Source organism: Danio rerio, chromosome 1 (genome assembly GCF_049306965.1).
Source record: "Danio rerio strain Tuebingen ecotype United States chromosome 1, GRCz12tu, whole genome shotgun sequence".
NCBI classification, from domain to species: domain Eukaryota; kingdom Metazoa; phylum Chordata; class Actinopteri; order Cypriniformes; family Danionidae; genus Danio; species Danio rerio.
Window position 1 is genome coordinate 2,755,863 of NC_133176.1, and position 72,089 is coordinate 2,827,951.

Consider the following 72,089-nt stretch of genomic DNA (forward strand, 5'->3'; position numbering starts at 1 on the left):
GTCTTGGTTTGCTGCAGTTTGGTCAGAGTCAGTTGTTCCTCTGCCAGATGAAGCTGTGCTTCTGCCTTTTCAGTCTCTTTTTGCAATTGTTGAAGGTAATTTCAAAAATCAGCGATCACCATTCTTTGCATTTTTTTGATTATTCTGTAATCATTGCATGCATCACTAATAAATATTCTAAAAACAAATATATTTTACATTGTGATTAATAAATATATCAATAGTGACAGAATAAAATGTATTGTTTTTGGTCAATTTTGACAGCTGTTTGGGGGATTATTTTATGAGGCCAAACTCTTTCTACTTTCTACTAGGCATATACTGAAAGGCTGAATACATTAAAGCCTATAATCACTATAGCCTGACAGATGAACAAATACAATTAAAACCTTATGAATAAATATGATACTGCATGATCCAAAAAATAGTATTATTTAATACATTTTTAAAGTTTTCATTGCAATTTGGGCATGAAATTCACCTCCTCCTTCTGATGGGATCAGTTTAATCCAGGTTTTTTGGATCAAAGTGATCCAAATCCTAAAAAAAGGTCTGAAAAACCCAAACTAAAGATTCGATCCGAATCAAAACCAAGATTGGATTACGTGATCTAATCCGATTAGGTAATCCGTTTTTTTTTTCTTTTAAAAAACCCATTTTCAAGATTTGATCCAATCCCTTATCCAAAATCCTAGTGGATTACTTTTGAAAAACTGGGCCCAGAGGACAGAAGAGTGTGTTCATGGTCATGCAAAACATTTCTATTATTACAGATAAAGTCTAATGATCTCTGAGGAACTGCTTTGACACAGTGCATGGCCAGAAATCACATTAATAAAGCTTGCAACAATGCAACTATATAAGCATTCACATCTGTGCATATACCGAAAGAAAAATATACTCATTCATTCATTCATTCATACTCTTTTCGGCTTTGTCCCTTTATTAATCAGGGGTTGCCACAGCGGAATGAACCGGCAACTTATCCAGCATATGTTTTTACGCTGCGGATGCCCTTTCAGCTGCAACCCATCACTGGGAAGCATCCATACACACTTATTTACACACTTACACTACGGCCAATTTAGCTTACCCAACTCCCCTATAGCACATGTCTTTGGACATGTGGGGGAAACCGGAGCACCCACACCAACATGGGGAGAACATGCAAACTCCACATAGAAATGCCAACTAAGCTGAGGCTCGAACCAGCGACTTTCTTGTTGTGAGGCTAACGTGCTTCCCACTACAATTTTACAAACAAAAGTGTCCCAGAGTGCACAGAAGATACCCCGAATTAGAATATACTATATTAGTTTATAGCAAAAACTGTAGTGTTTTAAAATAGTAAAGTACTTTTTACTAGTAAACTACTGTTTTAATTCTATGTTTGCTTTGGTAACACAACAATATATATAGCAGTATAAACAACTGACCCAGTGCTGTAGTTTTCCACATCTATACTGTATATTATACTGCAATACACCCGAGAGAGCTGAACTATACTGTTGTGCATTGTTTAGATGTGTCTGTTATGACACACCACACAGCAGAGCAGTGACAGAAGCTTGTGAACGTTTATATTGTTGCAGTCTTGACCTACATGCACACACCTGGCCTCTTCTACACACACACTGACAGATCTTTATCTGCTCTGTGATACACTCGCACTCTTATCACTCAAGTGTGTGTGCTTTGTTTCTTGTCTTGATGGAAACTTCTGAACTGAAGGACTATGCTGCCATCATCTGGCGATCATTTGTATTTGCAGTTGGCGCATCTTTCAGTTCTTCACAGTTGAAGTCAAACTTATTAGCACTCGACTGCTGTTGTATCTTTAACTATTTTTACTTGGAAGTGTCTTTTATAGGAAAGATTTTTTTTGTCTTCAACACATTCATCACGCTTTTTAAAAGCGTAACTGTTTTAGTGACTTATTTCTAATGGCTCATTTATTTCGTCTTGGTCATGATGACTATTTAATATTTTAGTTAGTTTGCAAGATACTAGTGTTCAGCTTAAAGTGACATTTAAAGGCTTAACTCGAATGATCAAAAGTATTCATTTTTAGGGGAATAATAATATTGATAGAACATCACTTGCGAATTATAAAAAGAAAAACTAATGTCTTCAAAGTTATTATATGATATTGATGTTGTTTTTCTCTCAGTCTTGCACAGTACGATATGCAGAGAAATGCTGAAAAAATTGCTGAAAATTAACAAAGAAAATGCACCATCATCATCATCTTGAAAATGTAAACACAGAACAACTTAAACTATTAGAAGTTGCAGTTGTTTTTTTATTTTTATTCATTAATTCATTTATTTATTTATTCATTCATTCAATTATTTAATTATTTATTTATTTATTCATTAATTTATTCATTCATTCATTTATTTACTTTTATTCATTAATTTATTAATTCATATATTTATGTATTTATTAATTTATTAATTTATTTATTCCTTCATTCACCTTTTTATTTATATATTAATTTATTCATTCATTTGTTCATGTATTAATTCATTCATTTGTTCATTCAGGTATTTATTTATTCATTCATTCATTCATTTATTCATTAATTCATTTGTTCATTCATTTATTTATTTATTAATTCATTTGTTCATTCATTCATTTATTCATTAATTCATTTGTTTATTCATCCATTTATGCATTCATTTATTTATTCATTCATCCATTTATGCATTCATTTATTTATTCATTCATCCATTTATGCATTCATTTATTTATTCATTCATCCATTTATTCATTCATTTATTTATTCATTCATCCATTTATTCATTCATTCATTCATTCATTCGTTTATTCATTCATTCATTCATTCATTCATTTACATATTCATCCATTCATTCATTTGTTTATTCATGTATTTATTTATTTATTAATTTATTTATTCATTAATTTATTCATTCATTCATTTATTTACTTTTATTCATTTATTTATTCATTCATATATTTATGTATTTATTAATTTATTAATTTATTTATTCCTTCATTCACCTGTTTATTTATATATTAATTTATTCATTCATTTGTTCATGTATTAATTCATTCATTTGTTCATTCAGGTATTTATTTATTTATTCATTCATTAATTTATTCATTAATTCATTTGTTCATTCATTTATTTATTCATTAATTCATTTGTTCATTCATTCATTTATTCATTAATTCATTTGTTTATTCATCCATTTATGCATTCATTTATTTATTCATTCATCCATTTATTCATTCATTTATTTATTCATTCATCCATTTATTCATTCATTCATTCATTCATTCATTCATTTGTTTAATTATTCATTCATTCATTCATTCATTCATTCATTCATTCATTTACATATTTATCCATTCATTCATTTGTTTATTCATGTATTTATTTATTCATTTATTTATTCATTCACTTATTCATGTATTTATTTTTTTATTTATTCATTTATTAATTCATTCATTTATTCGTTTATTTTTTTCATTCATTCATTCATTTACATATTCATCCATTCATTCATTTGTTTATTCATGTATTTATTTATTCATTTATTTATTCATTTATTTATTCATTCATTCATTTATTTATTTATTCATTTATTTATTCATTCATTTATTCGTTTATTTATTCATTCATTCATTCATTTACATATTCATCCATTCATTCATTTGTTTATTCATGTATTTATTTATTTATTTATTTATTCATTCATTCATTCATTTATTTATTTATTTATTAATTTATTCATTCATTCATTTATTCATTTATTTATTCATTTATTTATTTATTTATTCATCCATGTACTTATTAATTCATTCATTTGTTCATTCGTGTATTTATTTATTAATTTGTTCATTCATTCATTATTTATTTATTTATTCATTCATACATTCATTCTCTTATTTATTAATTAATACATTTATTCATTTATTCGTTCCTTTATTTACCAGTGGAATGAACCACCAACTTTTCCAGCATATGTTTAACACAGAGGATGCCCTTCCAGCTGGAACCCAGTACCTGGAAACACCCGTACACTCATTCAAACACACTCATACACTACAGCCACTTTACTTTATTCAATTCCCCTATATGTGTTTGGACTTGTGGGGTAAACCTGAAGAACCCGGACGAAACCTACGCCAACACGGGGAGAACATGTAAGCTCTATACAGAAATGCTGACTGACACAGCCGGGACTCGAACCAGCGACTTTTCTGTTATGATGCGACAGTGAGCCACCGTGCCCTTACCACAACCCCAACAGTGGAAATTCAGCAGGTGGGCGGAGCGCAGTTTCCTGACGTTCTGGCCGCGCGCGGGGGGAGCAAATGGAGGCGTTTAACGGTTTACTTATCATCATCTCCATTATCATCATCATACGCCGGGTAAAATCTCTGCACAGTAAAGACTTCGGTGAGTAAACGAGTTTTTATCGTTTAGATATCACATTTATTTCTGTCAGACTCCGCATGAGCCGTGATGAACTTCTGACAGGAGTGTTGTCTGAAAGTGTGATGCTAATTTCACTCAGCTGCTGTTTGTAATTATTGAGATTTGCCTTTTGCTCATCGAGTGTTCACGCTGAATTGTCATTTTCAGGTTAATCTGAATAAAACAAGCTCTTTCAGATAGTATCTGGTTTGATTGTAGAAATATAAACTGTTTAAACATTACGTTTTATTTAGGTTTAAATGTATAAGTAGGTGTTTTCATAATGTATTGCATGTACGGGAACGTAGGACAATATTAATTGTCACGTTTTTTTTCGTGATATTATTCGTCTTTATTTATCAGTCAACTTAAAGGGATAGTTTACCCTAAAATGGAAATTCTGCCATAATTTACTCACCTTACTCGTTTCTAAGCTAAACTTCTGCTAAACACAAAGGAAGATATTTTGAAAAATGTTAGAAACCTGAAACTATTGACTTCCATAGTATTTGTTTTTCCTTCTCCAGTAGTTAATGGTTGCAGGTTCTTATTTATTTTATAAGAAAGCAACTTATAAAGGTTTGAAACTACTTGAGGTTGATTGAATAGTGAGTAAAGGTGAACTATCCTTTTAAAACATTGGATACTTCCTTTGCTTTGGTATAATATATTATAAAGTACATAAATTGCATAATTGTAGACGTAATGTACTTATTAAGCATATAAATGAGCTTTTTATCATTAAGAAATCGCATTTATTTCTGTCAGACTCCTCATGAGCCGTGACGAGAACTTTGTCTGAAAGTGGGACACTAATTTCTCTCAGCTGCTGTTTTTAATGGTTGAGATTTGCCCTTTGATTATCGAGTGTTATCGTTGATTTTTTAATCTAAGGTTAATCTAAAACATAAAACATGCTCCTTTAGATATTATATAGTTTGATTGTACAGTTGGTATATAAACTGTATAAAAATTAAGTTTTATTTAGGTTTAAATGTATAAATAAAACCAATTGCATACCATTGAAAAGCATGAGATGATATTGACTGTCATGTTTACTTTTTTCGTGATATAATTGTTATTTTTCTTTATTAAGAAGCCCACTTTAAGGGATAGTTCTCTCAAAAATGAAAATTCAGTCATCATTTATTCACCTTTTACTCGTTTTAACCTTTTCTCACGAGTTTCTTTCTTCTGCTAAACACTAAAGAAGATATTTTAAATATAATATAAAGAAGAAAAATGTTGGAACCCTAAAACCATTGACTTCCACAGTATTTGTTTTATTATAGAAGTCAATGGTTGCAGGTTTTCAGAAAAAACAAATCTTTGGCGTATAAGAAACTTAGAAATGTTTGAAAGCACTTGAGGGTGATGGATTAGAAAGTTATTTTTCATTTTGCTTTTTCAAACTATTGAGTACTTAATTTGCTTTGGATGATAAATTATAAACATATATTACATATACAATAGTGTACTTGTACCATTCTGTATAAAACTGCTTGCATAATAGTGGGTTAGATCAGTGTTTTATTTTTTTTGTTTATTTGGGGTCCTGGGTGAGGTCCGTATAAAAATGTTTGGAGAAGAAGGAAACTAAAATATTAAATAAGATTAACGCAATGAAATGTTACATTGCAGTGGCGCAGTAGGTAGTGCTGTCGCCTCACAGCAAGAAGGTCGCTGGTTCGAGCCTCAGCTGGGTCAGTTGGCATTTCTGTGTGGAGTTTGCATGTTCTCCCTGTGTTCGCGTGGGTTTCCTCCAGGTGCTCCGGTTTCCCCCACAAACACATGCGGTACAGGTAAATTGGGTAGGCTAAATTGTACCTAGTGTATGAGTGTGTGTGGATGTTTCCCAGAGATGGGTTGTGGCTGGAAGGGCATCCGCTGTGTAAAAACGTCCTGAATAAGTTGGCGGTTCATTCTGCTTTGGTGACCCTGGATTAATAAAAGGACCAAGACGAAATGAAAATGAATGAATGAATGAATGAACATTTTGTTAACATTAACTAAATTTGCAGGTCCAATAAATAACTTAATAACTACGGTGATTAGATAAAAATGTGACAAATTCAACAATAAAAATATTTAAATAAACAAAGCATGATTTGATTAAAACCGATAATTAAAAATAGATTAAAATAAACAATTGAACATAAATTTGATTTTAAAATATATGAAATAACAAACAAAACAAAAGTTAAAACAAATTGATGTTTAACAAAAAAGACTGCGTTTAATTTATTACAACACCCTCTGTAGATTTAAACTCAATATGTACTTTGTAATTTCGGGGCAACGCGGCGGTGCAATATGTAGCGCTGTCATCTCACAGCAAGAAGGTCGCTGGTTCGAGCCCAGGCTGGGTCAGTTGGCATTTCAGTGTGGAGTTTGCATGTTCTCCCCGTGTTAGCGTGGGTTTCCTTAGGGTGCTCTGGTTTCCCCCACAAGTCATGTGGTATAGGTGAATTGGGTGAGCAAAATTGGCCGTAGTGTATGTGTGTGAATGAGTGTTAATGGCTGTTTCCCAGAGATGGGTTGCAGCTGGAAGGGCATACTCTGAGTAAAAGATATGCTGGATATGTTGGTGGTTCATTCCGCTGTGGCGACCGCAGATAAATAAAGAGACTAAACTGAAAATAAATAAATGAAGTTCTGATTTCCGTCTTTTGTACATCTAAATGGAGTTAACTTATTGTTATTATTTACAAATCTATTTATGATCTCTCTTGCAGAATTCACTGCTATATGTGGACGACCAAACCGTGTATATCTTGTTCCAGCAAGAACTGAAAAATGGCATCAACAATGGAAGCAGCGGATATCATTGTCGTTGCCATGTACTTCGTTCTTGTCCTGTGCTTCGGCTTTTTTTCGATGTGGAGGGCGAATCGAGGTACCGTGAGTGGATATTTCCTAGCCGGTCGCTCCATGAACTGGTTTGTGATCGGTGCATCACTGTTTGTGAGTAACATCGGCAGTGAGCATTTCATCGGTCTCGCTGGGTCTGGCGCAGCTAGCGGCTTAGCCGTCGGAGCTTGGGAATTTAATGCAATTCTCCTGCTACAGCTCCTGGGCTGGGTCTTCATACCCGTCTACATCCACTCTGGAGTCTACACAATGCCAGAATATCTCTCGAAAAGATTTGGCGGCAATCGGTTGAAGATCTACTTCGCATCGCTCACTCTCCTCCTCTACATTTTCACCAAGCTCTCAGTGGATCTTTATTCGGGAGCGCTTTTCATCCAGGAGTCTCTAGGCTGGAATCTTTACCTGTCTATAATCCTGCTGATCACCTTGACTGCTCTTCTCACGGTCACTGGCGGTCTGGTGGCGGTCATCTACACGGATACTCTTCAGGCGTTCCTGATGATATCAGGAGCACTGTGTCTGATGGCTATCAGCTTAGTTAAAGTCGGGGGTCTTGAGGGATTGCGCACCAAATACATGAACGCTCTTCCCAACATCACATTTATAACACTGGAGAATAATTTAACCTACTCAAATTCCTGCCATGTGAATCCCAAAGCAGATTCATTTAAGCTTTTGAGGAGTCCATTGGATAAGGACTTGCCTTGGCCTGCTTTTCTTCTTGGTCAAACTCCGGCTTCCATCTGGTATTGGTGCGCCGATCAGGTCATAGTCCAAAGAGTCTTAGCAGCACGAAATATTGCCCACGCCAAAGGGTCAACCTTGCTAGCAGGAGTCCTAAAAGTCCTCCCGATGTTCATCATCGTGATTCCAGGAATGATTTCACGCGTGCTTTTTGCTGATGAGCTTGCATGCATTGGTCCAGAGCATTGCATGCAAGTGTGCAACAGTAGAGCCGGTTGCACCAACACGGCGTATCCTCGACTGGTCATGAACATCATGCCTGTGGGTCTTCGAGGATTGATGATGGCAGTGATGTTGGCGGCTCTAATGAGCGATCTAGACTCAATCTTTAACAGCGCCAGTACTATCTTCACCCTTGATATTTATAAGATGATCCGTCACCAGGCTTCCTCTAAGGAGCTCATGGTTGTGGGTCGCCTCTTTGTGGTGCTTATAGTAGCTATAAGCATTGCTTGGGTGCCGTTTGTCATTGAGATGCAAGGAGGTCAGATGTTCCTGTACATTCAGGAGGTGTCTGATTACCTCACGCCTCCCATCGCTGCACTATTCCTGCTGGGAGTGCTCTGGAAGCGCTGCAATGAGACCGGTGCATTCTGGGGCGGCTTTGTAGGATTGATTTTAGGAATTGTAAGACTGATTCTGGCATTCGTCTATAGAGAGCCGGATTGCGACTCAGTTGATGACCGTCCGGCTTTCATTAAGGATGTTCATTTCATGTATGTTGCTGCTGTTTTGTTTTGGGTTTCAGGATTTGTGATGGTGGTTGTCAGTCTTTGCACCAATCCACCAAGTAAAGAACAGATTTCCAAGACTACTTTGTGGGGACTGCGCAACAGGAATCAACCTGCAGACACGAAAGCGAAAGGAGGGAATGGCAAACTCGAGCAGACATTGGATGGAGTGGAATTTCAACCATTGCCTCCTGAAATGCTTCCAAATGGCCACTTGGAGGCTCCTCATACCCACAGACAGGCCACTGAGCATGCAGCCAGAAATAAGGGACGCTGTGTGAAATGTTTGGGGTGGTTTTGTGGTTATAATGAACATTCAGAGGAATCTGATTCACCGTTTGAGGATGATGGCAGGAGTGTTCATGAAATGCTTAAAGAATCTGCACAAAACAAAACTGCTCTTAACATTGGGCTCCTGTTGGTGTGCGCACTAGGAATCTTCTTATATGTTTATTTTTCTTTGTAAAACAGATCTATCTATCTATTTATCTATCTATCTATCTATCTATCTGTCTGTCTGTCTGTCTGTCCGTCCGTCCGTCCGTCCGTCCATCCATCCACCTGCCTGTCAAGTTGTCTATCTATCTATCTATCTATCTATCTATCTATCTATCTATCTATCTATCTATCTATCTATCTATCTATCTATCTATCTATCTATCTATCTATCTATAAATCTATAAATCTATCTATAAATCTATCTATCCATCCATCTCTATCCATCCATCCATCAATTCATCCATCCATCCATCCATCCATCCACCTGCCTGTCCAGTTGGCTATCTATCTATCTATCTATCTATCTATCTATCTATCTATCTATCTATCTATCTATCTATCTATCTATCTATCTATCTATCTATCTATCTATCTATCTATCTATCTATCTATCTATCTATCTATCTATCTATAAATCTATAAATCTATCTATAAATCTATCTATCCATCCATCTCTATCCATCCATCCATCCATCCATTCATCCATCCATCCATCCATCCACCTGCCTGTCCAGTTGGCTATCTATCTATCTATCTATCTATCTATCTATCTATCTATCTATCTGTCTGTCTGTCTGTCTGTCTGTCTGTCTGTCCGTCTGTCCGTCCGTCCGTCCGTCCGTCCGTCCGTCTGTCTATATATCTATCCGTCCGTCTGTCCGTCTGTCTTCCTGTCCATTTGGCCATCCATCCATTCATTTAGTATATTGCAAAGATTATATAAAACTTGCCTATTGCATATTTGTTTAAGAAGTAATGTTTTTGTTAATGTTGTAATGTTTTGTATTGTTTTATTTCTATTATTCATGCTATTGATCACAACAAAAAAATGCATAAAGTGTGAACCACGTGGTGTTTTCTTACAGTTTTTCTCCATTGGTTTGACTCATTTCTTGAAACAGAAATCACATTCTCAAAATTCTAAGATCATTTGGCAAAACAGTGTTACAGTTTAGCACAACACTATAGCTCACTTGCAAAAGCTCATAGTTTTCCCAAAACAGTTCACTCATGTGTCAAAACTAAATTTCCTTCTCATTTAAACAATCAGTGCCCCCAAAATGCTTCGTCCCTTTGGCATTGTGTGAGCACCGCAAGTCAAAATGTTTAGATGTTCTGTCATTATGGCAAAGGACCACTAAAATATCCCTTATGTCCACCTTACAGTCTTAGCCCAGTCTATTATTGACTATGGTTACTGTACTGTTTTTGTCTAGCTAATAGAATACACTTGTGTATGAAAATATAAAAAAGTAATAGGATTTTAGGGTAAGAGTAGCCTCCAAGGTTTTACGTCACACAATGCACGCATACAGCCAAGGAAATGGTAGCTCCTTTTTATTGTAATGATCAACCTCACACAAAGCAACTTCCATATATCAGAGAATAAATTGCTGTAATAAATTGTAATCAAATGTTCCAAGGATTCACCTACTGTATGGTATTCATGGTTATATGGTCTTGACTAATTTTGACAACTGAACAGACTATAGTGCATGTAATGACACAGTTAAATGACGCTGACACATTTTGGAGGAAACAACCTTTAGACCAGTGGTCACCAAACTTGTTCCTGGAGGTCCGGTGTCCTGCACATTTTAGCTCCAACCCTAATCAAACACACCTGAACAAGCTAATCAAGGTCTTGCTAGGTATACTTGAAACATCCAGGCAGGTGTGTTGAGGCAAGTTGGAGCTAAACCCTGCAGGGTCACCGGCCCTCCAGGAGCGAGATTGGTGACCCCTGCTTTAGACTGAGAAGTTTAAATCAGGGGTGCTCAATCCTGTTCCTGGAGAGCCACCTTCCTGCAGATTTCAGTTGCTACCCATATCAAACACACCTGCCTATAATTATCAAGTGGTGTTCAGGTCCTAATTAATTGGTCCAGGTGTGTTTGATATAGCAACTGAAATCTGCAGGAAGGTGGCTCTCCAGGAACAGGATTGAGCACCCCTGGTTTAAATCAACTAGATTTATTCTCTTGGAAATTGTGCTAAATGTAGGCTATCTGTACTTAATCATTTGCAAAGATGAACTGAGACATTTGCAATTTGATGAAATGAATGAGAAAATGAAGTCTGTTGTGAACAATTGCCAAGTGGTTTGGAGGTTTGTCCATGTTGTTTTGAGAAAGTAATTTCTGTTTCAAGAAATGAGGCAAACCAATGGAGAAAAAACTGTAAGATAAGCAATAAGATAAAGCATCAATCATGTGGTGTTTCCTTAAATGAGCAGTCTATAGACTCGTCAAACATCCCATTCATCTCAAATGACCGCACTTGTGACATAATATTGAGTAATTTCCGCATTGTATTTTTAAAATAACTTTCAGTTGTCTTGTTTTCTTAAATAAATTAAAACATAAACAAAATGTTTTACTTTTGATTTTTTAATCTATTTGTCTGTCCATCCATCCAACCATCCATCCAGATTTGGCTTATATATATATATATATATATATATATATATATATATATATATATATATATATATATATATATATATATATATTGAAGATGGCATGCAAAACGTTTTTGTACTGCAGTATTGCATATCTGACTCAAAATGTAATGTGATGAAGCCGAGTGCACTTACTCTTCAATCGTTCGCTGATTCAACATTTACAGTTACATAAATGCATAAAGCGTCAACCATGTGGCATTTCCTTGAAGGAACATTCTATAGACTTCAAACTGGTTGATCTTTGTATCTTGATTCATGTCTGAAAGTGTGTGTATTAGTCAATCTCACCATTGAAAACTAATCTATCTATCTATCTATCTATCTATCTATCTATCTATCTATCTATCTATCTATCTATCTATCTATCTATCTGTCTGTCTGTCTGTCTGTCTGTCTGTCTGTCTGTCTATCTACCTCTCTGTCTGTCTGTCTGTCTGTCTATCGTCTGTCTGTCTGCCTGCCTGCCTGTCTTTCTATCTATTTAGTTTGTCAAAAAGGTTATTGAAATTCACCTATTGTATTTCTAAGAATAATTAATTTTCCTTTAGCTTAGTCTTTGATTGATCAGAGGTCACCACAGCGGAATGAACCACCATCTATTGTTGGTGTTAAAAATGTTATTTATATTTAAATTAATTAAAATATTTTATTTATATGTGCACTTTTTTGTACTGCAGTATTGCATTTTTGACTTAAAATGTAATGTGATGATGCCAAGTGCACTCACCTTTTTGGTCTTTAGCCATGTGAACTAAACCATGTGATGTTTCCTTGAAGGAACCTTCTATAGACTCCAAACTGGTTCAGCTCAATTGACAGCACTTGTGACATAATGTTGAATCATTTCCGCATTCTACTTTTAAAATTACTTTCAGTTTTCTCCTTTCCTTAAATCAATACACAAACTTAAATTAAAATGTTTTAATTTTGCTTTGGTAACTCAATTCAAGTCTGACTGTGTGTGTGTGTGTGTGTGTGTGTGTGTGTGTGTGTTAGTCATTCTCACCTCTGAAAACGTCTCCACTCACCACTGACCTCATTAGAAACCCACTGGACTTTTTTGTATGTTTGTTTTCCAGTATGTGTTTGTCGTTGCTGAAATGATGTGCTTTAATTATAAACTCTTGTCCAAATAATACAACAATCAAATATTTGATTTGCCAACCTGAAAGTTTACACTCGCTGGGTCTATGTTAGCGTACTAGCTGAAATAAAATCTCTCTCACACACTTTTCTATTTACATGGCTTGTGTTCTCTGGTTAGTTGTCAGCAGTAAGATGCTGTGTGTTTGTGTGTGTAGGTCTTTGTGGGTTTCTTTCTTTGGAACATCACCTATGTAGATGAGTGGTTTGTATGTGGTCAGTAGCACTGAAGGATGAAAGCCACTGGAAACAGCAGCTATATAGGTGCTTGTTTTAACACCAGCTTGACTGGAGATGGGAAAGCATCTTGCTAATTATAATTTCCCCATCAGCCCATTTCTGGTCTGCTCTACTTTTTTTTTTAAGTACTTCCCGTTAGTGACTTTATGTAACATTTTCATGCAGAGTTTGGTATCAGGTGTCACTGAGTTCTCTTGTACATGAGAAAAGTGTGTGTGGACTTTTGACTTCTAGGTTGAGTCTTCGCTTTTATCCTTAGACAGGTTTCTCCAGATGTTTAAGCTAGTTTACACGAAGGTCTTCTAGTTGATGGATTTGCAGTATCAAGTGTTTGTGTGGTCTTGTTTTTATATCCCAGTGGGGACTTAATACTGATTGCACACTGATTGACTCATGGGGACTAATGTCAATGCAGGGACCTAAATTGAGTTCCTCGTGGTTTAACAAACACTCTTATACATCACACAGAATGAACAACTTTGGAAATGTTAAGATGCAGGGTTGGCTAGGACGATACAGTATACAGTGCTCAGCATATATAAGTGCACCCCTTACAAATCTCTCTTTTGGATTAATAATTTAATAGGAAGCTCTACAATATTATACTCGTGCAGATAAATTAGTTTAGTAAGTACTGAAGCCAAATCTGGAGCTTATCTAACAAAATAACTCACGATAACACTTCAAAAACTAGCACACTTAAATTTAAATGTTATAGAAAAAAATTTAATACAAATTTAAAAAGAGGAAAAATCAAAAAGAAAAAAAAAGAAAAAAAATTGTTGAAATTTTGTCGATTTTTTTTTTTTTGCAATATTTAGCTTAAATTTAATTGTATTGTTAAATTTCTAAATATGTTTGTTGACTGAAATATTATTTTAATAAATATATTTTCACAATGGGGTGTATTCATGTATGCTGAGCACTGTATAGTATCTATAAACAGTCTGTACAGAATGAAACTCTTTATATGGGAAGTCCCCAGAAGAATAGCAAACCAGATGTGTGTGTACGGTATGTGTGTGTGTGTGTGTGTGTGTTAACAGGTGCCTGAATTCCTATAAAGAAGAAGAATGCTCTTTCAATACAGAGTCTATTGTCAGTGTTGGGAACTTGCGTGCTGAAGCTACTGTTTTAATTAGCCTTAACCGTAATCCATTCCTTGTGTTTCATTGCAAACACTGTTAAATGCTTTAAATAATGTCTATTGAGATTTGAACAAAGAGCTTTCGACTGATTCCAGGCATCCCTAAAGGGTGTGATGAGACTTTGAGATGCCTTTATATATTTTTTACTTTGTTAAGTTGCCACTTTGCGTGACATTATAGGCAACCAGTGTATCTGTTGGAGTATAAGGGTAATGTGAGAACGAGATGATGTGTGTGTTAACACATGTGCGGCTGAATTTTCACGTGCATTGGCTGACAGACCCCCAAATAAAAGAGATTTATCCAGCCAGCGTGTGTTTCACTCCTCTTTTTTTAAATTTTATTTACTATTTTTACTTTTATTTACTATTATTTATTTACTATTTTAATTTTATTTATTTACTGTTTTTACTTTTATTTACTTTTATTTACTTTATTATTTACTATAATTTTATTTACTATTTATTTGCTATTTTACATGAATTTGGGTGGACCAATTTGCACCTTTATCATAAGCTTTTTAGTCTAATTAGCTCCAGATTTGGCTTCAGAGCTGACTAATCTAATGTAGACGCACATATATAATATTTGTGAGGGCTGAACTCGTATATGTTGAGCACTGCATAAAACCAGAAAACAAAATTATTTCAATTATTAATTTTAAGTGCTGGGCAACGTTGTGTTTGTGCATATTTGACCAATTATTGGGTTTAAAACAGCCGACAATTGCCCAAACAGGCATTTTAATTCAGTTTTTTGTTGTCTATTGAATTTATCAGAGTGGCTTAGTGGTTAGCACTGTGAACACACAGCAGGAAGGTCTCTGGTTCGAGGTCAGTTGGCATTTCTGTGTGGAGTTTGCAAGTTCTCCTCGTGTTGGCGTGGGCTTCCTCTGGGTGTTCCGGTTTCCCCCACAGTCCAAGCACATGTGCTATAGAGGAATTGATGAACTAAATTGGCCATAGTGTATGAGTGTGTGTGAATGAGTGTGTATGGGTGTTTCCCAGTACTGGGTTGCAGCTGGAAGGGCATCCTCAATAGTTGGTGGTTCATTCCACTGTGGCGACCCCTGATAAATAAAGGAACTAAGCCAAAGTAAAATGAATGAATGAACCAGAATGAACTTGCAGTATTTCCTCTGCTTTACGTTCGCCTCAGTGAGCATTGTGTACTGAGTGTTCGGTTTGCATGTACAGAGGGATTTTGAAATTGGAGACGGGGTCTGAAGTACTGTGTTTAACTGAAGTGCACCATAAACCTGTTGAGCCTGTCCTGTAAGTGTCTGTTATTTCACAAGTTTCCCAGGCTGTTCTTAATAAGTCTACAGAATATTTTAAACAAACATCTATGGCTCATTATTGCACCATAACTATCTATGTCATCAGTTTGTGTGGTTGTCCCCTTGTTGATGGAGTTAAGGCAGATTTATGTGGCTTGCAATATTATGTCTGAACCACAGGTGGGGCTAGAGAGCACAGAGTACATTCACATGCACTGTGGTTTGATGAATGTCTTTAGGACCATCAAAAAGTGTTAGCAGATATTAAGCAGAGAGTCTTATAGCACTCTGACTGATGAGTTCATAGGTAGTTTTTAAGTTGCCACATAGTTTCACATAGTGAAAAAAGCATGAAAGTAAATTATTTTGCACTTTTTAAATGTGTCTGCTGCTCTCCACGGCTGCATTAATGTTAACAATAATACAGCAAGAGTTTAAAGTTTTACATGTTATGATTTTTTTTTAAATATGCTTTAATCCATGTTTAAGATAGTAGTTCATTACTCAAAGGTTTATTTTCAACTCTCATTTTCTTACGTTTTCAGTGCCACGAGATCCTTCAGAAAACATTTTAATTGGCTGAATTGATGATCAAGGAACATGTTTTTATTATGTCAAAATAGTTGTGCAGCATTTATTTAAAGATTTTATTTATTTATTTAAATGAACTGAATTATATTAATTTATCTAATATATTTAAATAAATTATTGCTTTTTAATTTGTATTATTATTAATATTTATACAGTAAAATTAAACAGTATTTTTTGTCAGGCGACACTATGGCTAAGTGGTTAGCACTGTTGCCTTACAGCAAGAAAGTTGCTGCTTTGAGGCCTGGCTGCGTCAGTTGGCATTTCTTTGTGGAGTTTGCATGTTCTCTCTGTGTTGTCGTGGGTTTCCTTCTTATGCTCCGGTTTCCCCCACTGTCCAAACACATGCGCTATAGGGGAACTGATACACTAAAGTGGCTGTAGTGTATGAGTGTGTTTGTGAATGTGAGAGTGTATGAGTGTTTCCCAGTGCTGGGTTGCGTCTAGAAGGGCATCCGCTGTGTAAAACATATGCTGGAATAGTTGGCGGTTCATTCCCTGCGGTGACCCCTGATAAATAAAGGGACTAAGCCGAAAAAAATGAATGAATTGGATGAATTTATCTAATTTATTAAAATAAATAGTGTGTTTTGACTTGTATTATTATTCATATTTATAGAGTAAAAAAAACATAATGGACGATGCTGAATCAATGCCAACATTGGGTCAAATATGGATAAATTCAATATTGGGGGAATATTTTCAATTAAATTTAAATGACACTTTATAACCCAGTGCTTGGGTTTATCAATATTTTTACCCAACTTTGGTTTACAAAACTGGATGTGCAGCCAACAAATCTGCAGCAACTGAGTGATGCTATCTTGTCAATATGGAGCAAAATCTCTGAGGAATACATCCAGTAGCTTGTTGAATCTACGCCATGCAGGATTAACGCAGTTCTGAGGTAAAAGTGGGTCCAACCTGGTAGTAGTAAGGTGTACCTAATAAAGTGGCCGGTGAGTGTATATTAATGCTTATGATAAAAAATTAAAGAAACATTGTAATATTAAGGTTTAGTGATATATGAAAAACCTCTTTTTTTCTCTGTGTAATATTTTTAGGATATCCGCTGTTTTTATTTGCATGAATGTTTAGTATTTTAATAGTGTGGTCTGGTTTCTGTCCGTTGCGTGTCTGCCTCCTGAAAACTTCCTTATGCTTTAGTCTAGTGACATAACATGCATAGGCGATAGCGGGAAATGCAACAATAAATGCCACTGCATGTGAAAAGTAACACAAGCGTATGTGTGACACTTATATAACACCTGATTCCAGTTAACAGTAAATCTTTACAGGTTTTGTTGGTTTGTTTATTTATTTATTCTCCTTTTTTCATGCAGTTTGATGAATTAACTCTCTCAGTGCAGAAACAATTCATTCATTCATTTTCCTTCTGCTTAATCTCTTTATTCATCAGGGGTCAGGTTACAGCATGCAGGACCTCAGTCATCTTGCCGGCAGCTAGCTCTCTGCAACTCTCACATGCTCGCCCACTGAAGCTAAGCAGGGCTGCGCCCGGTCAGTATCTGGATGGGAGACCACATGGGAAAGCTAGGATGCTGCCGGAAGTGGTGTTAGTGAGGCCAGCAGGGGGCACTCAACCTGCGGTGGGTCCTAATGCCCCAGTATAGTGACGGGGACTCTATACTGCTCAGTGAGCGCTGTCTTTCGGATAAGACGTTAAACTGAGGTCCCGACTCTCTGTGGTCGTTAAAAATCCCAGGATGTCCTTCGCAAAAATGTAGGGGTTTAACCCCGGCATCCTGGCCAAATTTGCCCACTGGTTTCTGTCCATCATGGCCTCATATCATAATTGGCTTCATCACTCTGTCTCCTCTCCACCAATCAGCTGGTGTGTGGTCTGGCGCAACATGGCTGCCGTCGCGTCATCCAGGTGGATGCTGCACACTGGTGGTGTATGAGGAGATCCCCCATTGTGTCAAGCACTTTGAGAGTCTAGAAAAGCACTATATAGATGTAAGAAATTATCATTATTATTGTTATTGTTCATAAATAAATACGACTCAAACCCTTTTTATACACTTGAATTGTATTTTCAGACTGAGCTTATTATGCAGATATACACCCAGGTACTTTTATGATGAAACATTCCTGTATAATCACTGGCACCGCTTGTGGTTGTCTGCTAAAATCAACAATCACTCAATCTTTGGTCTTATAAGTATTTAATTTAAGACAATTTGTTTCACACCAGTCAGCAAAACGTTTTTAAAAGCAACCTATACTCACCCTCATCATGATCCTTTATTTAACCTGTAAGATGACAGTGCCAACACTGAGTCACTGTGCCACTCACCAGTATATTCTTTCATTTATTTTCTTTTCGGATTAATTAATCTGGGGTCGCCACAGCGGAATGAACCGCTAACTTATCCAGCACGTTTTGTTGCAGTGGATGCCCTTCCAGCTGCAACCCATCTCTGGGAAACATCCATACACATTCATTCACACACATACACTACGGACAATTTAGCCTACTTAATTCCCCTGTACCGCATGTGCTTGGACTGTGGGGGAAACCGGAGCACCCGGAGGAAACCCACGCGAATGCAGGGAGAACTTGCAAACTCCACATAGAAACGCCAACTGACCCAGCTGAGGCTCAAACCAGCGACCTTCTTGCTGTGAGGAGACAGCACTACCTACTGCACCACTGCGTCACCTTCACCAGTATATTATTATTAATATTTAGAATTATTATTATAAGTTGTTTCTCAATGCAATCTAGAGTTTCAAATCATAACCGTGTCTAATTTCTCTCTCAGATACGACAATCCCATGACATATAACCAAGATCTGACAAACAAAAGTGTGAATATCAACTCAAAAACTTTCCCAAGAAGAAAAACAGACGTCAGAAGAACGACAGACGTCGCTGCTCTTGCTTCACACACAGGTAGATTAAGAAACAATAGCTTTGCTTTGCCAATGAGTTGAAATTGTGAAATGTGTGATGTTGCATAATTACTGATATACTTAGCTGATATACTTCTCCTTTCTAGTGAAAAAAAAACACATGAATGAGGAAGAAAACACTACATATTAAATGTCATGCGTATGCAGTGTACACCCTTGACATTTAACTTACAGTGGGAGTCAAACGCTCCAGAAATATATTCAATTAGAGTTATTTGTTTAGCGCTTTACATAATAGTGTTTCAAAGCAGCTTTACAAAAGGTGAACATTAATGCATTACCATCAAAATTATATATTATATACTTTTTCTGATCGGGCGACACGGTGGCCTAGTGGCTAGCACTGTTGCCTCACAGCAAGAACACCGGCGGTCCAACCTATCGGGCCGGTAGGTGTTTCTGTGCAGTTTACATGTTCTCCCCGTGTTCGCCGGGGTTTCCCCGGGGCCCCCGGTTTCCTCTCACCGTCTAAAAACATAATCCATAGCCAATCGACTAAAACAAATTATCACCCAATACAACCTTAGTTTACACTTCTCACGGTGACAAGCAGGGGAGTTCTTGAGACCTACCTTACCTCGAACTCCCCTCTCACCCTTCTAACGGGAGGGAGCCCCGGGCTCGAGGATATTACGAGCTCAGGGCTCTCTCCCGAGTCAGCATGCCAAATACGCTTTATTGATTATCAGCTAAGTGTGAACTCTTGAAAGTATATAGTATCAAAAAAAGATGATGTCTCAGTATGTGTTCATGTTTAGGTTAAGTGTATTTGTGTGTAGGCATGGGATGATAACCGTTTTCAAGGTTTATACCTCGTTTTGGAAAAGGTTTTTAAAACCGGCAACATTTATTGTCAGTTGAACCGTTTCTATGGTTTACAGAGCATCCGGTAGTATTGAAAGCGCTTCACTTTTTCCACATTTGTTTATGTTACAGCCTTTTTCCAAAATGGATTAAATTCATTTATTTCCTCAACATTCTACACACAATCCCCCATAATGACGATGTGAAAAAAGAGTTTTTGAAATTGTTGCAAATTTATTAAAAATAAAACAACCTGTAAAATCACATGTACATCAGTCTTCTCAGGCTTTGCTCAATACTCTGTTGATGCACCTTTGGCAGCGATTACAGCCTCAAGTCTTCTTGAATATGATGCCACAAGCTCGGCACACCTGTCTTTGGGAATTTTTGCCCATTCCTGTTTGCAGTACCTCTCAAGCTCTATCAGGTTGGATGGGAATCGACGGTGTACAGCCATTTTCAGATCTCTCCATAGATGTTCAATAGGATTTAGGTCTGGGCTCTGGCTAGGCCACTCAAGGACATTCACTGAGTTGTTGTGAAGCAACTCTATTGATATTTTGGCGGTGTGCTTTGGGTCATTGTCCTGCTGGAAGATGAACCGTCGCTCCAGTCAAGAGCACTCTGAAGCAGGTCTACATTCAGGATGTCTCTGTGCATCGCTGCATTCATCTTTCCCTCTATCCTGACTAGTCTTCCAGTTCCTGCTGCTGAAACACATCCCCACAGCATGATGCCAACACCACCATGCTTCACTGTAGGGATGCTGTTAGCCTGGTGATGAGCTCTGGCGTCTTTTCTCCAAACGTAACACGGTGTTATGTTACTTGTGTTGAAATCCCGCTTATTCAAAGAAAGAAACAAGTCAAGAAGAGATGGATGAATGGCACATACAGTTCATTTATATTTCATTATTTACAATCATTTATATTGGTATATTTATTTTTTATACATCAGATTATTCAGTACGCCTCCTTAAGTAAATTTTACACTTATGAACTGCTGATCTATGTATAATTTTAGTAGAAGTTGATCTCTTGTTCTGTAATTCTAGCTCTGTTAAAAGAGCTGCAAAGTAAACACCTGTTTGAGTGACAGAAACTATATTTCCCCAAAGCTTGTGTCATGTCAGTAACTCGAGAAGCCTTTCTCAAGATTTCACTAAATGATTTGGAACTGTAAATATGCTGAGCGTGTTAACCCAGTGCTGGGTCAAACCTGGGCGAACCCAACAGTTGGGGTGAAAATAGTAATTAAATTAAATTGAATGCACTGTGGCGACACGATGGCTCAGTGGTTAGCACTGTCTCCTCACAGCAAGGACTGGTTCGAGTCCCGGCTGGGCTAGTTGACATTTCTGTGTGGAGTTTGCATGTTCTCCCCGTGTCGGTGTGGGTTTCCTCTGGGTGCTCTGGTTTTCACCACAGTCCAAACACATATGCTATAGGAGAACTGATGAACTAAATTGGCCATAGTGTATGAGTGTGTATGGGTGTTTCCCAGTACTGGGTTGCGGCTGGAAGGGCACCCGCTGCCTAAAACGCATGCTGGAATAGTTGGCAGTTCAGTCCGCTGATGTTGTTACCTCTGAAATAGAGACTAAGCTGAAGAAAAATCAGTGAATGAATGAAATCAGCTAAGAACTGCAGCCAAAAATGATCCTTTACTCACCCTCAGGCCACTGTAGGTGATTTTATTTCTTCAATAGATCATTAAAGACGATTTTAGCTGAATCTCGGGTTATTCTTATAATGCAAGTCAATGGTCGCCACTTTTTAGATTCAAAACAAACACCTAGAAACAAGTCCAAATCAATCTCCATGCCTCCTGATGATACACTGAGGTCTTATGAAGTAAATCCATCATCATTTACATTATTATTATCTTTAATCCACAGCCTGACCGTTGACTTCCATTAGATGGATCACTTATGACCATGGATCCAGCTAGAAATTGTCTTTATTGTTCTACTGGAGATCATCGGCACCAGCATTAGGGTGAGTACATTCACTGTACATTTCCATTTTTGACTGAACTATCCCTTTAAGAGATATGTATAGTGATTTATAGTTTAATTTCTTGCATTGTCACTGTTGGCGTATATTAAAACAATGACTATATTAATAGATACACCAGTCTGTGTGTAAAAGTAAAATAATAATGCCCCCACTTTCCTAAGGCATTTGTCATAAACAAATAAACTGCTAGCAGATATCAAGCACACATTCTGCTTTGTATGCTTTGTAAATGTTACTTGAAACCTGTTCACACTGTTAAGCTGGCATGCAAATTGCGGAGATGTTCCTCATGTAGTCAGGATGCATATAAACCGCAGTAAACTATGTGATTTCTTTATATAATCGCGTGCCTGAAGTCAACCCGTTCACCCGGAAGCTCAGGAAATCCAGTTCCTCCAGGCTTCACCAACTTCATGTTTTTCACTGTTTATATCACCTTGGAGAATATACAGGCATCGATTTACAATAAATGCCCAAACGCTGCTTCTTCTTCCTTGTCATCAAGGTTGAACTATCATTTAAAGGCATTTCCTCATCTGTGAACAAAAGAAGAAATCTGAGATGATCTGCTGTAGATTATGAATGGCACGTGAAGCCTTCAGGAACTTCATGCTTTGATGGCATTACTGAAAGTAGTTAATCGCTTCCAATAAAATGAGGACAGACGTTTATATAATATGCAAATCAACACTTTTGTTTGATTTAGAGAACTGCAGGACTGTATTCATACAACATCTCCTGGCAAAAAGTAGCTAAATTTACAGATTGAGGAGAAAATGTGAAAATAATGGGCATTTCCAACCCAATCTCACGGCAATTCGGAACTTTTTGATTTAGTGGCTAACTCGTATGAATTCGTACGATCTAATTTGTACAATTTAGTACAATTTGCTTATCGCCCAGTGACGGTCGGGGTTAGGGGTGGGGTTAGGTGCCACGCCTCCTTTTTAAAATTGTACATTTTTGTACGACTAAACTCGTATGAATTTGTACGAATTAGCCACTAAACTGCTAAAACGTAAAATGCTTACGTTTCCTCATGAGATCAGGCTGGCATTTCTGTTGCTAAATATCCAACGCAATTTCACGGCAATTCGTAACTTTTTCATTTAGTGGCTAATTCGTATGAATTCGTACGATCTAATTCGTACAATTTAGTATGATTTGCTCATCACCCAATGACGGTTGGGGTTAGGGGTGGGGTTAGGTGCCACGCCTCCTTTTTAAAATTAGCCACTAAACTGGCAAAACGTAAAATACTTACGTTTTCTCGTGAGATCAAGCTGAAATATCTGCCCACTAAAAGGGTTTAGTGCTAAAACCAGCTCCTAAATCATTCCTTTTCCTTCAGCTTAGTTCCTTATTTATCAGAGGTTGCCATCAGCCAACTATTCCAGTATATGTTTTACACTGCGAATGCCCTTCCAGCCGCAACCCAGTACTGGGAAACACCCATACCATGCCCTTTTTTTAAGATTTGCTCTAAATTCTTTGCACAAGAAGTTTGGCCATAAGAGAAATGGTCGTGCTCAGCTGAGCCTGCTTTATCTCAAGGTTGTTTTTCCTTCACTTTCGTCAATTGGTGAAGTTTGTTTCTCGCCACTGGCTTGCTTGGTTTGGGACTTGTGGAGCTGCGCATCGATGGATTTGCTCTTCAGTGTTTGGGCTTTCAGCAGTGAAAATTAAACCACACTGAACTGAACTAAGCTGAACTCTGAAAACTGGACTGACACGCTTTCAATTTTGGGGATTTACACCTACCTAATTTTAAATAGTAACAGTTCCTGACTCCAGTAATCTACAAACCCAACTTCTGTACCATTGGAAAGAAGACACTTTGAACTTTACTGTGGTAAAAGGGGAAGTTACATTAATAATAAAATTTAAAATATATAAAATGTTATACATTATGAAATCATAAGAAAAAAATTGTATTGTGTTCAATATTAGTTTTCCATAAACAAACACACGAAAACATTGATGCAACATCCTAGAAAATATGACTTGAAAGCCAAAAGTTTTATGAGTTTATATTTCAAATTTGATGAAGATAGCATGCAAATTGAGATTTCTATCAAAAGTTTTCCGAGGCTATATTGATGTCCTTCTCTCCCTCACCGTCTCTAATATGATCCTCCTAAGCTAAAACATTTCCAGTTACTGAATGATTCAGTCTACATTCACAGTTTATGTATCTTTGGAAAGAAGACACTCTGGGCTTTATTATCCATCATCTAGAGTTTATAATGCTCAAAATGAAAAAAGTTATAGATGCCTAAATAATGTAAAAAATTGCACTGCACTAAACATTTTTATCTTATTAGAACTTCTATCTTAATCTGCTTGACACAATCTACATTGTGAAAGCGCTTTAGAAATAAAAAAGATGAGTTGAATGAGACACTTCTCAGTTTTTTACAGAGATAACAGAGATTAGTACACTCTCAGAAATAACAAAGGGGCCGTCTCTGGGACAGTACCTTTTAAAAAGGTACATAATTGTACCTAAAGGGTGCAAAATGGCACCTCAAAGGTACTTTTTAGTTACATTTGGATACTAATATGCACCTTTTAAGTACCACTGTGGACTGTTTGGGTACAAATATGTATCTTTTATAAAAGGTACTGCCCCAGTGAGAGCTCCTGTACCTTTATTTCTGAGTGTACTGTTTTGAATTTAATGCATATGCGTTTGTAGCTCCGCCCTCATTTGAAAAGAGTACAATCTCATTTGAATTTAAAGCGACAGTCACCAAAACGGCACAATTTGCACAATTTATTTTCTGCTAATGTGTAATAATTATTTTTTCTTTTGTTAATAATAATAATATTAAAACATAACACTGACCGTTTAACTGTTTATTTACAATAAAACAGCAACATATTTAGTAATCTGGGGATTTTTTTTAAGGGGGAGGGATCGCTTATTATGGTGGGCATATCCTTTATTTTCACATCCCAATGTTGACAGGTATGCCTTTAATGTATTTTCTGAGAAATAATAATCTGGTTTGCATCTTTGTGAAGTTTATTCATAAACTAATTTCGAGAGGATCACGTGCTTATGATTGACACGGCTGGCCCCGAGTCAAGCTAATGTACGAACCACCAATCAGGCTATTCCTAACCCAGTATAAATAACCAAGCATCTTACCTTTAGTCATCTTCGTTTTGAAGAATCCCCCCTTCCACCTCTTCTCCTCCTCTTTTCTACAGGGCAGCACGGCGGCCCAGTGGCTAGCACTGCGGCCTCACAGCAAAAAATGCCTCCGACTCGGGTATCCACCCAACCGGACAGCATTTTCGTGTGGAGTTCATGTTCTCCCCGTGCTTGCGTGGGTTTTCCCCGGGTCCTCTGGTTTCCTCCAACACCCCCAAAAACATGAGACTAAGTAAATTGACTAAACCAAATTAGCACCAAATTCAATTCTGTCAGCAACACATCACCTTAGCAATCCTTACGCAGCAGGAGGTGGGGGTTCTCGAGATCTACCCGAGTCAAACTCCCCTCTCGCCCTGCAATGGAAGGGAGCTCCGGGCTCGAGGATCTTTTGAGCTCGGGGCTCTCTCCCGGGACAGCATGCCAAACTAGCTTATTACCAATCATCAGCTAAGTGTGAACTCTTGAATTGTATTGTAGATAAATGTTAAAGATATATCTGAAAATATTGAACTCTGCAATTCTGCTCTCAAAAAAATTGAAATTAAAATCATTCCAAGGTGGGAAAACAGCCATTTTAGTTAGTGATTTATAGGAGTCACTAATTTCACTGTTTTAGGAACTAGTTTTAGCACTTCGTAAATACTCGTGAAGAGCACAAATGGAGGGATCATAAATGATGGACTTGCACAACCATTTTTTTAAGATCTGCTCTAAATTGTCTGCACAAGAAGTTTGGCCATAAGAGAAATGGCCGTGCTCAACTGAGCCTGCTTTATCTTTTCCTTCACTTTCGTCAATTGGTGAAGTGTGTTCCTCGCCACTGGCTTGCTTGGTTTGGGACTTGTGGAGCTGCAGATCGATGGATTTGCTCTTCAGTGTTTGGACTTTCAGCAGTGAAAATTAAACCACACTGAACTGAACTAAACTAAACTCTGAAAACTGGACTGACACAGATTTATTTTACTAGAGCTACTATCTTAAGCTGCTTTAACACAATCTACACTGTAAAGCACTATGGAAGTAAAGAAAATATTATGAATTCATGATTGATTCATTGTTGATTAAGATATGTTGAGAATACGGGCCCTGATAGTAAGATATGACGTGTGCGACAATTTAGCTTCCAAAAATAAACACCCTTAGCGGTTTAGCGGTGGATTCACATTTCCTCTTCCTTTACTGTCAACTAATCAATCTAATCAAACATTAGCAGGAAGACGATGCCGTAGGAATCTCTTATTTAAGAGTCTGACTAATTTGATGAACCGGTTACTCCATCCAGACTCTTCAGGAATGTTATATAAAACTAAACACTCTCGGTTGAGCAACTCAATGAGCTAAAATAGCAACAGCCTGTCTGGTGGAAAATTTGACTCTCGTTCTGCAGTCAGTTGGAGATGCTATTCAAACACAAAGGTTTGGTATTTAATCAGCTATCAGTGTTTTGAATACTGCACACACCAAACAAGCAATGCAAATTTAAATAAATAAAAAAAACGTGTAATTTAAAAAAATTTATTACACATCGCTATCTCTCTTAAGCCATGGTTTATGAAGGCATCAAAGCAAACATGCAGCATCCACAAGCAGAAATGACCATCAATGCACATTAAATTAGCAATGCTGTGTTTTATTTACAGAGAGGGTCCACATTTGTGTACATCAGATCCATTGTGATGTCGTAAGCGATTAACATCAAGACCAGACAGTTGCTTTACAGTTCATGCACATTTACATTCATGCATTTTACGCAAGGTGACATTCAGTGTGTGTACATTTCATTCCTTCATGCATGGAATTGCAAGCTAGCACCACGCTTTTGAGCTACAACGTAACACATTATTTTTCAAGGCATTTGAGGATGTAAACCTGTTATCAGTAGTGTAAAGAGTTATTTGATCTTCTGATTGAACTTGCATATAATGCAGTTGTGTTATTTTAGAAAAGAAACTAATTTAATGTTCGATAGAATGTATTTTAGATGATGTTTACAATTGTCTTTTATTTATTTTTTCCACTTAGTGCATAATGTGGTATCACTTTATTTTGATGCTTTGATGGTATCACTTTTATTTTCCTTTAATGCATTTTGTTGATTTTACGTTACATTGCATCTATAACTAATTGTCAATAGATTATAAGTAGACTGTTTGGGTATAAGAGTTAGTTGACATGTACCTGCAAAGTTTTTTATAGTCAGTTAAATGTCTGTTGAAGGAGCAGTATCAGCAGATATTAAGCAGACAGTCTACTAATACTCAAATGTGAAGTAATTGGCATGTAGTTGCAATGCAACTTTTAGTGACCAAAATGTGCAATAAAGACCATCAAAATAAAGTGTTACCGAAAACCTGTTATTGTGCGTAAAGTTGACATTTCGGTTGTTCATTATTGTTTACAATATCAGCAACATGTACAGTAATGAAAAGGGAATTTGATAATTACAGGTGATATTATTTACATAGCTTATTAATGGAAATAAAGCGTTTTCTTTTAAATAACCTTTGTGCAAATAAATTATGAATGAAACAGTCATTCAGCATAACAGATAAAACAAATGAAAGCACATATTATTCTGACTTGCACTGCTAATATAAAGCTTGTTCTTGACAAAAGAGTGAAACCTAACACAATCTCACGGCAATTCGTAACTTTTTCATTTAGTGGCTAATTCGTATGAATTCGTACGATCTAATTCGTACAATTTAGTACGATTTGCGAATCCCCCAATGACGGTTGGGGTTAGGGGTGGGGTCAGGTGCCACGCCTCCTTTTTAAAATCGTACCATTTCGTACAACTGAACTCGTACGAATTCGTACGAATTAGCCACTAAACTGGCAAAACGTAAAATACTTACGTTTTCTCGTGAGATCAGGCTGGATTCAACACTGAGGATTTTGTCTACTGGTCTGATCGGGCCAGTGGTTCAAGTTTTTACTCGCCCTGTCAAAGTTTTCACTTGCCCCACCAAGAAAAACAAAGAGTATGGCTATTTCTTAGCCACATATTTTAAATAATGTGTCAAAATAATGTCTGTAAATCTAGAATTTAAATATTTAAAAATGTTAATAAATGTATAATGAGCAAAATTCTAATTGTTTTGCAAACCAAAATAATTCTATGAAAAGTGTCTGTGCAAAACCGTGCTAAACATCACTCTTTTTGTTCCATTATGTTGTATTCACGTAAATGTCTGATTTAAGATGTTAAAAACAGACTCATAATTTGATGTTGCCACTTTGTTTCCGTCTCTTTGCTGTACTGGTTGTTACCAGGTTAGGTAAAAAAATATTGTGCTCACAACATCCAATCAAGGGTGCGTTTCCCAAACAATGACGTAACTCGTAGCTGAACTATCATAGTACGATGCATCGTTTGCGAAAAGAACAATGTAGTGACAAGTGTTTCCAAAAACTCGTAGTTTCTCTGTCACAGATCCATCATTTGAACCACATTAGTTATAACGTAAACGTCCATAATGCTGCTCTAAACTGGGTAGAGTGACTACTTCTTTAGAGAAGAACTCCATCATTTCTTGGTGCAAATTATATTGTTTTACACAAACATGCATTTAAAATAAAATCCAATATTAGTTTTGGTAAAAACATGCACTCGCTTTCCATATTAACTGAAATATATGTGAATGGCAGATATAGGGCCTGTGTTTCCTTTACTAATATTATTGAGAACATTACATATTCTAAACTTAATTAACATAAAATCACTTACAAAAACACATATTCTAATATCGTATATAAATAAATAAATAATGAGGCTATTTATTTAAAAAAATGAAATTTAATATTTGTTATTAATTAGGAAATGAAAAAAATCCTACTTTAATAATAATGATGATGATGATAATTATTAGTAATATTAAGTATGATATTGTTTTGTCTTTTTTTAAAGCACTTTTACAATTTGACACATGTAAACCACTGAAGAAATTCTCTAGCCTCTTTCAAAGTGCACTGCGAAACGAGCGCAATTGTAAACATGAAAATCACTAAAACTGAACTGTAAAATACTTTGAAAGCAAATTACACCTATAAGAGAGATGACCTTAATGCTTTTTTAATACTTTCAAATTTAAATATTAGAATGTTCTAAATGAATAGGGCATAGGGGGGATAACTGGGAATAGAACACAGCCAGGAACTATGTTTCTAACTACAGCTCCAGAGGTGTAGCTGCAAGCATACAAGTTTGCGATGCAGTTCGTTGGAACGACGGATTTGGGAAACAGCAAATCAACAAACTATGTTTGTAACGATCTTAGTTGGCTAATGATGGTTTCGGAAACGCACCTCAGATTCGGATATGAGCAACTGAATGGCAATATGGGGTTTATGACTTCACAGAGAAGATGGCATTTAAAGGCTTAAAAGCTCAAACTGTTATCGATTCTAAGACTGAATTTGCATGCAATTGACAAATAGTCACATGCAAATTGAATATTAGTGACAAGGCAGCACTGGCCCGACTGGACCAGTAACGATTCTGTCTTCTGTCCTGAGTGTCTCATATGCTGGCCCCGGGCCATCGGGCAATCCTTATCGTTGAGTCCTGCTATAGACAGTAGTGGTTTGGAAGATAGTGGCAAAGTATTATGGTGAATATAAAAAGAGTTAAACAGTATTAGCAGAACCCTTGGAAGATTGTTGTTGTAAATATGTCTGGCAATATTTTACTTTTTTATGCTTAATGACAATATAGTAGCTGTTTCCCATGATCCCAGAATTGCTCTGGGATCATGTTGGCGTGAGTGAATGTATTTCAGAAGCTGTTGTTGTTTTCTGCTTGGTTTTAGCTTGAGTTCCATGAGATTATTAAATTCATTCATTCATTCATTTTTCTTTGGTTTAGTCTCTATTTCAAAGGTTGCCACAGTGGAATGAACCACCAACTATTCCAGTATATGTTTCACACAGCGGATGCCTTTCCAACCACAACCTAGTACTGGGAAACATACATAGACACTCGTTCACACACACTCATACACTACATTTAGTTCTAATTCCCCTATAGCGCATGTGTTTGGAGTCCTGCTATAGACAGTAGTGGTTTGGATGATAGTGGCAAAGTATTAAGATGACTATAAAAAGAGTTAAACAGTATAACCAGAACCCTTGGAAGATTGTTGTTGTAAATATGTCTGGCAATATTTTACTTTTTTACGCTTAATGACAAAATATAGTAGCTGTTCCCCACAGCAGATACAAAGTCAATCAGGCCTGTATTGTGATAAGTGTCATTAGTGCATAATTAATGTCCAAATGTCCAGTTTAATGTGATGGATATCCTTCATATCATACCATTTCACAGTGTCTTTGACTTTGGCTCACTAATGTAGCGTAAAATTCAATCTCAGCTGCTCTTCTCGCTCATAATGTGGGCATGCGTTAGCTGATCACCGCCAGTTGAACAAGCCTTTCATTGCTCGACTTGAACTTGTCACATTTGAAGATCTCCACGAAGGCCTGTTTAAAGCTATCGCCTGACAGCGTGTAGAGCGGCAGGTTGAAGATGATGTTAAGCACAGCGATTGGTCTGGAGATGATGTAAGCCGCATGAACGCCATGATCCAGCATACAGTTCGTCTCTGGCGTGAGCCTCGTGTAGATTCTAAACGCTCGCAGCACATGAAACGGAAGAAAACAAACCGCAAAACACGTCAAAATGAGCACAATGAATCTCCTCGCTCGCACTCGTTTTTTGCACCCCATATGAGGACCCTCCTTTAGCTTTTCGATGATGCGCCAATAGCAGACACAGACCACCACTAAAGGAACTAAATAGCCAAGTACTGTCAACACCCAACTATACGGCCAAATCTTTTGAGCATCATTGCTCGCAAAATCCAAACAGTATGTTTTGTTATCGATCTCCATCGTGGCAAACAGATTAAAAATGGGACTCAGTTCAGCCACTGTAACAACCCAAACCAGCGCACAAGATACAACGCCCCAGCGTTTGCGCCGAATCTTGTGTGAGTGCTGCGGATGCACGATTGCTACATAGCGAAAAATGGAGAAGCATGTGAGGAAGAGGATGCTGCCGTACAGGTTGAAGTGGAAGATGAAGCGGGCGAAGCGACACACGGTGATTCCCAGAGTCCACGAGTCATTCAGCACATAGTAATACACTAAAAATGGCAGCGAGATCATGAAGAGGAGATCTGTGAGGACCAGGTTCACCATGATGATGGTGCTGCTCTTCCAGGGTCGAACCTTGAGCAGATACACCAGAAGAGCTGTGATGTTTCCAATCACACCCACTATGAAGATGGCACCGTACATGGCTGGCAGATAGTAGCGCTTCACCTTGTCGTCCACATCGGTGCAGTTGTCCAAAGAATTGTTGGTCATGTCATAGTAAGGGTTGCCAGACATGATTGCGCCTGGAAAAAAGGAGGTGAAATCTCCTGAGATGAGAATTGACAATGCTTATTTTGCTTGTACACATTGTTATTCTTTAGGTCAATGATTTATCCAAGTTATTTGCATGCAAGAAAAAAAGTTCCTCCCATTTGCTTCTGTGATTCTGAGACATTCAGCCTGTTACAATAATCAATATATGGACCTATCACACAACACATAGACATGACTTCAATCAATTTTTGTTGATGCAATATAGATCACCTGTACATAAACACCAATTCTAGCAACATTTTAGCTGATTGCTCAACATCTCTATCTCTATTGTAGATGTCAGTGTCAGTATAGTTAAAAACACTGTAGTATTTACTATAAATGACTATAGTATATTCTCATGTGGGTGTCTGACAGCTGAAACTAGATCTGCTAGCACAGTGACCCCCGATGGGGGGTCTACAATTAAATACAATTGTTATTACCCATTAATTTTTAAATGTACTTTTACATTTTTTTTTACAAGAAAGACTAGAAAAAATGTGAAGCTCTTCCCTATTGTTATTATTATTTTATATTATCGTTATTATTATTATTATTATTATTATTATTATTATTATTATTATTATTATTATTATCATTATTATTATTATTATTATTATTATTATTATTATTATTATTATTATTCAAATAGCCCAATTCTGTGTGGGGAAATGTGTTGAATGTGCTGACCATTTTGTTATTTATAATTGCCTAATAAATGACTATAGGCTTGTTTTTAATTTAAAACAGATTCTTTTTTTCTAGTGATATAAGATGTAAAAAATATTGTATTTTAAATGTTTTTTTTTCATATTTCTTTATTCTAAATCTAGGAAATATTTTTGGTCCATCTAAAAAAAGTGTGGTTATGATGACCAGCCGGCAAGCTAGTTTAAAATTAGTGTTTAAAATGTGTTTAAATCTCATAATTAAATAGAAAATATTTAGTATATAAAGTATATAAAAGTATTATAAAAGTATATAAAGTATTACTGCAAAAAGGTCCAGTTTTTGAGAAAAAAAGACCCCCCCCCCTCTTTACCAAGCTGACCTGATAAATTAAGTCAAAATAAAGAGTGTATGTATTGTCATTATACATTATACTAGAATTAATAGGGTTGAAGTCAAAATTATTATTCGCCCTCCTGTGAATTTTTTTTTCAATATTTCCCAAAAGCTGTTTAACATAGCAAAGATTTTTTTTACAGTATTTCCTATAATATTTTTCTTTTTAAGAAAGTCTTAATAAAAGCAGTTTTTTAATTTTTTAAAGCCATTTTAAGGTTAATATTATTAGTTCCCTTAAGCAGTATTATTATTCGGTTGTCTACAAAACAAACCACTGTTATACGATGACTTGCCTAATTACCCTAACTTTACCCTAATTAACCTAGTTAAGCCTTTAAATGTCACTTTAAGCTGTATATTAGTATCTTGAAGAATATCTAGCCAAATATTATGTGCAGTCATCATGGCAAAGGCAAGGCAAGTTTGTTTATATAGTACATTTCACACACAGTGGCAATTCAAAGTGCTTTACGTAAACAGGAATAAAAGAGACAAGTGTAAGAAAATAAAAACAAATCATACAAATGATTAAAAACAGATTAAATGTGTGCAAAGATAATCTAGAAATGAGTTATTAAAACTATTATGATTAGAAATGTGTTTTATCTCCGTTAAAGGTAAATTATAATTTAATAAAAAGACATCAAATTGAATAAGTGGGCTAATAATTTTGACATTGACTGTATATTTAATGCTAAAATCAGAAGTGTGAAGCAACATCACTGGTTTTATATTTAATATATAATATAGTAATATTATATTAGACACTTTTGAATGAGAAGCCAAAAATGCATGATCAAGATTATATTTAGGTAAGATTATTTTGCTGACAAATTAAAATTATATTAATAAAAATCATGTTTTATCTCATTTCAAATTCAACTTAAATTGCTTTTGCTGCCTTAAATGTTTTATTTAACTGATTAAAATCATATCTTGGGTTTTGATTGTATTTTTTCATCTCATCAAGAACTTACTCACCTTTATTTTTATTTTACACTCCTGCTTACAAATGCAAAAAAGAAATCTTCTGAACATCCAATGCTGTTCATTTAACATCAAATCTCTTCTAACTAAATACTCTGTTTAAATGATTTGTTTACTAGACATTACCACAAACCTTGTGTAATATCTAAGCAAAAATAACTGAACACTGATAATACATAAATGCTGAATACTTACTGAATACGACAGGTGCTGATGCTCACATGAAATCTCGGAGAAACTGCGCTGATCTCTGAACGGCTTACTGTATAAAACACAACACCTGATCCTCCCACTTCAGTTGAAGAGTTCCTGTAAATCTCTAATCATTTCCATGTTTACTGTATACGCCACATTCCAGCAGTCGCCTGCATATGAACGCATACGGGCAGATCGAGCCGTAAACACACATTTACAGGTGAACCCACACACCTGTGACATCACTCTGTTATATTATAAGAAAGTGTGTCACAGACGAGCCCAGGTGAGTTCCAGTGCCAACAAAACTAACTTGATCGCTCATCAAAGATGCCTGAGATGTTTGTGATGTGCCTCGTGGGGTTTGCTTGTAAGCTCTGAGGAAAAAGGATCTGCTGCAATTATTATGAAAAGCTCATTCGCTTATTTACAAAATGCTTCAGGCAACTTGGCATAGCTCATTTTAAACATTATGCAATGCTAAAAGAGTTATGTGGATGATATAATGCTGTGTGTGAATGCTATTTAAGGTTAAATAAAATTAATGGAACGTATACTTAACTACATAAATTCTGAGGTGTACTTTTTACAATTAACACATTAAAATGAGAAGTGATCATTCAAACTTTTATAATGTTTTAAATTATTAAAAACATTTTGATTGTAAATGAGTAAAACGTATTGGTTTATATAGGATATACTGACTACATGACAAAAATACTATACTTATCTATAGTGAATACTAGGGATGCCACAGTTCTCAATATAATATTGAACCATTCGGTACGACCTCCACGGTTCAATACGCGCTTGTGAATTGCGGTTTTCTCAGTTTTGCGTTTAAATAATTAATGTGCGTTTTATATCTCCCCGAATTGACTGTGTGTGCCTGTAATGCCGAGTTCAGACTGCATGATTTTCCAACTAGTCGTGTCACAGGTGTTTTCACACTGCATGACTATCTGGGCTAGCGTTTCGTCGCTGCTTTGTTTACACTGAAAGATGGTTCGGCGACAGGGGCTTTCACATTGCATGACTTTACTATAGGGAGAATCGCCAACAACTTCGTCCAAACTACGTCTCACAGCCAAAAACACGTCGTATATCTTTTGTTATTAACTACATAATGAGAAAGAAGCCTTTGATGGGGTAGAACATGTACATACTTGCTCATCTGGGTTTAAAGGGAAGCAATTTCTCCTCAACGTTGATAATAAACTAATTTCTTTCTGTATGAAACGTCAAACAGACACGGTTGCTCCTGAGTCCTGTCAAACCTCCACTAGTTTTTCCTCCATTTCGTGGGTCCAAATAAACCGAAAATGACGCTTTTAACTTCTCCCCCAGCCTCCCGCTGGCCTGCAGCAGCTATACACACACACACACAAGTGAATGCCGCTCTCTCATTGGCTGTAGGCGATCGCTGATGTTAATTTCAGTCAAAACTCAATTCACACGGCATGATTTGAATCGCCGACAGCTCCAGATATTCAGCACGGCAAATATCTCACAGGCATCGGCGACTCATCTGTGATTCTCTCAGATCGCGTCTTTGATAGTTCATACTGTGTGATTGTCACTCACGTGCACGAGCAGCGATTTGCCTGTGATTTCAGGCATTTGTCGGCGCTTTCTCAAAACCTGTCGGCGAGCCAAAATCGGGGCTAAAATCATGCAGTCTGAAATAGGCATAAGTCCATGAGTTGACATGAGGAAACTCCTCCCATCTGAGTAAATATCCAATCACTATGCCCTAAAGCTAGGGGGCGCTTGACCATCATTCCACACTTTAACATTGCGAGCGGCGGTGAAGTGAGTCTGAGGCAACAGTACAAGGAAGAGCTGGCAAAGTGAGGCAACAGTACAAGAAAGCACCGACGTCTTTCAAATCTGCGGTGTAAGGACATTTCGGTTTTACTGGTAAGCATAATGCCAATAAAAGAAAAAACGGTGAGCAAAAAATAACTGTGTGAAAGCATTGCTTTACACGTATAACCATGACTGCACATCTGCAGCGCCATCACCCAGCAATATCACTGTCTGAAGCAGGAGAGCAGAGAAGGTAATAAAGTCCTCCAAACAGCAACAATCCCTCGCTGAATATTTCAAGCAAACATACCCAACTGGTTACGAGAGACACATAAACATAACAAAGGCAGTGCGGGTGTTTATTGCTGAAGATCTGCAGCCGTATTCATTGATTGGAGATGTGGGCTTTTGTCATCTTATAAAAGCACTTGATTCGCGTTACAGACTACAATCTCGCATTGTTTCAGCACCGAGATAATTAAGATGGTTTATTTATGTTTACTAAAGTACAAATATGTTTATTTGAAATGGCCAATTCATCGTTATTAACTTCACATGTATGTTTATTTTCAGAGTGTGGGATTTCATGTGTTCCCCAGTTTGTACATGGGCTATCACAGCTGTGAGATTTCAGTGTTCATTTTTTTTTTTAATACAATACACCAGGAACTACTGTACTTTTCTTGGCTTTTAAGTAAAACAAAATGAGTATTGCAATAGATCATTTTTAATTTATTTTTCCTTAACCTCTTATTGTTCCTATTGCCTATAGCAGTGGTGGCCAACTCTGTTCCTGGAGAGCCACCTTCCTGCAGATTTCAGTTGCTACCCATATCAAACACACCTGCCTGTAATTATCACGTGGTGTTCAGGTCCTATATATTGGTTCAGGTGTGTTTGATATGGGTAGCAACTGAAATCTGCAGTAAGGTGGCTCTCCAGGAACAGGGTTGGCCACTCCTGGCCTAAAAAAAGGTGTCAAGCCATGAGAACCGAACTGAACAAAAACCGTGTTAAAAAACCGAAGTATGTATGAAACAGTGGGCTAAATGTATTATTGCATCCCTAGTGAATACTGCACTGTTTTGAACCATACTATATATATCGCAATCAATGTTTTCTTTATTGGCATTGATTGTTTTAAAAATGAAATGGCATTAACATGCCTGTGTTTTAATTTCTGTAATAAATATGGCTGTCAAGAATCTTGATGGTTTATTGTGGGATTGTTGTTTACATGAAGAAATCTATGTTACACGTTAAAAAAAATTCTAATAAACATTTATATTTAGAATTTAAATAGTATTTGTCTTGCGTTTACATTAATTTTGCATTTGAATAGCCAAAATGACAAGTTCCAGTCTTTTAAATGTAATTAATCGCGATTGTGGTGGGACCTACCTAAATGCCTTTTTAGGTTATTAATTAAAGATGTTTTCTGTCAGTGTTTGTTTCTCTTAATGTTCTGAAACTAGTGATGTTTCTTTGCTGAACATCAAATGTTTGTTAAAATTAACACAGTTTAACGGTTTTGAGGACATTATTAAAAGCAAATGAAATAGATGAACGTTAGACTGGTTTATTAGTAACTGAGGTGCTACTCTTGCTAGTAACACTAGCATGCTATTTAAAGCCATTGTTCGTAGCTATTTTAATAATTCCTGTTCAGAAGAAACAAGAGATTCGTCAGCAGATAAACATTAAACAGAACTGGTTGTGTTTCTTTTATCTGGCTGAATGCTGTATCTGAGTGATCGTGAGTGACTCTAAGCAGGACTTTGTCGACCTCTGCTGGAACTGCGTGAGACTATTAATTATTGACAGTTAATTTACAGTTTATTTGTTTATAATTATTAACAGGAGGGTTTATGATGGGTACAGGGCGATACATTCCACTCACTTTTAAAGACAGACCATTTAGAAACAGGTGATTAAGAATGTAAACTTTTGGATTTCATACAGCTGCCCACTCCCTTTTTAAATTATCCACTAAGTCAAATGCATTTTGGGAAAATATTTATAATATAATTTATAATAATAAATGTTTTGAACTATACTATAGTAAAGTACGGTATTCATCTGTTGTGGTAATTTTATGTTTGCTATGGTAACACAAGCACTATGGTAATATTAACAAAGCATTGTAGTTTTCTACAACTGTAGGGCATATTAAACTATATTACACCACAGTTTTCATTCATTCATTTTCATTCAAGTCTCTATTTTAGAGTTCACCACAGCAAAATAACCCACCAACTATTCCTGCATATGTTTTACGCAACCCAGTCCTGGGCAACACCCATACACACTCATTCTCACACATACACTCCCACACTACGGCCAAATTAGCTTATTCAATTCCCCTATTGGGCATGTGTTTGGGCTGTGGGGGTAACCCACACTAACACGGGGAGAACTTGCAAACTCCACACAGAAATTCCAACTGATCCAGCCGAGACTCAAACCAGCAACCTGTTGTGAGGCCATAGTGCTGACTACTGAGCCGCCGTGCTGCCCTCATCACAGTTTACTGTAGTAAAAATTAAAGTGTACTACAGTATTTATGATTGTTAGTAATTATAATTAATACTACAATATGCAGAATATTTATTAACAAATTTAAATAACCCACTATAATATATGCATACATTGTACTATAATGTGCTTCAAAAGCACTATAAATTGCTATGATGTTTCTTTTTTTCGTGGGAAGTGATTGTTCTATACTTATTTAAATATTTAAACATGGTTTGGTCTAATGGAGCTTATGGGACAATTCCCAAGTTTGACCACACGAGGGAGCAAGACTCACACTTACATTAATGTTATTTATTTGTAATACTTCAGTTAGACAGCATGCTTTCGTATTCAACAGAAAATGGACTTTGACATGACATCCTGCAATACTCATAATTTTTTCTTAATTTACAGTTAAAGTCAAAATTATTCACCTAAATAATTCCCAAAATGATGAACAGATTCAGGATATTTTCACAGTATTTCCTATAATATTTTTCTTCTGGAGAAAGTCTTATTTGTTTTATCTAGATTAGAATAAAAGCTTTTAAAAGATAAATATATAGGATCAATATTATTATGCCTTTTAGCAATATTTTTCCATAGTCTACAGAACAAACCACTGTAATGACTTGCCTAATTACCCTAACTTTACCCTAATTAGTTAAGCCTTTAAATGTCACTTTAAGCTGTATAGAAGTGTCTTGAAGAATATCTAGTATTATTATTATCTAATATTATTTACTGTCATCATTTCAAAGATAAAATAAATCAGTTATTAGAGATGAGTTATTAAAACTATTATGTTTAGAAATGTGTTGAAAAAATCTGCTCTCCTTTAAACAGAAATTTGGAAAAGATTTGGGGACTAATAATACTGACTTCAACTGTAGCTGAGTGGAATCCTCGAGAATAAACCTTGGAACTTACTCGCTCGTGACTGGTTTTACCACTTTTGGTCCGTTGAGAAACTTGTGTAAAAGTGAACCGCAAGAACAAAACGCAACTTTGTATTCATTTTAATCCTTCTTTTGGAACCCCAAAAAAATCTATCTACAGCTGTGAAAGCCTGAGTTTAGTTAATTCTCACCTTAACCCTTAATAGAGTACTCATTGTGAAATACCTTTAGTGTAACTGAGATTTATTACAACACATTTGAACTTATATGAATTTTAAAAAAAGAAGAAAAAAAATATATATATATTATATCTTTTATTTATACTTACACACACAGTTGAAGTTAGAATTATTCGCCCCCTTTTTAATTTTATTTTTCTTTTTTAAATATTTCCCAAATGATGTTTAACAGAGCAATGAAATTTTCACAGTTTGTCTGATAATATTTTTTCTTCTGGAGGAAATCTTACTTGTTTTATTTTGGCTAATAGTCTACAGAACAAACCATCGTTATACAATAACTTGCCTAATTACCCTAACCTGCCTAGTTAACCTAATTAACCTAGTTAAGCCTTTAAATATCACTTTAAGCTGTATAGAAGTGTCTTGAAGAATATCTAGTCTAATAGTATTTACTGTCATCATGACAAAGATAAAATAAATTGGTTATTAGAAATGAATTATGAAAACTATTAAGATTAGAAATGTGTTGAAAAAATCTGCTCTCCATTAAACAGAAATTGTGGGAAAAAAAATAACAGGGGGGCTAATAATTCAGGGGGCTTCTGACTTCAACTGTGTATATATATATATATATATATATATATATATATATATATATATATATATATATATATAAATGGTCACACTTTACAATAAGGTTCATTAGTTAATGTTAATTAATGAATTTACTAAGATGAACAAACAATGAACTATACGTTTACTACAGTATTTGTTCACAGTAGTTAACGTTAGTTAATGGAAATACAGTAGTTCATTGTTAGTTCATGTTAATTCATGCTGCATTAACTAATGTTAACAAGCATAGGCTTGGATGTTAATAATGCATTAGTAAATGTTTAATTATGATTGATAAATGCTGTACATGTGTTCTTCATGATTAGTTCATGTTAGTAAATGCATTAACTAATGAACCTTATTGTAAAGTGTTACCATATAAATATACAGTGGTGTGAAAAAGTGTTTGCCCTTATTTCTTATATTTCCTTTTGCACGCTTGTCCCACTTTAGTGTTTCAGGTCATCAAACAAATATAAATATTAGTCAAAGAAAACACAAGTAAACACATCATGCCGTTTTGAACTTTTTTATTATTAAGAGAAAACAAAACACAAAACTGTGTTGCGCTGTGTGAAAAAGTGTTTGCCCTGTTAAAACAGAACTTAACTGTGGTTTATCACACCTGAGTTCTCTAGCTTCACCCAGGTTTACCGCCACACCTGTTGCCAATCAATAAATCATTTAAATAGGACCTGCCTGACAAAGTCATGTAGACCAAAAGATCCTCAAAAGCTAGACATCATGTCAAGATCAAAATGAATTAAAAAACAAAAAAGAGATGGAAAATAGTTCAGATTTACCAGTCTAGAAAAGGTTATAAAGTCATTTCTAAAGCTTTGGGACTGAAGCGAACCACAGTTAAGACTAGTTTATACTTCTGCATGGAGTGATCGGTGTGACCCATGGCACCTGCCTTGCACATAGCCGTGCATTTAGACATCTGCGTGCTGTTTGTGTTGCTCTGTAATAACTCTTCTGAACGCTAGCTGGCAGTGAGGTTTTTATGTTCCTCTGTGTCGAGCTTCTTCGTGGGTGTTTTGTTTTTTCTGAACACTACCTTAATGTACAAGTAGATCAAACCCGCTCATTCAGAGGTGGGAACCGGTGGACTTTAATCATATGGTAAACACAAAACAAAAGTTTTCATTTGGAGCTCCTTCACAGGACTTGACACTTGTAAACGTTCACTCCATCGGGCTCGAGGCTCTCAGCACCGCCCACCCTTGTCACATCTACCAAGCTGACCAATCACAGAGCTTGCGCAACGCATCATTGTGATGTGTAGTAACAATTTTTGAGAGGTGCACATCGGTGTCAGCCACGGCGAGGTCTATGCGACCATGCAAAGGCTGCACCGGACTATACTTGTGCGCTTGATGCAGAAGTATAAATCAGCCTTAAGAGCCATTATCAACAGTGTAGAACCAAAAATACCCAAAGAGTGCAGTGACAACTTATCCAAAGATGTCCAAACAACATCCAAAGAACTGCAGGCCTCACTTGCCTCAGTTAAGACTTCTGTTTATGTGTCCAGCATAAGAAAAACACTGGGCAAAAATGGTTTGTACGACAGAGTTCCAAGACGAAGACTGAAAATAGACTTATCTGTTGTGTACAAAGATATCCTGAAGGAGAATGTGTAACGCCGCCGGTCCTACGCCACCCAACCCTCTCCGAGCTGGTCTCGAACCGGCGACCTTCCGCATGGGAGTTGGTTGCTCTAACAAGGAGGCTAAAGACCATGGCCTCTAGCGTCTGTCGCTAGAGCACCTTTAGAGGTCAGAGGAGTGAGGTTTACCTGCACAGCACTTACTAGCTGGCCTCCGTTACACTCACCCCCCTAAACCTCACTCCCATCCGGGTCAAGGCACCAATGCAACGCCGCCGGTCCTACGCCACCCAACCCGCTCCGAGCTGGTCTCGAACCGGCGACCTTCCGCATGGAGTCGGTTGCTCTAACAAGGAGGCTAAAGACCATGGCCTCTAGCGTCTGTCGCTAGAGCACCTTTAGAGGTCAGAGGAGTGAGGTTTACCTGCACAGCACACACTAGCTGGCCTCCGTTACAAATGGTTGGCCATAGTGACCTCAAGCAGAAGTGAACTTGGGTGCTGCAGTAGTACAATGATCCAAAGCACACCAGCAAGTCCATTTCTGAAAAACAAAATGACAATCTTGAAGTGACCTAGTCAAACTCCTGACCGGAATCTAACTGAGTTGCTGTGGCATAACCTTTGACAGGTGGTTCATGCTAGAAAACACTGCAATCTGGCTGAATTCCAACAATTCTGCAAAGATGAGTGGGCCAAAATTCCTCCACAGTGCTGACTCATTGCATTGCAAGTGATTAAACACTCTTGATAGCAGTTGTTGCTATCAGTTATTGCTAATCAGTTAAACACTTTTTTTCTTGTTAATAAAAAGCCTTATTTCAAAACTGCTTGATGTGTTTACTTGTGTTATCTTTGACTAATTTTAACATTAGTTTGATAATCTGAAACATTGAAGTGTGACTAAAAATCCCTAGGGGGGAAACACTTTTTCATACCACTAGATGTCTTTTATTTAAGATCTTATCAACAAATGTTAATCATATTACTCACTAATCATTTTCCAATCAACTATGTTTAAATTTTTTGTTAGTATTGCTTTGCATATACTGCCTCTTCAAAATATAGTAGATTGTTTTCCACAGCAGATACAAAGTCAATCAAGCCTGGATTGTCATAAGAGTGAGTAACTGATGTCCAGACATTCATTTTTATGTGACAGTCAGTGTATCCTTCATATCATGTTATTACACATTGTCTTTGACTTTAGCTTATTAATTAGCATTAGTTGATCACCGCCATTTCAACAGTCCTTTCAGTCTTCGACTTGAGTTTCTTACATTTGAAGAGCTCCACAAAAGCCTGTTTAAAGTTACCGCCCTGCATCGTGTACAGCACCATGTTGAAGATGATGTTGAGCACTGCGATGGGTCTGGAGATGATGTAGGCCGCATGAACGCCATGATCCAGCATACAGTTCGTCTCTGGCGTGAGCCTCGTGTAGACTCTAAATGCACGCAGCACATGATACGGAAGAAAACAAACTGCAAAACACGTAATAATCAACACAATGACTCTCCTCGCCAATAAACGTGAGGTGCTCCCCGTATGAGGACCCTCCTTTAACTTTTCGATGATGCGCCAATAGCAGACACAGACCACCACCAAAGGAACTAAAAACCCGAGTACAGTCAACACCCAACTATACGGCCAAACACTCTGTGGATCATTGCTCGCAAAATCCAAACAGTATGTTTTGTTATCGATCTCCACTGTTGCAAAAAGATTAAAAATTGGACTAAGTTCAACTACCGTAATGATCCAAAACAACATGCAAGACATGATGCCCCAGCGTTTTCGGCTAATATTTTCTGCATGCTGTGGATGCACGATTACTACATAGCGAATAACGGAGATGCATGTGAGGGCTAGGATGCTGCCGTACAGGTTGAAGTGGAAGTCGAAGCGGGAGAAGCGACACATGGTGATTCCCAGAGTCCACGAGTCATTCAGCACATAATAGTAGACAAAAATCGGCAGGGAGATTATTAAGAGAAGATCTGTGAAGATCAGGTTCACCATGATGATGGTGCTGCTCCTCCAGGGTCGAATCCTGAGTACAAACACCAGAAGAGCTGTGATGTTTCCAATAGCACCCACAACGCAGATGATAGCATACATGGTTGGCAGATAGTAGCGCTTCACCAGGTTGTCCACATCTGTGCAGTTGTCGTTCGATGTGTTAGTCAGGCCGTAGTAAGGGTTTAGAGACATGATTGACCCTGAAGAAAAAGAGAAAAGATGTTAGACCACCCTCTTGTCTCAATCTCTAACATCTCTTCTATACATCAAGCCAATGGCAAACAACTAGAACCAACGAAATCTAGCTGTGTTGTTCATTGGATCGTGTCTGGAGTAAATAGCTGTACTGGAACACACCAAACAGACAAAAGCAAACTGAAATGAGATGAGAGCAATGTTCAGCGCCGGAGCAAGAGGACATGCCTTTTCGCTCCATTGGGGTCAGTAGCGTGTTATTGAATTGTTAATAAAGCAGCATTCAGTACATTATTACAGTAATTTTTGATTCGCTTCTGCAAATATGTCTGATAATCTAATGCATGTCGTTTGCAAATATTTGAGAAATTTTGCAAAGTTGCAGCCAGCCGCCTTGTCTTCCTTCTTGGCTTCAATTGTTTACTTCCTACATCACTTCCGAACATCACACTTGCACTTTGATTCATTACTGAATAGCCAATCAGAGCACTCTCTTCAGTTGACGGTCTCATGCTGATTCTACATGCTGAACTAATCTGACGTTATCCTGATGAGAGATGTTAAACTTAGGTCCTGACTCTCTGTGGTCATTAAAAATACCATGGCACTTCTCGTAAAGAGTAGGGGTGTAGCCCCGGTGTCCTGGCCAAAGTGCTTGAATCGGCCTTTGCGGTTATGGCCTCCCAATCATCCCCATCCACCAAATTGGTTGTGTCACTGTCTCTCCACTCCTTCAATAGCTGGTGTGTGGTGAGCGCACGTTGTCCTCCGGCTGCCGTCGTGTTATCCAAGTGGATGCTGCACTATGGTGGTGTTGTGGAGAGACCCCCCCCCCCCCCTCATGATTGTGAAGCGATTTGGGTGTATGGCTATACCCGATAAATGCGCTATATACACACATTACATGAGTTGCGACGTGTTGAAAACACCAAACTGACTACACTCTAAAAAAATACTGGGTTATTTCAACCAAAGGCGGTTCATTCCACTGTGGCCACCCCTGATTATTAAAGGGGCTAAGCAGAAAAGAAAATGAATAAATAAATGAATTTCAACCAATTTCTGGGTGTAATAGGGACTAACCCAACTCCTGGCAAATTTTTGTATTCAATGAATTGGACCACATTTAACCCTCCTTATCCAGAGCGATCAGAAGACCAGCCAAAATCTCTGGACCCCTCACACCCAGCACACTTCCTCTTTGAACTGCTACCTTCTTTTCCTTCTTTGGGTTAATCCATGTTTTACCCAATTTTTATTTAGATAACCCAGCATTTCCTTTATTGAAACCTGAACACAGACCAACAAAGCCCAATGGCCTAGTGTCGGCTTAGTGTTCTGGCCCTTACCTAAGCCCTGTTCAGATGTTTTTCAGACACTCATTGCCCATTTTACATATGCCTAAATCCGCCAGTTATCATTCATTCCTTCATTTTCTTTTTGGCTTATTGCCTTCAATAGTCTGGGGTTTTAACCGGAATGAACTTCAACTTATCCAGCATATGTTTTATGCAGCGGATACCCTTCCCAATACTGGGAAACATCTATACACACTCATTCACACACACCCACATACACTACGGCCTATTTAGTTCATTCAATTCGCCTATAGTGCATATGTTTGGAAACCCACTCCAACATGGGGAGAACATGCAAACTCCACACAGAAATGCCAACTGATCCAGCTGGGTTTCAACCAGCAACCTTCTAACTGGTGGCGATTGTGCTTACCACAATCCACTAGTTACTCCGCACCTAATACAATCAAAAATCACATCAAAACACAACTGAAGTCTTTGCAGGAGATGTGTAGGAAACTAGAGCTACTCACAGGACAAAAACCTGACAAATGAGGTATAACATCTGAACAGTGGAGCAGCTGTTGGAATTGCAGCATTCATTGGCGAATTAATGTGTACAAAATGTTTACATTTTTCAAAAAGAAGGCTCCTAAATGTACTATCACCGAGGACTGAAATAGATTGTACAGAAAATAAATATACAATTATATAAACATAAAATAGCAACTAAAATAAGATTTCAGTATTTATAATAGTAGTGAAATGAGTTTAATTCGCAGGGTGGCAGGGCACACCCTTAGAGGGGAGGGTGAGGAGCTCTGTCACCTGGGAGGAGCTCAAAGCTGAGCCGCTGCTCCTCCACATCGAGGGAAGTCAGTGAGGTGGCTCGAGCATCTGTTTTGGATGCCTTCTGGACGCCTACTTAGAGAGGTGTTCCAGGCATGTCCCACTGGTAGGAGGCCTAGGGGAAGACCCAGGACATGCTGGAGGGACTATGTCTCTCGGCTGGCCTGGGAACACCTCAAAATCCCCCGGAGGAGCTGGAGGAAGCGTCAGAAGAGGGAAGTCTGGGGTTTTCGCCTGAGACTGCTGTCCCAGTGACCCGGCCCCGGAAAACCGGAAGAAAATGAATAAATGAATGAATGAATAATCTATGCACTAATATCTATATATCTTACTTATTTAAAAAAAAAAAACTTAATTTGTTTTAATTTTAATATACTGTATATATGACCCTCTCTATGAAACATTGGCTAAAGTTACATAATCTATTTCCGAGAAAAAGAGCATCAAAGTTGTACAGTCAATATATGCGATTTGTGTTTATTGCAGTAAATAATAGATTAAATATCAAGGTTTTGAGATACTGTAGGATATTTACATGAATAACTTGATAAGTACTGAAATTAATGATTTTTATCAATTCTACGCCTTATTATTTTGTTAAAAAAAATCTGTTTGCCACTTAAACATTTGCTTTAATTTGGTATCCGGATTAGTATGGTTCAGATGTTGAAATTTTAAATAAAAGCTTTTCTTTAATGGCCCGTTTCCACTGAGTGGTACGGTACGGTTCAGTTTGGTACACTTTTATGGCTGTTTCCACTGTCAATAAGCGTACCGAACCAAACCGTACCGTACCACTTTTCTGGCACCCTTTTGAAAGGGTACCAAACGGGAGAAAGGGTACCAAAAGAGATACATGCACAGCCAAACACTGTTTGGTTACAGAGATACGTCACGAGCTCGTAGAGCTAGACAGAATGTAAACAAAGGATCCGCCATGTTCTGATACACAGCCGAGAGATTACATGGAAATACTATATGCATATAATAACGAGCCATGGATGACCCGAGATCAAACAAACCTTGTCATCATCTCGATGAACATGTAACGGAGGCCATGGTGTTTAGCCTCCTTGGTAGAGCAACCAACTCCCATGTGGAAGGTTGCCGGTTCGAAACCAGCTCGGAGCGGGTTGGTTGGTGTAGGACTGGTGAAGTTACATTGGTGCTGTGATCCAGATGGGAGTGAGGTTAAGGGGTGTGAGTGTAACGGAGGCCAGCTAGCAAGTGTTGTGCAGGTAAAACTCACTCCTCTGACCTCTAAAGGTGCTCTAGCGACAGATGCTAGAGGTCATGGTCTTTAGCCTCCTTGGTAGAGAAACCGACTTCCATGCGGAAGGTCGCCAGTTCGAAACCAGCTCGGAGCGGGTTGGGTGGCGTAGGACTGGTGGGGTTCCATACAGACACAAAGCCAAGAAGAAAAATCTGCCGTGTCCTGTTGTTGCTTTACGAGCCTGTTTAAAAGTGCGAGCGGTATTCGCTTTCTTCCGGGAAAGAATACCGCTTTCAGAAAGAAAGAAAAGGACAAGCGCGAGAGTGAAGTGCGGGAAAAAAAGAGAAGCCCAGGAGCAAAAGTGTTTTAGCAACCTGAATCATGAACAAACTGCCATGTTTATCATCACCTTTTGGACTATTATAAACTGGGAATGACAGAATGACTCTCTAACAGAGCTTACATGTGCTGCTGAAGATTACAGACACAGATGAGAGGTTTGCGCTGACTTTGGGCTATATTGCGTGTGTTTTTGAACTCAAATAAGTACTAAATGTATGATTATAACTTATAAATGTAAGTTATAATCAAATCAAGTTCATAGAAAAGTTAGTAATAAACATTTATTAACAAGTTTTTATGCGTATAAAGCATCTGTTTTGTGAGAAGTGCTTCTCATATGATATGTGAACGACCCGTACTTTACTGTGACATTTATTCGAGCGAGCATGACGTCGACTCAAACTATATGTCGTACACCACGCTCACTAAAAGGGCACCCTTTGTGGAGGAAACGCAAACCTGATAAAGGTGACCCGTACCGACCAGAACCGTACCGAACTGTACTAGTCAGTGGAAACGAGCCGAAAAGTTTCTGAGTTTGAAATTTAGGAAGTATTTGACATGGCCTAACTCGGTCTATATTAAAGATATCATATATACGAATATAGTGGCTCAGTTAGCACTGTCACCTCACAGCAAGAAGGTCATGTGGCATTTCTGTGTAGAGTTTGCATGTTCTCCCCGTGTTGGCGTGGGTTTCCTCAGGGTGCTCCGGTTTCTCCCACAGTCCAAACACATGCGCTATAAGGGGAATTGATGAACTAAATTGGCTGTAATGTATTAGTGTGTAAGGGTGTTTTCTAGTACTGGGTTGCAACTGGAAGGGCATCCACTGCGTAAAACATATGCTGGAATAGTTGGTGGTTCATTCTGCTGTGGCTACCCCTGATAAATAAGGGAGTAAGCTGAAGGAATAGGAATGAAAGTTTTAAATCTAAACACATGCCGTTTCCAAGATAAGTACACATACTGTACACATGCTTCATTTGCACATTATTGGGTATTTACAGGCACGGGACTTTTCATCAGTCGTGCAGCTGCATTCCTCCTGAAAATGAAAGTGATAACTGTCATAGATGTTGTGACACGGTTTAGAATCACTAAAGGAGGCGAACAGGTTATTATATCTTCATGACAGCACACTCCATAATGAGTGAAGGCTCACAGCTTTGTTTTACAAATGTTGGTTGTGAATAAAAAAGTGAACTTGGCCTACAGTACAGTGTGAAAAACTAATATAGAATTAGTACATTGACAAATACCTGTTCATAACAGTTTACATATTTTGTGTGTTTTGGGTTTATTTACGGTTGTGAATTGCATCATGGAATGCTGATCTGCTCTGGTGACTTTTGACAGTTTAACAAAGTGACTTTTGTTAACATTTTAGTAGTTTAATGCAATAATATAATGTATAATAAATAATATGTAAAGAAATAAGCCTGTAAAATAACAGAAAATTTGCTGCAGTTTATTTCAAGGTTTTTGTAGTGTAATATACAACACCCACCCAGATAATATAGCACTTTAAACCATTAAAAATGTCAATAAAAGTCAATTTTGTGCAACTTTTCAAGGTTAAAAGTTGTTGGAAAAAATATCAAGACCTCATAAGTCAAAAGCATCAATAAATGGAGAATAATAATAGTAAAAAAATGAATAAAAAAAATGGCTAACTGCAGATATTTTACAGTGTATTGTGGATTTAAAAGCTATATGCTTTAAGCTGGATACTAGTATCTTGCAAAATAATTGCCATGCATCATGGTAAAGACTAAATAATTTAACTAGAAGTCAGTTATTAAAACTATTGCATTTCAAATGTGTTATTCTCTTCAACAGCACTTCTGAAATATTTGAAAAAGCATTATAATTTTACAAGAATAATTTTAATCATTTTGACTTAAACAGTACGTTTTTTCTATCACATTTTCTTAATGTTACAAACACAAAAAAAATCATTCTCTCTTTTTAAAAAAATTAATATAATTTTTTTCTCTGGAACATATTTGTTCTTTTTAATCGCTGTTTTATATTTAGAGCTTGTTCATCCTGAATAATTCTTTAATTAAAAAATATATGATTTTTAAGATGACAGTATTGTCATAGAGAGATTACAATCATTAAACAAAAACATAGAAACTCTAATACTGCTTAAAATGTAAAATTGTAAATATGACTTTAAAAAAGAAAGTTGTAAACACAGCAGAAGAAATAGGAAAAATAAATGTTATGTATCATTTTGGATTCAGATCATGACCCCCAGAATCAGATCGCATCTTAAGTCCCTAAAGATTCCCACCTCTTCTTAAAATCTGATATTTCTACATAATTCCATTGCTTAATGTATCTGATCACTAGATGATAACACAAATCTTGATATCTTTGTATACTAGAAGAGCTGAACATTGATCATTCAAAAATGCTGGATGCTTACCGTACGACTTCTGATGCTCACATGAAATCTCAGAGTAAGTGTGCTGATCTCTGAACAGTTCAACGTATAAAACACAACAACTGATCCTCCCACTTCAGTTGAAGAGTTCCTGTAAATCTCTAATCATTTGCATGTTTACTGTATGCAGTGTTGTGAAGTAACAGATTACAAATACTGAAACTACAGTAATTAGGAATAGTACTTTACTAAGTAGTTTTAAAAATGTGTACCTTGCGCTTGAGTACATGTTTAGTACTGTATCAGTTCATTTACTCCACTGCTTTCCATCAACCTGCAGTCATAATTATTATTTTTGTATTGGTGATTCTTGGTGTTTAGCTATAAAGTGGAGTAATCTCTCCTATATAATAAAGCAATTATAGAATAATTCCCGTCCAAATCAAATACAGAACACAGAAGACACTAATTCATTAGACACAATAACCCAGACTGTTTGCACTGTATTTCACTAGTGGTAGAAAGAGTATTGAAAAACCATACTCAAGTAAAAGTACCATTATTTTCCCAAAATGTAGTGCAAGTAGAGTAAAAGTATATGTTGTAAATATTACTCAAAGTATGAGTAAAAGTAAACTTATCAAAAGTGCTCAAGAGTAGAAAGCAACACGCTGGGAAAGGTTAATGCGTTTACATGCAATTTGTGCATGTGTGTGTAAACGTAACATTCTGTAGTGCCTATAGTGATTGTTTAAGGCCATTTTGGTCATCATACAGTAAACATCCGCCATCGTCTCATCAGTGACATGCATCTAAACAGTCTCTGGATCATTGCGTGTAAAGTGTCTTCTTGGACACTTTTAATGCTTTCAAACAGTTTGCCGCATGTGGTAGTTCAGTATGTGTTTTACTTTGTATGCCTGATTTGATTGGACAGGTATCACGGAGTAAAACTATACAGCACTAAAAAATGTACTGAAAGGAAATTAAAGGTGCACATTTTTAAAACTACTTCATAAATTACAATTCCTAAGAAAAACTACTCAATCACAGTAGTTTGAGTATTTGTAATAAGTTACTTTACACCACTGCATGTCACTAATGAGAATATGATGGACGCTTATTGTGTCAAGTACAGTCAAGCTTCGTTATCATTCCTTTACATGTGTGGACATACAAAGGAAATAAATGTGTCTCGCAGGACAAGGGTGCTATAACTTAATTATAAATACAAACACGTATGTATCATCATACGTCAACAGTATGATGACTGAAATCACCAAATGGCCTTAGGCCCTGTTTACACTAGTGCGTTTTAGTTTGAAAACGGCTTTATAGATCAAAAACGATCCGCGTCCACTCTAGAGTTTCACCTAGTGTTTCTGAACATATCTCCGTCCACACTACGGCACCAAAAACGTACATCACGTGACCATTCGCGCACTCTGGGCATGCGCATTATAGCGAATATATGCCGCTGATGTAGTAAAAAAGGCAGAGTTTAACTGCACAGTGGTGCCTAAAACAGACAATAGTGCAAACAACGTTCCCATTTCCATGTTGTTGTTTACGGTGAAGGCTGGTCTGCTGTCTTCCGGTATAGTTAAAGCCAGGTGTTATAGTCATGTGATAGGGGCTTGACGAACAAGGGAAGGATACGCAATGACACAAAAGCTCCAATCAGGTATAGCGAATCTCAGCAGCCCCGCCTCCGTTTTCAGATGTCTCCGTTTTCCCTCATCCACTCTGAGACGGAGCAGCAGAATGAAAATGGCCTCTCCAGCATTTGCAAAACGCTCCGTTATCGTCGCTTGAAAACTCCGGCGTAGTGTGGACGGATGGCGTAACCGTTGTAAAACTTATGCGTTTTCAAACTAAAACACATTTGTGTAAACGGAGCCTTAAACAATCAAAAAATGCACTACTGAATGTTATGTTTTCACACACACGCAAATTGCATGTAAACCTTTCACAGTGTAATAGGCTGATGATTATAATATAGAAAAATTATTATATTAGATTTACTCATTTATTTTAAGGTAAGTGGTTGCAAACAATTTAAATGGGCTGAATTTAAACATTTATTTCCTTCAGCTTAGTCCCTATATTCATCAGGGGTTGCCACAGGGGAATGAACCTTCAACTTATTATACGTTTTACACAGCAAATGCCCTTGCAGCTGCAACCCAGTATTGGGAAACACCCAATCACATTCATTCTCACATACACTACAGCCAATTTAGATTGTTCAATAAGTTTGGACTGTGGGGAAAACCTGAGTAATGCAATCTCAGCTTGCATGAGGCTGCTTCCAGATTCTATTGCGAGGACACCCATGCCAACACAGGGAGAACAGGCAAACTCCATACAGAGATCCCAACTGGACACGAACCAGCGACCTTCTTGCTGTGAGGTGACAGTACTAACCACTGAGCCAAACAAATTCAATGTAGTAATGTTCAATTTAATTTGTTTGTTTAAATTAAGCCCATACAAATTGTTTGTAACCACTTACCATTAAAAAAATGTAGAAAATTCAATGACTAATTTCCATCAGTGTACTCGCTCTCGAGCACTTTTAAAATCACTACTTTTTACTCATACTTTGAGTAATATTTACAACATATACTTTTACTTGCACTACATTTTGGATCAGTAATTGTACTTTTACCAGTATGATTATGATTTTTCAGTACTTTTTTTGTTTGTCACAATCAGCCAGTAGCCTGTATATGTGCACATGCGGGCAGACTGAGATATAAACACACACTGACAGAAAATCACACCCATGACATCTCTTATTGTGATATTTTAGGAAAGGGTGTCATAGACTAACCCAGGTGATTTCCAGTGCCAAAAAAACTAACATGACTGCTTTTTTTGATTGCTCATCAAAGATGCCTCAAGGCATTTGTCATGCGTCTTTTGGGTGGGGGAAAAACTAACTGCAATTATTTATTAAAAAGCATAGGCTTGTTTTAGAAATGATTCAGGCAAATTAGCATAGCACGTTCAAAACATGCAAGATTATGTTCACTGAATACTAAAATGTGGATGAGATAATGTTGTATGAGCATGTTATTTATGGTCAAATAAAATAAATAGAATTTATTTGGGGGGGGCAGCGCTGGGTTGTGGACGAAAGTGAAGAGCGGGTGGTGGGGGGGGGTTATGTTTGGGGTTTGTGGTGTCGCGGACGAAAGTGAAGATCGGGGAAGGGGGGGGTGTGGGGTGTTGTGGATGAAAGTGATGAGAGATAGTGGGCGGGGGGTGCTTGTTCAGACGAAAGTGAAGTGGTGGGGGGAGGGTTGTCACGGACAAAAGTGAAGAGAAGGCTGGGGTCGTGGATGACCCTGTTTTATCTGGTTCTTGAATCTGATTGGCTGATGGCCGTGCAATATTCTGCAATATTAGCACTCGTACAGCCTATAAACGCAATATCACATGAGTATTCATGCAAAATGGCTGGATATTGTCAATGGCGTGCGTTGGCTTAAGGCTGCAGGCCGAGTGCCTTTAGTGTCCCACCAGTGCTGATGTACAGTCATATCGAACTGCTACGAGTGCGATATTGCGTTTATACAACAGTTTGACGGCATTGATCGTGTGTATAAAAAAGAAAATCAAACACAGAGAGTCTCAAAAATACTTTTGTAAAAGGAACTACTTTCCTCCGCCATTCATTCATTCACATCTGCAGCTGATGTCAGAACAGCAGAAACTGTTGCTCACTCACCAACGTCACTTTAGAGCTAGTGTTTGAATGATTAACAAGTGATCATTCAAAATTATTCACAAATGAGTAAAACAATTGGTTTGGAGGATTGTGGCTTCATTATTAAAAAAATACTATATAAACTAATATGAATACTGCACTGTTTTTGATCTGTACTATAGTAAAGTACTTATTCAAGTACTTCATTCAACTTCAGGTTGTTATGTCACCATAGCAACTACTGAATCACCGGTAGTAATTCTGTAGTTGCTATGGTGACACAAAAACTTTAGTAATATAAACAAATGACCTAATACTGGCGTTTTCTAGGGTAGGTGGAGATAGTAACATTTTTAGCATTTCTTTTAAGTCAGGGTATTCAAACTTTGATTGACACTAGTTCCAAGCGGCTGCTTTTGAATAGCATAAATGTTATCTCTGCAGCACAAGCAGAAAATGCCCAGAGATGTAACATTATGATTTCCACTGGGTGAGATGTAACAGTATGAAATAAGAATTATGATTAAAAAAATAGATTTCAGGATAACCATCAACATGATAGATAGATGTTTTGTGTACATACACTATAAAACCCATTAAATTAGGACAACTCAAACCGTTTGAGAAAACCGTTTGCTACAAACCATTTGAGTTAAAAAATAATCTATATGAGTACTGTGAACTTATAATGTATAAGTAATGAGGTGTTTATTTAACTCATTATCTTCAACAATGTTCAAAACTCATTTCAAATGTGAAGAATTTCAGTACATTTTGAGTTAACTGCACTCATTTCATTTGATAAAGTTGACGGTTGGGTTTTACAGTGTATGGAAGACATTATTATGTTGTGTCTGTTAAACTATTGATTAAACATTTAATAAAGGGCTATTTTCAAATCAAGTAATGGCTCAAGTTGGACTAATAAACACACAGCCAACACAATGAATGAAACAAAAAATTATTTGTTCTTCTAAATATATAATTAAACTTTGGTTCAAACCACATAATTTAATCTAAATCAAAAATATTTATTTATTGTGGCAAACATTACATTCACACCAACATTTTGTTTACTATAGAGACACTAAAAATGTTTTTTACTTTCGTACAAAATGTAATAAATCTGAAAAATACAAGTTAAAATGTTATTAAATTTTATTTCATGTGTTGAAGAGAACCTATCAGTGGCGTTGTGAGAGGGGGGTGGGGGTGGGGGTGGCTGGGCTTTGGGTGCTTAAGCCCCTGGCCTGACGTATTGTCAAAAGCCCCTGACCTTTTGGAATATGTTGCACTTAAATACAAATAGGTTGTATAATATTTATTTTGTTATCTAAGTACTTAAATTTACCACATACATCACGCGAATTCCCCTTAACGCAGCATTTGTGTCGGGTAGGAAAATCTGAAAAAGTCTCTAATGCAAATTAAAAACAAAAAGAATGATTTAATGTTAGATTTCATGAAGGAATTTTTTTTCTAGTTCTGATCCCCCGCTGTAGTCGATGATTGTATCCTAAGTTATTATTTTAGTTTATATATGTAGAAGTATTTTGTAATATTTTTATTTTTTATCTTATTTATTAATTATTTTTTTTTTTGCAATTTTTTATTAATTTTTTTCTCCTGTTATATATTTACTTCATTATTTTTGGTTGTTGTTGTTGTAACTACAGTAATGTTTATGGATATAACATATATCTGAATTATTGTATTTTTACTTTATGTAATGTTATAATAATGCTATAATAAAAAAATAAATAAATAAAAAAAAAGAACTTCGAAACCGAAAAAAAAAAAAAATAAATAAAATTTGTGTCAGGTAATTAAAGTCAGCTATTCAGCAGTACCTGTTTCTACCGGCAGGTGGGAGGGGCACTTTTGTCACATAGGCGACCCAAGCAACGGCCCTGGGACCTATTATGCAAAAAAATAAAATCAATTTTAAGTTGTGTTGCTACAGTGTGTAAAAATATCCAGCCTCTAGTAGTAAAAGTTAAATAACTCTATTGTTTGACATTCTCATTTTGTATGTGTCATCAGAGGCTCATTAGGCCCTTAAACAATTATTAACATACACACTTGTAGGCTTTCTTGAATTTCTTTACAAACTGAATTATTTTCTTTTCGGGCTTAGTCCCTTTATTAATCTGGGGTCACCACAGTGTAATGAACCACCAACTTATCCAGAACATGTTTTATGCAGCGGATGCTCTTCAAGCTGCAACTCATTACTAGGAAACACTGATACACATTCATTCACACACAAACACTGTATGGACATATTAGCCTACCCAATTCACCTGTACCGCATGTCTTTGGACTGTGGGAGAAACCGGAGGAAACCCATGCGAATGCAATGCATGCAACCTCCACACAGAAACGCCAACTGACCCATCCGAGGCTCGAACCAGTGACCTTCTTGCTGTGAGGCGACAGAACTACCTGCTGCGCCACCGCATCAAACTGTTGAATCCAGAATAAGTCTATTTTATATGTGTGATATCTGATATATGTCGTTTATGTAGTAATGTTTGCCTTTTTATATCAATAAAATACACATTAGTTGTTACTTTTTAAAATATTTCCTTTTTTTATTATTTGTAATATAGCTTCTGACTTGTAAGTATCGAAAGAAATCGCTTGATGACAACATAAATTTGTCTTTAAGATCGGAAAATGAGTGCATAGTGTTTTCATTAAATAACTGATCAATTATCAATATCGCACCATGTTTTGAAAGTGGAATCCCATTTGGATGGTAAAAACTCATGGTTATATCAGTTGGCATTTCTGTGTGGAGTTTGCATGTTCTCCCCGTGTTGGTGTGGGTTTCCTCCGGGTGCTCCGGTTTTGCCCACAGTCCAAACACATCGGGGAATTTGATGAACTAAATTGGCCGTAGTGTATGTGTGTGTGGGATTGAGTGTGTATGGGTGTTTCCCAGTACTGGGTTGCAGCTGGAAAGGCATTCACTGTGTAAAACATATGATGGCAATGTTGGTGTTTCATTCCGCTGACCCCTGATTAATATAGGGACTGAGCCGAAAAGAAAATGAATGAATGAAGGATCATGTTATCGATTGATTATTTTCCAATCAACTATTTTTACATGTCTTTACCTCTTTAAAATATAGTCATATTTTTTCCACAGCAGATACAAAGTCAATCAGGCCTCGATTGTTATAAAAGCGAGTGCCTAATTATTGTTCAAATGTTCATTTTCATGTGACGTATATCCTTCATATCATTTCACAGTGTCTTTAGCTCAATCTCTGCTACTCTTCTTGCTTATATTGCTGGTTGTGGGTTGGGAGATCGTCGCCAGTAGTCTTTTCATTGCTCGACTTGAGCTTGTCACATTTGAAGAGCTCCACAAAGGCTTGTTTAAAGCTATCATCCGACAGTGTGTAGAGCGGCAGGTTGAAGATGATGTTAAGCACTGCGATGGGTCTGGAGATGATGTAGGCCACATGTATGCCCTGATCTAACATACAGTTCATCCCAGGTGTGAGCCTCGTGTAGACTCTGAATGCTCGCAGCACATGATACGGAAGAAAACAAATGGTAAAACATGTCAAAATCAATACAATGAGTCTTCTTGCTCGCACCCGTTTGGTGCTCCCCATATGAGGACCCTTCTTTAGCTCTACAATGATGCGCCAATAGCAAGCACAAACCACCATTAAAGGAACTAAATAGCCAAGTACAGTCAACACCCAACTATATGGCCAAACTCTTTGAGGATTGTTGCTCGCAAAATCCGAACAGTGTGTTTCGTTATTGAGGTCAACCGTATCCAAAACATATAAAATAGGACTCAGTTCAGCCAATGTAATAACCCAAACCAGCACACAAGATACAACGCCCCAGCGTTTGCGCCGAATCTTGTGTGAGTGCTGCGGATGCACGATTGCTACATAGCGAAAAATGGACACGCATGATAGGAAGAGGATGCTGCCGTACAGGTTGAAGTGGAAGATGAAGCGGGCGAAGCGACACACGGTGATTCCCAGAGTCCACGAGTCATTCAGCACATAGTAATACACTAAAAATGGCAGCGAGATCATGAAGAGGAGATCTGTGAGGACCAGGTTCACCATGATGATGGTGCTGCTCTTCCAGGGTCGAACCTTGAGCAGATACACCAGAAGAGCTGTGATGTTTCCAATCACGCCCACGATGAAGATGGCACCGTACATGGCTGGCAGATAGTAGCGCTTCATTTTGCTGTCCACATCGGTGCAGTTGTCGCTTGATGTGTTGGTCATGTCGTAGTAAAGGTTGCCAGACATGATCGCACCTGGAGAAAAGTAGATGAAATGTTAAGGTGACGATGGCCATTTTAATTAATTTCATATAAACACACAGCTAAAGTAGTTCCGGCAGGGTTTGAATCATATTACAACTCCATACCACTGATGATCTGAAAAACTGCACAGTCAAAAATCACAGAAGGTTTAGGATTATCTGGCTGAATGCGGTGCTGAGTGAACGTGAGTGGCTGTAAACAGGAGTTTGTCGCCCTCTGCTGGAACTGCATGATGTTATCAATTATTAACAGCCACTGTTCAGCTCTAGCAACATTGTAGAGAGTTTGATTTACTAATCTCATTTACATCACTAGGTTTTGAGTTTCAAAAAGATGCATTGTCTTTCCAGACATGATAATTAGTAACATTTAGATATGTCGAACATTCAAATAAATGCATGTAGGGAAAATACTAATTATATAAATAATTTATTGTAAATACTGTAATAGTTTTAAACTATAGTATAGTATAGTAAAGTACTGAATTCAGCTGTTGTGGCAAAAAATGTGTAGTTGCTAACACAACCACTATATTAATTTTAACAAATTACTGTAGTTTTCTCCAACTGTAGGGTATTATACTACAGTACATCACAATTTAGTGGTAGTAAAGATCTAAGTATTCTACAATATTTATTTCTGTTTTTCAGTTCACTATAGTTAATACTACAGTATAGTATTTATTAACAAAGTTGTAAATATTATAATATATGCATACATTTTGCTATTATAGTGTTCACTATTCACATTACTATAGTATTTTGTTAATGTGGGAAGCAATTTTGTTGTTTTTATTTAATAATATATTTAATATTTACAGTACATGACTTCATGGACTTTATGGGGAAAAAGCCCCAGTTTGGCCACAAGAGGAAGCAAGACTCACACTTAACTTGAAGACATAGCTAGATAGATAGATAGATAGATAGATAGATAGATAGATAGATAGATAGATAGATAGATAGATAGATAGATAGATAGATAGATAGATAGATAGATAGATAGATAGATAGATAGATAGATAGATAGATAGAAAGACATAGATAGATAGATAGATAGATAGATAGATAGATAGATAGATAGATAGATAGATAGATAGATAGATAGATAGATAGATAGATAGATAGATAGATAGATAGATAGATAGATAGATGTACGGATGTATAGATAGATAGATAGATAGATAGATAGATAGATAGATAGATAGATAGATAGATAGATAGATAGATAGATAGATAGATAGATAGATAGATAGATAGATAGATAGATAGATAGATAGATAGATAGATGTACGGATGTATAGATAGATAGATAGATAGATAGATAGATAGATAGATAGATAGATAGATAGATAGATAGATAGATAGATAGATAGATAGATAGATAGATAGATAGATAGATAGATAGATAGATAGATAGATAGATAGATAGACGGATGTACGGATAGATGGATGTATGGATGATTGATGGATGGATGGATGGATGGATGGATGGATGGATGGATGGATGGATGGATGGATGGACGGACAGGTAGGTAGGTAGGTAGACAGACAGATAGAGAGAGAACACTTGAGCAATGCTGAATATTCATCCACCCATAAATATATTTGGATCACATGAATAAATTATATTTTTACAGTTATTTATATATATATATATATATACTGACTGATAGTGGATACAGGTTTTGTGTCTGTGTATTAATAATAAAACATGCCACTGCAAAGCATCAATTGCATACTATTATAGTATTCACAGTAGTACAACCAAGCTGTGTAGCAGCCTTATTTATTAATTGTAATATGAATTTTTAATGTTTAAAGTGATTCATTGTTGTACCCTTATACCACAGCACCAGAGACCCGACATGTTAAGCTATTTTGCAACAATGCAATGTAAAACAGACAGAAAGGATCTGACCAATCACATTAAAACTTTAAGAATGTACTTAAAAATTCAAGCCCTGCATTGAAAAATTCATACCCTCACGTTTGCTGGATGTGAATTAATGGAATGAAATCTGCCCGGTGTCACACTGAGAAATCAAGTAATCAGCGGGCTGAATTAGCCCAGTGAAATCCTCCGAGCACGATAGACTGTGCTTTGACTAAAATAGGATTCGATGGCCTATTTTAGGTGACTCGAAAATGAGAGCATGTTGAAAAGCAGGCCAGACTGAAGGGCAGGACGGCTTTCTGCATCAGAAGGCGTTGGATCTTATATCTCAAACATATCATGATCTCTGCTTCAGTCTGGTTTTGTCGCTCAGGAGGGCTCCTTCGTGCTGCCTGCATGCATTTTTACATTTTCACACTTAGACAGAAGGTGGGGACACCATAAGTGACGAAGCTCGCAGTTAACAGCGTTTATCTTGGCACGGCGAGCTATCGTCGTCTTGCTGTGCCATTCCACCCACTAACAGTGTTTGACTACCTGCTGTCCAGCTGGCCTTTTACTGGCCCGCATCGCAGAGACAGCCATAAAAGCATCCACTGCACTGCTGAATGTGACCTTGTTATGCATTCAGATTCTTAGTAGCATCCACAAAAAATATGTTTGCTATCAATCAGCTGGTGTTTATCAGGCCTGCTGAAGCCATACGACCGATTTCACCTGCTGTGTTTCAGAAATGTGGCAATCATAATGCAATGTGAGCGTGTGTTTGGTGCTGTCCCTGCTGAAAACATAAACTGCATATGCTGATGAGGTGGATTTGGGCAAATGGCTACTGGTTTAAGATGATTTTGAGTTGGTTTAAAATGATCATGTGTTGGTTTAACATAATCGTAAGCTGGTTTAAGATGGTCATGAACTGGTTTAAGATGATCTTGAGCTGGTTTAAGATGATCTTGAGTTGGTTTAGGATGGTCATAGGCTGGTTTAAGATGGTCATAAACTGGTTTAAGATGATTATGAGCGGATTTAAGAAGGTCATAAGCTGGTTTGAGAAGGTCATAAGCTGGTTTAAGTTGATCATGAGATGAATTAAGAAGGTCATAAGCTGGTTTAAGAAGGTGATAAGCTGGTTTAAGATGATCATGAGCTGGTTTAAGAAGGTCATAAGTTGGTTTAAGATGATTATGAGCTGGTTTAAGAAGGTCATAAGCTGGTTTAAGATGATCATGAGCTGGTTTAAGATGACCATGAGCTGGTTTAAGATGGTCATAAGCTGGTTTAAGATGGTCATAAGCTGGTTTAAGATGGTCATAAGCTGGTTTAGGATGACCATGAGCTGGTTTAAGATGGTCATAAGCTGGTTTAAGATGACCATGAGCTGGTTTAAGATGGTCATAAGCTGGTTCAAGATGGTCATAAGCTCGTATAAGATGACCATGAGCTGGTTTAAGATGGTCATAAGCTGGTTTAACATGGTCATAAGCTGGTTTAAGAAGGTCATAAGCTGGTTTAAGTTAATCATGAGATGAATTAAGAAGGTCATAAGCTGGTTTAAGAAGGTGATAAGCTGGTTTAAGATGATCTTGAGTTGGTTTAGGATGGTCATAGGCTGGTTTAAGATGGTCATAAACTGGTTTAAGATGATTATGAGCTGATTTAAGAAGGTCATAAGCTGGTTTAAGAAGGTCATAAGCTGGTTTAAGTTGATCATGAGATGAATTAAGAAGGTCATAAGCTGGTTTAAGAAGGTGATAAGCTGGTTTAAGATGATCATGAGCTGGTTTAAGAAGGTCATAAGTTGGTTTAAGATGATCATGAGCTGGTTTAAGAAGGTCATAAGTTGGTTTAAGATGATTATAAGCTGGTTTAAGAAGGTCATAAGCTGGTTTAAGATGATCATGAGCTGGTTTAAGATGACCATGAGCTGGTTTAAGATGGTCATAAGCTGGTTTAAGATGGTCGTAAGCTGGTTTAAGATGGTCATAAGCTGGTTTAGGATGACCATGAGCTGGTTTAAGATGGTCATAAGCTGGTTCAAGATGGTCATAAGCTCGTATAAGATGACCATGAGCTGGTTGAAGATGACCATGAGCTGGTTTAACATGGTCATAAGCTGGTTTAAGATGGTCATAAGCTGGTTTAAGATGGTCATAAGCTGGTTTAGGATGGTCATAAGCTCGTATAAGATGACCATGAGCTGGTTTAAGATGGTCATAAGCTGGTTTAAGATGGTCATAAGCTGGTTTAAGATGGTCATAAGCTCGTATAAGATGACCATGAGCTGGTTTAAGATGGTCATAAGCTGGTTTAAGATGGTCATAAGCTGGTTTAAGATGGTCATAAGCTGGTTTAAGATGGTCATAAGCTGGTATAAGATGACCATGAGCTGGTTTAAGATGGTCATAAGCTGGTTTAAGATGGTCATAAGCTGGTTAAAGATGGTCATAAGCTCGTATAAGATGATCATGAGCTGGTTTAAGATGGTCATAAGCTGGTTTAAGATAGTCATAAGCTGGTTAAAGATGGTCATAAGCTCGTATAAGATGATCATGAGCTGGTTTAAGATGGTCATAAGCTGGTTTAAGATGGTCATAAGCTGGTTTAAGATGGTCATAAGCTCGTATAAGATGATCATGAGCTGGTTTAAGATGGTCATAAGCTTGTATAAGATGATCATGAGCTGGTTTAAGATGGTCATAAGCTGGCTAAGATGATCATGAGCTGGTTTAAGATGGTCATAAGCTGGCTAAGATGATCATGAGCTGGTTTAAGATGGTCATAAGCTGGTTAAGATGATCATGAGCTTTTATAATATGATCATAAGCTGGTTTAAACCAGTTCTTGCTGGACATGAGATGTTTTAAGCTTTTTTTTGCTCCATGAGCTTAAGCTGGTTCTTGCAGGTCGTAAGCTGGTTTAAGATGGTTATTTGCTGGTTTACACTGGGTCATAGAAAAAGAAAAACAGTTTAACCAGCTCATAACCATGCACCTTAAAATTAGCTCATGATTAGACCAGCAAGAACCTGCAAAGAACAATCTTAAATAAACTCATGACCTGCAGGAACCAGTTTAAACCCACAAAGAGCAATATTAAGCCAATAAAAACGGCTTAAACCAGGTAGAAACAATCTTAAACCAGCAAGAACCAACTTAAACTAGCTCATGGCCTGCAAGAACCAGCTTTAACTAGCAAAAGTGAACTTAAAGCAGCAAAGAACAAGCTTAAACCTGCTCATGACCTGCGATAACCGGTTTAAACCAGCTCATGACTCACAATAACCAGCTTAAAAATGCTAATGATCTGCAAGAATCATCTTAAACAAGCTCATGACCTGCAAAAACCCGCTTAAACCAGCTCATGATATGCAAGAATCGTCTTAAATCAGCTCATGACCTGCAAAAACCAGCTAAAACCAGCTTCTGACCTGCAAAAACCAGCTAAAACTAGCTCAAGACCTGCAAAAAACAGCTAAAACTAGCTTATGACCTGCAAGAAGCAGCTTAAACCAGCTTAAATGTGTGAAATGCAACATCTCAACAGTGGCTTTAACTGTGGGAAGAGTATAAGCAGAATAATTCCCTCTGGGTTATTGAAGTATTAGAAAATAATGTACACTGATTATAATTTGGCAGCCCATCATCAAATATTCCTTCCACATTCTCTTGACTCGAGGTCTGCTAGTAACGTGCGGTGCAATACAGGGGATCAAATGTGCTTACATCTATAAATCTGTATGCATGTAGAATATAAGTGCACACTTGGTCGTGTCTCTGAATGTCTGTCAGTGTTCGTGTGTGTGTGTGTGTGTGTGTGTGTGTGTGTGCCTGATGGGGGATGTAGGTGTTGCGTGGGCTGCTTTGCCATTGGCTTTCCTCCTCATTCCAGTAAGTCTCCTCTCTGTTTTTTCTTTTTTTCATTCTCACGCCCTCGCTGTTGCCAGCCACAGAAAAAAATCTCTCTTCTGCTGTTGTTCGAGCATCTCTGCCCACCTAGCAGCCAGTGTTTTCCTCGTGTCTTCAGTCTGTCTGTATTCACTCTGTCTGTATGTGCAGTTAAACACTGACTGCGGGGTCACACACTCTTATACACACCCACGCCTGCTGTGATTCAGGAGCTGGTGAATCCCTCACACACACACAGTAGAGCTCACATGCAGCATTTCTGGGGTTAAATATAAATAAATGTTTATTCCGCTAATATATATATATATACATGTGTTTGTTTAGACGGATATGTGAATATATTAATACATGAAATAATGATATGAAACTATTACCATAGCAACTGAACTGGACTGATCAGGACAAACATGAGTGATGGGTTAAACAAGTGTAGAAATCTGTCCATTTCTCATTTCATAACTCCGTCCATCTTTCTATATTTCATCCATCCATCCATCCATCCATCCATCCATCTATTTATCCATCCACCATTGTATCTGTTGTTTTATCCATCCGTTCATCCATCCATCCAGACATCCATCCACTATTGTATCTGTTGTTTTATCATCCATTCATCTATTAGTGTATCTGTTGTTTTATCCACCCATCAATACATCCACTCATCCATCCACTATTGTATCTGTTGTTTTTTCCATCCATTCATCTATCTATCCATCCACCCATCCATCCATTCATCAATCCATCCATCCACCCATCCATCCATCTATTAGTGTATCTGTTGTTTTATCCATCCATTCATCTATCCATCCATCCATCCATCCATTAGTGTATCTGTTGTTTTATCCATCCATTCATCTATTCCTTCCATCCACCCATCCATCCATCCATCCATCCATCCATCCATCCATCCATCTATTAGTGTATCTGTTGTTTTATCCATCCATTCATCTATCCATCCATCCATCCATCTATTAGTGTATCTGTTGTTTTATCCATCCATCCATCCATCCATCCATCCATCCATCCATCCATCCATCCATCCATCCATCTATTAGTGTATCTGTTGTTTTCTCCATCCATCCATCCATCCATCCATCCATCTATTAGTGTATCTGTTGTTTTATCCATCCATTCATCTATCCATCCATCCACCCATCCATCCATCCATCCATCCATCCATCCATCCATCCATCTATTAGTGTATCTGTTGTTTTATCCATCCATTCATCTATTCCTTCCATCCACCCATCCATCCATCCAACCATCCATCCATCCATCCATCTATTAGTGTATCTGTTGTTTTATCCATCCATCCATCCATCCATCCATCCATCCATCCATCCATCCATCTATTAGTGTATCTGTTGTTTTCTCCATCCATCCATCCATCCATCCACCCATCCATCCATCCATCTATTAGTGTATCTGTTGTTTTATCCATCCATTCATCTATCCATCCATCCACCCATCCATCCATCCATCCATCCATCCATCCATCCATCCATTTATCCATCTATTAGTGTATCTGTTGTTTTATCCATCCATTCATCTATCCATCCATCCATCCATCCACCCATCCATCCATCCATTTATCCATCTATTAGTGTATCTGTTGTTTTATCCATCCATTCATCTATCCATCCATCCATCCATCCACCCATCCATCCATCCATTTATCCATCTATTAGTGTATCTGTTGTTTTATCCATCCATCCTTTTATCCATCCATCCACTATTGCATTTGTTGATTGATCCATTTATCAGGTAGCTCTCGTTTTATTAATTTGCTGTACATGCATCCATCTATCCATTTTTCCATCCATCCATCCATCCATATATCTATCATTCTATCAGTTTTAGATTCTTACATTTGTTTCATCCATTCATCCATCCATCCATCCATCCATCCATTGTTGTATCTTTCTGTCTTTCAGTCTATCAATCCACCCTATGTTTTAATTAATGTAATTAAAATAAAACTCTATCCATCTATAATTTTGTTCAATTTTTTCCATCCATCTCTCCATCCATCTCTCTGTCCATCCATCAATCCATCCACTATTGTATCTTTCTGTCTACCAGTCTGTCCATCCATTTTATATTTTAATGTACACTCCATCCATCCATCATTTTAATATTCCCCCATTCATCCATCCACCAATCAGCAAGCTGTCATTCTGTTCATCCCTCCAATAATCCATCAGCATACTGTCATTTTATTAATTTGCTGTACACGCATTCATCCTCCATGCATCTATTAATCTGTCCGTTTCTGATTCTTTTGTTCTATCCATCCATCCATTGTTGCATCTTTCTATCTTTTTCAGTCTATACTATATTTTAATGTAAATTTGTTCTATCCATCCATCTGTCCGTCCATCCATCAACAAAATGTCATTCTATCTTTCAGTCTGTTCATCCATTCAGTCATTGTTCTATTCATTAACCCATCCAGCCACTGTGCTGTATTATTCTGTTTTTTCTTCTAGCCATCCATCCATCTATTCATTCATCCCTTGTTCTGGTAATCAGCCTTTCTCTCTGTCCATCCATCTACCTATATAACTTCTAAATGGCTATATTATAAAATATTTTGTCATTAAGCCTACTATAGATTAAACTACCAATGTTTTGGCCATAATTTTACAGCAAGACAATAATAACAGGGTTTTACCGTGTAACCAGATCAAGCTTAATATTCTAATGTGCTGTTCTGAATAAATCTGAATGAGTTCAGCCTGTCTCCAAGCGTGTATCGAGTAGTGTAGTATGCAGATACGAGTCTCTCCTGCAGTGGTCTGTTCCTCTTATTTGATGGTGATCATTGGGTCTGCGGCAGCTGCATTAATATTTCACAGCGATGGAGCTTTAAGACACTGTAGAGATCTGCACCGGCCACACATTAAAGACACTCACTCCTCCATCTCAGGAATTACATCAAATCCAATGTTTCTATACCGCACGGACAACCAAATCCTCTAATCTACATCTCTACAATCCAAAAAGGTCACGTTCTCATTAAAATAATTGCTAACACTAGTATAGGGACCAATTCCTAGGGTTCATTGCATGCATATAATTAAGATATTAGCTGTTTATTTGTACTTAAATATAACGTATTCTGGCATATTCTCTAAACCTAGACACAACTAATAGCTTAACGTGCATTTATAAGCAGCAAATCAGTAGTTTATTAAGCTAAAAGTCAAAGTTAATGGTTTATTAATAGAGATTTCGAATAGAGAATTTGAGGGAATTTGTTCTTACCTCCTGACAGAGAGCGATGTCCAGCAATTTTGGGTGGTGTCTGTATATATTCAGACAGAATCAGCTTCTTGAGGCTCGATGAGAGGAAATTCAGGTTGAAATAATAGATTATTAAGTAAGAACTTATGAAATGACTTCGATTTAATAGTCTAGTTCAAATAATCAAAATAACGGAAGTCTTCACTGCGAGTTTCATGTATATATAACCGGAAACAATGTTTTCCTTATTGAAAAGACATCCTTTTTTGGTTACGTTAAGCTTGAAACTAAAGTTGCATGAAGCTATTGTTAGGAAGACATGAATGTATAGAGTCATTGTGGTTAATATAAAAGATGACAAGAGATCACACTTCTCCTTTCGCAAGAATACACACTGCGTCTTAACAGCTTCAATGCTCTGCACTACAAAAATAGCATCGTAATACTTCTAAAGCATTGTATTAAAAACAAATTTTGCTGGTTGCAATAAGGAACTTGTTTGCTTTCTGGATGCAACGAGCATTACAAATTTCATGTCTTCAATCAAATTTAAAGCAGCATTCATTAAATATACTAATTGATTTGACTACCTTCCTTAAAGAGACAGTGCACCCTGAAAAGAAACATTCCTCATCATTTACTCACATGCAACATGTTTTAATTTACTGATGAACACAAAACATTCTGAAGAATGTTGGAAAAAGCAGCCATTAGTTATGCTTCTATCCAGCTATTTTTATGCGCATTTATAAAAAATTCCAGTATGTGGATTAAAAGTCATGTGATTTTGTTTTAACAGATGATTTGGCAATAGGAATGTGTGTGATGGGACGCAATAATGGACTAACCAGCATTTCTGGCACATTGTAAAACATCTGAAATGTTGTTTTGCTCTTTGCCTCAGCTAAAGTCTGACTTCAGTGGTTTAGTATTATTATTATTACCTATAGTTGAGTGTGTGTAGGGTTTGCCCAATTTGCCCAATTATCTCACCATGTACGTCAGCAGACTTGAGACACAGAGAGGAGTTCACTGCGATGACAGGGTTCGGGTCTGGGGAAGAATTGTTCCAGAAAGCAGAAAAAAACAAAAGCCAAAACATAAAATTAAGGCGTAAATAACAGAGTGAGAACGTGGTAAAATCTGAAAGCATGAAAAAATCAGGTGAGGGCTTTTCTTTTTCTGGATTACTTTTGAAAACACTATCGGTTGAGTTTAGGGAAGTGGGTGTACTTGGGTCAATTAATTGAGTCGAGTAATTTGAGATATGAAGAATCGTACACAGCAGCCTCTGGTGGATTTGCAAAAACAAAAATTGGAAAAAACGTAGCTCCTGGGATGCATTTTTCTCTCTCTAGAAATGTATACAGGGGTACATGTCCATAATGAGCTGTTATTTTTATGCATTTACATTGCAGGCTTTAGCGATGACCTATAATCACAATGTTACAGGATTTTAAGTCAATTTTCAAAATCGCTATAATCAATCATGGTTTTAATGATAATAAACAGTAATACTAACCATCAATAACTTTACCGTGGTTTATCTTAAAAACGGTAATCGTGACAAAACCAGTCGTGACGCAGCATTTAAGCAGTCCTGAAGTGTTCCCCAAGCTCCTCTGGGTTTAATGATTCCCACTTCTGATGCTCAGCTATTCTCTGATATTGCATCGCCGGTTAAGTCTCAATCCAGGTCATTGACAGCGGCTGGAAATCCCTCCATCCATCAGCAAATGGATGTGTGTAAATCTCCAGAGGGGTTAAATGCACAGGTGGAGCGTCTCAATCAATCTAATCGACTGCTCTAATCAGCAGCGCAGAGACTGATATTCCACCTGTACTGCACTTTATTCCCTTTAGTTTCTGTTTCCTGGCTCTGTCTCAAAACCATCTCACATCTCTTTTTATCATCTTGTGACTTTTATAATGGGGAAAGGACTGGAAATAATAGCTATCATTTAACATCAGTGGAACATTTTCATTCAACAAAAGGTTCCTTAAAAGGAGCTTTTGATTATTAAAGTGATTGTTCATCTAAAAATTCTTGACAAAAAACACAATGAAAAGATTGGTAAACGTTGGTAATTGGTTGAATTCCGTAGTATTTTTTGTCCTACTATGGAAGTCAATGGGTACCAGTTACCAGCATTCTTCAAAATATCTTCTTTTGTGTTTAACAGAAACTCATTAAGGTTTGAAACTAGAGTGTAAATAGTGAGTTAAATAGATATTTATTTAGGCTTAGCCCTTTTATTCATCAGGGGTCGCCACCGCGGAATGAACCACCATTTATCCCAGCATATGTTTTACACAGTGAATGCCCTTCCAGCTTTAACTCAGTACTAGGAAACACCCATACACACCAATTTACACACATGCACTATGGCCAATTTAGTTAATCAATTCTCCTATAGTCCATTTTCCTTAAAGTAGATGAACATTTTCAGAATGAGCCTGGATTGGTTTTAGGAATCAATAAATCTGAATCACATAAGAATGTGTGATATTAGGTTATATGTATTGTTTCTACATGTACAATTGTAACCAGAAGTTCACATACACTCTAAAAAGGAGCATAAACATTTTTTAAAAAAATGTCTGATGGTAAATCAGACTAAACGTTTACTATTTTAGGTGTGTCAGGATTAGCTAAACAATTTACTTTTGCTAAAAGCCAGAATAATGAGAGAATTTTTTGTTTTGTGAATTTTTTATTAATTTCTAGAACAGTCAAAAGTTTACACACACTTCCTTGGTACTGTTTTAGCTTTGCTTTTAAACTGTATAACTTTGGTCAAATGTTTTGGGTATCCTTCCTCAAGCTTCTCACAGTAGTGTGCAGGAATTTTGGCCCATTTCTCCTGACAGAATTGCTGAGTCTGATTTGTAGGCTGTCTTGCTCGCACAAGCTTTTTTAACTCTGCCCACAAATTTCCTATAGGATTGAGATCAGGGCTTTGTGATGGCCACTCCAAAACATTCACTCTGTTGTCCTTAAAGCACATTTGAACTCATTTGGCAGTATGCTTAGGGTCATGTTCTGTTTGGAAGACCCATTTGTGGCCAAGTTTTAATTTCCTGGCTGATGTCTTGAGATGTTGCTTCAGTATTTCTAATGTTCTTTCTTCATGATGCCATCTATGCTGTGAAGTGGACCAGTCCCTCCTGCAGCAAAACAGCCCCACAACATGATGCTGCCGCCCCCATACTTCACAGTTGGGATGCTGTTCCTAGGCTTGTGCACTTTCCCCTTTGTCCTCAAAATGTAACACTGCTCATTATGGCCAAAAAGTTCAATCTTAGCTCCATCAGAGCACAGGACATGTCTCCAAACATGAGTCTTTTCCCCAGTGTCATTTAGCAAATCGTAATCTGGCTTTGTTGTTGATTCTGGCTTGTTGATTTATCATGTTGTCACACAAGGAAGCAGTGTGTTTGAGCTTTTCCTTCAATACTATTCTACAGTTGTGCCTCCAGTTAACTTAAATGTTGTCAATTAGCCAATCAGAAACTTCCAAAACCTTGACATCATCATCTGAGCTTTTTCAGAGGCAGAATAATCGTATTGTATGGAAACTGGTTATGGTTATGTGCCTTTTCATACAGTGTATGTAAACCTCTGCTTTCAACTGTATGTGAGAACAGAAACAACCAATCACTGTAGAAATTCAGCTTCATTTGCTTGCCATTGTGAGACTGGAAGATGGAGAGCAGAAACAAACAGCAAACTGATTACAATATAAAGACGTCACTCTCATCTCTAAAGAAGAAAGATATTGATGTGAACGGAGGCATCTTTCCAAACTGATCCAGACGCAGCTGAGAGTTAGAGGCAATCATGTCCATTCCCAAACTCATTAAAAGTAGACTTTCTTTGGATTAAATGAAGGAGATGACCCTAAGGATGCATATTTTGCTGTCAGTGTGCGTGGGCCAGTGCGCTAGTTTTACTTTAGAAGTGGTTTCGTCTCAAACGCTGCCAGCGAGATCACCAAGGTCAAACTGTTTTCCAAAGCAGATGTGAAGAAAACAATATATAGGATTCAGAAACAAACCACAAACAACATGCTGCTGCTGGGTTCTAGATGAGGGAAACAATACACCGGAGAACAATTATCATACTGTAGTCCTGAGAGCAAACTAGTTAAAGTGACGGTTCACCTAGAAATAAAACTGTGCTGTTCATTTACTCACACTCACGCTGTCAATATGGTATACTTGACCTGTTTTCTAATTCAGAATTGAGCTGTTTTTATTTTTAGCAATTGTCTTTGGTGATTCATATCATGCAAGTTAATGCTACAAAATGAATAAATAAATAAAAGATATAGGCTCCTGGCGATACATACGTCTTATGAAGCAAAACAATTGGTCATGACCTGATCATGGATTTTTTTTTGACAATAACTCTTTAATAAATCTTAAATTTCAGCATTAATAAAATATGTTAGGCTCTCAAGTTTAGACAAATTTTTGATAAAAATTTTTTGTAAAAATTTGTAAAAATCACTAAATCATTAACTGGAGATTAGTTCTGATTTGAATCAGTGAGTCGTTAACGGTAGACTCGCTCTGAATGGATTATTTGAATCAGTATGTAGTTCTGAACATGTTATTTGAATCATTGAGTCGTTAACAGTAAACTCACACAGATCAAATCATTTGAATCAGTGAGTAGTTCTGAACAAACAATTTGAATCAGTGAGTTGTTACCAGTAGACTCGCTCTGAATGGATCATTTGAATCAGTGAGTAGTTCTGAACAGGTTATTTGAATCAGTGAGTCATTAACAGTAAACTCACACAGATTGAATAATTCGAATCAGCGAGTAGATCTGAACAGATTATTTGAATCAGTGAGTCGTCAACAGAAAACTCACTCAATAAATCATTTGAATCAACGAGCAGTTCTGAACAAACAATTTGAATCAGTGAATCGCTTTTGTAGACTTGCTCTGAATCAACAAGTACTTCTGAAAAGGTTATTTGAATCAGTGAGTGTTTAACAGTGGATTCGCTCTGAATGGATCATTTAAATCAACGAGTAGTTCTGAACAGATAATATGAATCAGTGAGTCATTAACAGTAGACTCGCTCTGAATGTATCATTTGAATTAGTGAGTAGTTCTGAACATATTATATGAATCAGTGAGTCATTAACAGTAGACTCGCTCTGAATAGATAATTTTAACCAGGAGGTAGTTCTGAGCAGATTATTTGAATCAGTGAGTTGTTAATGGATTGTTTGAATAAACATATTGTTAACAGTAGACTCACTCTGAATGGATCATTTGAATCACTGAGTAATTCTGAACAGATTA

At 37.1% G+C, this 72,089-nt stretch overlaps 4 protein-coding genes across 7 annotated transcripts; 1 reads left to right on the forward strand and 3 right to left on the reverse strand.

Moving 5' to 3' along the window:
• The first annotated feature begins 4,292 nt into the window (after positions 1 to 4,292).
• Positions 4,293 to 11,639, forward strand: slc5a3a (solute carrier family 5 member 3a). Of its 2 annotated transcripts, XM_073923344.1 has the most exons (2): positions 4,293 to 4,429; positions 7,183 to 11,639. In XM_073923344.1, the coding sequence occupies exon 2, from the start codon at positions 7,244 to 7,246 to the stop codon at positions 9,257 to 9,259; it is 2,016 nt and encodes a 671-aa protein (XP_073779445.1). In that variant the 5' UTR covers positions 4,293 to 4,429; positions 7,183 to 7,243; the 3' UTR covers positions 9,260 to 11,639. The 2 variants fall into 2 exon arrangements, with proteins under 2 accessions (XP_073779445.1, NP_001153309.1); NM_001159837.1 differs by lacking the exon at positions 4,293 to 4,429 and having other exon boundaries at positions 7,244 to 9,259.
• An 18,583-nt stretch (positions 11,640 to 30,222) lies between these two features.
• On the reverse strand, positions 30,223 to 33,772 carry oxgr1a.1 (oxoglutarate (alpha-ketoglutarate) receptor 1a, tandem duplicate 1). Its single transcript, NM_001040383.1, has 2 exons — positions 33,746 to 33,772; positions 30,223 to 31,482 (listed from the first exon to the last, which is right to left on the reverse strand). The coding sequence occupies exon 2, from the start codon at positions 31,472 to 31,474 to the stop codon at positions 30,485 to 30,487; it is 990 nt and encodes a 329-aa protein (NP_001035473.1). The 5' UTR covers positions 31,475 to 31,482; positions 33,746 to 33,772; the 3' UTR covers positions 30,223 to 30,484.
• Positions 33,773 to 40,281: 6,509 nt separating this feature from the next.
• On the reverse strand, positions 40,282 to 49,770 carry oxgr1a.3 (oxoglutarate (alpha-ketoglutarate) receptor 1a, tandem duplicate 3). Of its 2 annotated transcripts, XM_073929777.1 has the most exons (2): positions 49,735 to 49,770; positions 40,282 to 43,600 (listed from the first exon to the last, which is right to left on the reverse strand). In XM_073929777.1, exon 2 carries the CDS (start codon positions 43,590 to 43,592, stop codon positions 42,603 to 42,605), a length of 990 nt encoding a protein of 329 aa, XP_073785878.1. In that variant the 5' UTR covers positions 43,593 to 43,600; positions 49,735 to 49,770; the 3' UTR covers positions 40,282 to 42,602. The 2 variants fall into 2 exon arrangements, with proteins under 2 accessions (XP_073785878.1, NP_001139100.1); NM_001145628.1 differs by lacking the exon at positions 49,735 to 49,770 and having other exon boundaries at positions 42,603 to 43,592.
• A 5,248-nt stretch (positions 49,771 to 55,018) lies between these two features.
• oxgr1a.2 (oxoglutarate (alpha-ketoglutarate) receptor 1a, tandem duplicate 2) lies at positions 55,019 to 67,065 on the reverse strand. Of its 2 annotated transcripts, XM_073922436.1 has the most exons (2): positions 66,788 to 67,065; positions 55,019 to 57,710 (listed from the first exon to the last, which is right to left on the reverse strand). In XM_073922436.1, the coding sequence occupies exon 2, from the start codon at positions 57,700 to 57,702 to the stop codon at positions 56,686 to 56,688; it is 1,017 nt and encodes a 338-aa protein (XP_073778537.1). In that variant the 5' UTR covers positions 57,703 to 57,710; positions 66,788 to 67,065; the 3' UTR covers positions 55,019 to 56,685. The 2 variants fall into 2 exon arrangements, with proteins under 2 accessions (XP_073778537.1, NP_001139097.1); NM_001145625.1 differs by lacking the exon at positions 66,788 to 67,065 and having other exon boundaries at positions 56,686 to 57,702.
• Between the last annotated feature and the right edge of the window lie 5,024 nt (positions 67,066 to 72,089).

Bases quoted from the DNA above. Each gene is read 5' to 3' on its own strand.
- slc5a3a (XM_073923344.1), top strand. From the start codon at position 7,244: ATGGCATCAACAATGGAAGCAGCGGATATCATTGTCGTTGCCATGTAC.
- oxgr1a.1 (NM_001040383.1), bottom strand. From the start codon at position 31,474: ATGTCTGGCAACCCTTACTATGACATGACCAACAATTCTTTGGACAAC.
- oxgr1a.3 (XM_073929777.1), bottom strand. From the start codon at position 43,592: ATGTCTCTAAACCCTTACTACGGCCTGACTAACACATCGAACGACAAC.
- oxgr1a.2 (XM_073922436.1), bottom strand. From the start codon at position 57,702: ATGTCTGGCAACCTTTACTACGACATGACCAACACATCAAGCGACAAC.